The sequence below is a fragment of the Lepisosteus oculatus genome, chromosome 16 (assembly GCF_040954835.1).
Source record: "Lepisosteus oculatus isolate fLepOcu1 chromosome 16, fLepOcu1.hap2, whole genome shotgun sequence".
Taxonomy (NCBI): domain Eukaryota; kingdom Metazoa; phylum Chordata; class Actinopteri; order Semionotiformes; family Lepisosteidae; genus Lepisosteus; species Lepisosteus oculatus.
This window is the reverse complement of record NC_090711.1, coordinates 271,325-340,830: the sequence shown is the minus strand read 5'-3', so window position 1 is coordinate 340,830 and position 69,506 is coordinate 271,325. Positions and strand designations below refer to the sequence as shown.

Below are 69,506 nucleotides of genomic sequence, written 5' to 3'. Positions count from 1 at the left end.
AATAAGTAAGACGCTCTAAATAAGCAGACAAATTGGCTGATTTTCAAACTAATGTCACGAACACGGACTGAAATCCGTGTCAGATCTTGCAGTAGACCGTATGCGATGCGGTAAAAGCTGGAGAAAACAGGAGGCGTGGTAAAAGGGAACACACAGGGGTTTAATAGTGCACGAAATAATAGTGACAGTCCGTGAGACAGTGTACGGGGAAGACAAAACGGCATCCAAATCCAAACGGGTCCAAGGGCAGGTCAAAGCACAGTCCGAGAGTCCATCAACAAGGAATCCATCCTGGGACGCGACACAGTTAAAATCGCCGGGAGGGGGGAGCACACGGACAGACAAAACATGGAGGTCCAAGGGTGACGGGGCGAGGTCCTCCAGACCCCGGGCTCAGGAAGCGGGAGGTGTCGGGGATGAGGCCTATGCCCTCAGGAGACGGCCGTAGGGTTTCCTGGTGCTAAGCGGGCCTCGCGACATCTTACCCTAATGATGAGCCCCGAGGACTGGAGGAGCTGGTCTTTAAATAATAACGCTAAAAGGGTACACCTGGAGAGCTTAATCACAAGGACAATAATGGGAGCAGTGGAGCGCCCTCTAGGGAGGGATGTCAGGCGTGACAGTAAAGTTAAATCTTACAAAATGAAAGATCAGATACCTATTATAGTAAGAATATCAGCAGAACAAGTTCTTTAGAAAACCTTTTTGAAATCTAAAATGTAATTGCTTAGATCAGACTTTTTCATTATATATGTAATAAATATCTTATGAAGGAAGTTTTGTTTTATTTTTGAAAGTGAAAATCAATTGATTATGTTAACGTCGTATTGCTTCTAGTGATCCAGCCAGACTGCACAGGCCCTTGCTGGCTACTGTGTGTTTCCAGGTGTGACTCCTCTCTCCTGGTGCTCTCTCACTGCTGGGACCCTGCATTGACCACAGATGATATACCTGCTCAGGTATCTCCTGAACTTCTCATCTCGCACCCCGTAAATAATGGGGCTCAGGCACCTGGGCAGGATATAGATTATCAAGTAGGTGCTGTAGCGGATTGCTGAGATGTGTCCCGGGACAAACATGAGCAACACAAATTCCACGGAGGGGTTGATGTAGGACAGCAGACACATGAGTAGCTGGACCCCATGCAGCAGGATAGTTTTTCTCGCCCGTTTAGCACCCAGCTTGTCAGCAGAGAGCGCCCTGGCTGCAAACAGCACCCGCAGGTACGTGTACACCAGGGTGAGGAACACAAACAGGAAGTACAGAATGTCAAATGCTTGTCTTTTATAGGTCAGACTTGGGTCTTTGAAAACATTCTGGCGGAGACAGAAGACAGCAGAGTGGAAAAAGCTGTTGGGTTCCGTTGCCAAGGTGACGAAGAGTTCAGTGATGTCCGGAGTGATGCACACCACCCAGATGAGGACAATGAGGACGTAGGTGCGCCGCACAGTGCAGATCTGGGAGTGTCGCAGGGGGTGGCAGACGGCGATGTAGCGCTCGATGGCCATGCCTGCCAGGTTCAGAGGGGTGCTGCTCGTGGTGAAGACAGCAAGGAGCGTAAAAACAGCGCAGAAGGACACATTTATCTTATAGGAGATGTAACTCAGCACGTGTAACATAATGGTGATAGTCAGCTGCACTGCATCGTTGATGACCATGTGAATGAACAGGATATAACGCGGATCCTCGTAAAATGTCTGGTTTCTGAGGAATGTGACTAAAATACACCCACTGATGTAGCTGAAAATGAACCATACCAGCACAGCAATGAAGTTTTTAGTGAAGGCGATGGGCAAAGGGTCTCTAACTGGGGCAGCCGAGTTAATCTTGTACGTCGTGTCAAATGGGTCTGTTGTGGAGTTCATATCTGGGGAAACAATTTTATCATTAGAAATGAAATAAAAATCCCAATATAAGGACATAATAAATCCTCCAAACACAGACAAGCCACTTCTTCCATCTAGTTCTTTGGTAGCTAGTAGCTAACTGATCTGAGGATCCAGATGTTTCTTGAAGGAAGCCAGGTCATCGGCTTCGATAGCATGGCAAATGTATCACCATGACATTATAAAACGGAGCACACAATTAATTTGGTGAAATTAGCAGAGAATGGTCATATGAAAAACAATGCATAACATCTCCTATCTAAACAAAGTATCAGCTTACTGACAAGCTATACAAGAATGGTAACAGTCCCATTGTATATAATCAGACCATGTGAAAAATACTTATAAATTCCCCAAATTGTACTATTACACTACACTAGAAACATGTGTACTTGCTGTTTTCTGTGAGGTATTGTTGCTCATGCATTATAGCTCAGCTCCCTGTCTAAAGCCCATTTTCCAGCCATTGCCAGACTCACACTCACTCCTGGTCCTTACCTCCCGCAGGCTGCTCTGACAGAGGGGCAGGGGAGCCGGATTATATCAAGGGTTTCTCTGCTGTTGCTCCCCTGTGCTGTGATGTCATCTATGACCAGAAGGTCATAGGGGAGCTCTGGGATGAGCAAAAGTTTAATGAGGCCAGAGTGGATCATGAGACAGATAATTGATCAGGCTGGAATGGCAATCTGAGTATTCGACACCCTTAGGACTTTTAAACAAATGTTGGTACCAGTGAATGTGGTTGTTGCTAATAATTAGTTGCACAATCAAATGGGCATACAGAGACCAGGCACTTTGACATTTTCTACACGTCTGTGGAGACAAGCTGGCGCAGTGTAGCCTGTGACAGAGGAAGACAAGAGGTGTTGCTGAGCTCTTCATAAGAGTCAGAGCAGAGATGCACAGAGGAACTGTTATTGACAGTTTTGTGTCTGTGCTACACAGGCTTCTCTGTTTAACCACAAAGAAATGTCTAATGGTTGATTTTCCTTTCATTTATCCTTCAAAAATACTTTTCAGGGCTGGAATCCTGTTCTTCAGATTTCCGAAGCTGCACGTTAGGAGAGTGATGGTACTGTTTGCAGAGAAGAGAGCCGACCTAACAGGAACAGCTGCTCAGGATCATCGCTCCTCTCCACACTACCTGTTACTGAGAAACACAACAACACTGAAATAATGTTAGGTGTAGCTAAGGTTTACTTTTTATTATTTATAAAGTTTTATTTACACACAAGAAAGTCTTCACACACATATTGTATAACTTACTTATAAAACGTATTATACTAATAACTTTATAGTTAACCATTTTTTAAACTATTTACAACATTGAATTTGAGTTTATTTCAATCTTTTCCTTCTTTCTTAAGGGATTATTTATTATTATGTTGTTTTAATTAATGCAAACAGAAGAAAAAATACAAAATACTGGGTGTTTTACGTGTTAAGTATACCAGGGCCCTGGGAGCTCTGAACAAGAAGCAGATTCGGCTGTTGCTGTGTCAGGTTGCTGGTAAGGTTATGGAGGTGTTAAAGCAGTTCTGGCCAAACAGGAAAAAGCAAGAGACGGCTTACACTGCTACTACCCCACAAGGGGAATAGTTAGGGGACATATGGTTCCTGCACAGCAGAGAGTGTGGAGTCCGGACGACTCATCCGGTGACTGAGGCAGGGAAGAAGCACTTCAGTCATAATTCCACTACAAGTGGGAAGCAGCTGTTTGTATCTCGATTCTCCGAGTCCGTGAGTAAAGTGCTACAGTCATGGGCAATGACAAGCCTCTGTGAGTGAGAGGTGGTAAGAGGACACGCCTTACAAATCGGATGCTGGTGAACGCAGCTCTGGCTTCTTAGCTGACAGGTACACACTCAAGCATTCACTAGTCTGATGAAGTTGTAGAGCTACATACTGCAGAACTGTGTGCAGATTTAAAACAGGACAGAAGGCACTTCTTTAAGCAAGGGGTTGTGGGATTGTGGGGTTGTGGAGTTGTAGGTTAAACTGCTTTTAATCAATTGTGATGTCCAAACAGATATGTCATTCCGGATATTAGTGACAAGTCAACCAGACAAAACAAAAGTCCATTTAAAACCTGAGATCCAGGTTATGGCTTGCATGTTGTAACTTCCTCCAACACGATTGGTCTTTACTATCTTGGGAATCCTTAAAATTAACTTCCCACTGACAAAGAAACTGTGCTCCCCTTTCATCTGTTGACTGATGGCCAGTGATGAACTGTCCAGATCCTTCACTGTATCTAATATTTAGTGTTGAACACACAGAAATAATCAGACAGAAACGGGTTTTATTTAATAAATTAGCTCTCCAAAGGCACACAAGACAACAATATTACAATGCTGGCGATTTCCATATGTACAACTACTGGAAATACTTTTTATCTTATTGCAAAGTAATAGAAAAATATATTCAACAGGCTGTTTTAAATATATAATTTATAGCACCTGACAGGAGCTAACCACACTAATTGGTTGATTTTCACAGTATACAATATGGGAGGTCTGGAAACTAAAACAGTAAGTTGTCAGCTGAAAGTGGCAAGGACTTATAAAAGCTTTTGAAACCTAAAATATTATTTCTTAGATTGAACTTTGAAATAGATCTCTAAGAAACATCTTATGAACAGTTTCTGGAAAGTGGAAATCATTCAAATGTGTTAACATCGTGTTGTTTCTACTGATCCAGCCAGACTATACAGGCCCTTGCTGGCTACTGTGTGTTTCCAGGTGTGACTCGTCTCTCCTGGTGCTCTCTCACTGCTGGGACCCTGCATTGACCACTGATGATATACCTGCTCAGGTATCTCCTGAACTTCTCATCTCGCACCCCGTAAATAATGGGGCTCAGGCACCTGGGCAGGATATAGATTATCAAGTAGGTGCTGTAGCGGATTGCTGAGATGTGTCCCGGGACAAACATGAGCAACACAAATTCCACGGAGGGGTTGATGTAGGACAGTAGACACATGAGTAGCTGGACCCCATGCAGCAGGATAGTTTTTCTCGCCCGTTTAGCACCCAGCTTGTCAGCAGAGAGCGCCCTGGCTGCAAACAGCACCCGCAGGTACGTGTACACCAGGGTGAGGAACACAAACAGAAAGAACAGAATGTCAAATGCTTGTCTTTTATAGGTCAGACTTGGGTCTTTGAAAACATTCTGGCGGAGACAGAAGACAGCAGAGTGGAAAAAGCTGTTGGGTTCCATTGCCAAGGTGACGAAGAGGTCTGTGATGTCCGAGGTTATGCCCACCACCCAGATGAGGCCAATGAGGATGTAGGTGCGGCGCACAGTGCAGATCTGGGAGTGGTGCAGGGGGTGGCAGACGGCGATGTAGCGCTCGATGGCCATGCCTGCCAGGTTCAGAGGGGTGCTGCTCGTGGTGAAGACAGCAAGCAGCATGAAAACAGCGCAGAAGGACACATTGATCTTGTAGAAAATGTAACTCAGTAAATTCAACATCATAGTTAGAGTCAGGTGTGCTGCATCATTGATGACCATGTGAATGAACAGGATATAACGTGGATCCTCGTAAAATGTCTGGTTTCTGAGGAACGTGAGTAAAATACACCCACTGATGTAGCTGAAAATGAACCATACCAGCACAGCAATGAAGTTTTTAGTGAAGGCGATGGGCAAAGAGTCTCTGACTGGGGCAGACGAGTTTATCTTGTAGGTCATGTCTAATGGGTCTGCTGTGGAGTTCATTTCTGGGGAAACAATTTTATCATTAAAAGTGAAGTAATAATCCCAGTATAAGAGCCAAATATTTCTCAGAGGAAGCCAGGTTTCTGTCTTTGACAGCCCAGGAAGGTCAGCAGCACCTAAATACCTTATGAAGAGAATGGGTTCAGAGTAGAAATCTGATGCCCAGAACAGCTGTGTCAAAAAAAACATTTACTGCACGGTAATAAAAGCACACACAACACACAATTAATGTGATGCAATTAGCAGGCAGAGTCATTGTATGAATAGAGATATACTCTATAGAGTCTCCTGTCTGAATGAAGTCTTTCGGCATTGTAATTAGACATATTTCTATGATTTTCCATGTACAAGCTATAGAGGACAAGGAGCAGTCCCATTGTATATACTGTAATCAGAACATGTGAGAAATACTTAGAAATTGCACAACTAATGCTATTACAACTACACTAGAAACGTGTACTTGCTGTTTTCTGTGAGGTATTGTTTCTCATGCATTATAGCTCCCTGTCTTAAGCCCATTTTCCAGCCATTGCCAGACTCACACTCACTCTTGGTCCTTACCTCCCGCAGGCTGCTCTGACAGAGGGGCAGGGGAGCCAGATTATATCAAGGGTTTCTCTGCTGCTGCTCCCCTGCGCTGTGATGTCATCTATGACCAGAAGGTCACAAGGGAGCTCTGGGATGAGCAAAAGGTTAATGAGGCCGGAGTGGATCATGAGACAGATAATTGATCAGGCTGGAATGGCAATCTGATTATTCGGCACCCTTAAGACTTTCAAACAGATTTTGGTACCAGTGAATGTGGTTGTTGCTAATAATTAGTTGCACAGTCAGACGGGCACACAGAGACCAGGCACTTTGACATTTTCTACACGTCTGTGGAGACAAGCTGGCGCAGTGCAGCCTGTGACAGAGGAAGACAAGAGGTGTTGCTGAGCTCTTCATAATGAGTCAGAGCAGAGTTGCACAGAGGAACTGTTATTGACAGTTTTTTGTCTGTGCTACACAGGCTTCTCTGTTTATCCATAAAGAAATGTCTGAAGGTCAATTTTTCAGTCCTTGTCTTCAAAAGAACTTTTCTGGATTTTATTTCTGCTCTTCAAATTTCCAGATGAACCATAAAATTAACCATTTTTAATTAATTACAACATAATGATTTGGGTTCATTTTACTTACCTCCTCCTTTTTATTAATGTAAACAGAAGAAGAAACACAGAAAGTTCAATCCTGAGTGACCCTACCCTCAATGTGACTTCAGTGCCATAAACGTCCTCCCTTCTTATGGATTAACAGCCAGAACAGGCAGGTTGCTATGAACACAAGAGGAACAGGAGATGAAAGAAGATACACAGAATGTTAAATAACTGCAAAAAGCACATCTACAGGCTCTGGAAAATCCTAAAGCCCCACACCTCTCTGGAACACAGCTTGCTTCTATTCAATCAGGGATGACCACTGACCACTGACCAGCTCTCTTTCACAGTCTTTTAAAGACATCAAACTTCACAAGCTGATAACTTATAGAATGATTTCACTTCCTGGAGTAAAAAAAATACTTTATTTTGCAAAGTGTGTGGTGACAGGTCAGATTGTGGGCACAGGGTTATGACTGATAATGGCAAGCAAATTGTGTTTCTTAAATAGTTGCAATAATAAAATGTAAGAGTTTTTCTATCTTACTTGATTAATTGAAAACCTTTTTAGAGGAAGTAAGTGAGACAGATTTGCTTCTATTACTTTCTGAGAGCATATGTAAATAATAAAGTAATTCCAAGCCAGGATTCAGCAGCGTGGACTACGTGTGTGAAGGCAACATGTTAGAGACACAATCCGATGACCAGGATGAGAAATGTAAGTCTGTAGCATCTCTGACAGGTGCTTGCCATCACTCAAATCAAAACATGTCCTGCCTTGGAAACATTGTGTTTCTTCTTCGTTTTCCATTTCCTGTGTGGATTTAACCTCTGCTGGTCTCTGTACATTGATTTCCATTCAGTACTGATCAACACAGCTAATAAAACCCCTTCATCATAACCCTTTCACTCCATCATAATCGGGGTGATTGTATAACTTTGTGGACAAAAACACTGCTGAGCAGAAGTATTCCAGCAAACCTTTCCCTCCACAGATACTCTGCGGGGACCTCAGCTGCAGTTTTTATCAAATGGTTTAAAAGCTCAGGAAAAAGTTAATGAGAAAGAAAGGATTTATGATTAAAAAAGAGCAGAATGCAGTTGCATACAGTAAATGGAATATAATGAGCTATAAGCAAAGGCTTAAGACAGAGAGACAGGAAGACAAATTTTGTAATGGAGACTAAAATTAATAAAAAAGTTATTTAATAATTATAACAGTACAAAGTACAGTAAAGAATGAAGCACAATGTGTCCAAGTCAATAATGGGAAACATCTAGAAAACAAAGGGAAAAGGGATTATGTAACAAATGAGCAGTTTACTCATGTGTTATTAAACACTGTAGAAGCAACAGATTAAATTGAAAAAGATTAGGCTTTACATTTTTAGGATTCTGTTACTTTATGGAACCTTTCTGGGATTAATCTACCATAGTCTGGCATAGGGTCCTAACCAGCCACTTCACTGCAACTCCTGACAAACGTCACCCGATGCAGGATCTGTGTTAGTAGTTAGGGATTTAGGGATTTAACAAGCTACAGCTGTGGGCGGCATTACCTATGTGTCTGCCTGCCTCCCTGCAGACAGAAGGTGATGGCAGGCTTTCTCTCATGCAGGAAAGTGAAATAAGGAAGAGCGTTTTCTCCTCAGTAGCAGAGAGGGGTCTCTTTCTGAGGCATGTTGTTATTGTGATCACCTGTCACATGTGTGGCATGGCAGCTGGGCTGGCCGGCCTGGAGCTACAGAAGTTTGGGTGTGTGTGAGAGAAAAAGACTGTGTGCAGCGGTGGTACTTGAGACGCTGATGGTCCGTGAAGAGTGTGTGAGTTAATGGTGTGAATAGTGCAAAACAGCAGACTAAGCAAGCTATGTCTTCCCTGGAAGAGTAACTTAAAAGCCAGAATCCCGGAGAGAATCCAACCATGAGCTGTTGGATTGCAAGGTCTGTCATGTAGCTGTCATGCCTGAGTGAATGAGGTGAGCAAAGACCAGGAGTTGCTGTGTGGCTGATGGGACATTGGCTCTGTACATGCAGAATGTCAGAGAGAATATCTGGCTACTGGCTGTCTGGCAGGAACAGGTGTTGGCAAGAGGGACCTGGCTATGTATATGCAGAGTGGTTAAGGTCTATCTTGCTGCTGAACTGCTGAGGTGATTTTTAAATAGTGCAGTGTTGAACAGGCAGGAGGTAGCGGCTAGTTAATGCAGCCTGGTTGTGCAGTGTTGAGGCACCAGCAGCTGTATGCCAATGGGAAGATGAAGGCAGACTTGTGGAACACAAGGTATTGAACACAACATAATTACACCAAGGACCTGGGAGCTCTGAACAAGTAGCATATTCAGCTGTTGCTGTGTCAGGTTGCTGGTAAGGTTATGGAGGTGATAAAGCAGTTCTGGCCAAACAGGAAAAATCAAGAGACGGCTTACACTGCTACTACCCCACAAGGGGAATAGTTAGAGACATGGTTCCTGCACAGCAGAGAGTGTGGAGACTGGATGACTCATCCGGTGACTGAGGCAGGGAAGAAGCACTTCAGTCATAATTCCACTACAAGTGGGAAGCAGCTGTTTGTATCTCGATTCTCCGAGTCCGTGAGTAAAGTGCTACAGTCATGGGCAATGACAAGCCTCTGTGAGTGAGAGGTGGTAAGAGGACACGCCTTACAACTCGGATGCTGGTGAACGCAGCTCTGGCAGGCAGGTACACACTCAAGCATTCACCTGTCTGATGAAGTCCTAGGACCTAGGGCTGAGGCTGGAAAGGAAGATGACCGGGAGCTATGTGGCGCCGACCCTAGCGATGCACCAGACACCTTGAGTCCTGTGCAGATTTAAAAAAGGACAGATGGCATTTCTTTAAGCAAGGTGTTGTGGAGATCTAGATTAAACTGCTTTTAATCTATTATGATCACCTAAAAGATTCCATTGTACAGAAGTCATTCCAGATTTTAAAGGAAACATGTCAGGTCAGCCAGACAAATAGAAGTCACTGTAGTACTTGAGGTTCAGGTTGTGATTTGCATGTTATAGCATCATGCAACACAATTAATCACTACCATTTGATTAATCATTAAAATGAACTTCTGAAGTTCTCCACTAACCAAGAACTGTTCTCCCTTTTCATCTGTTAACTGCAGCTCAGTGATTAGCTGTCCGGATTTTTTGCAGTTTTTAATATTTAGAAATACTGACAGAGAAATGGCTTTTATTAAGATGTCAGGGACACATAGACAAGACAATAATTACAATGTTGATGATTTCCAAGACCATAAACACAATTTATGGAAATAATTTTATCTTATTGTAAAGTATTAAGAATATATATTAACCTTTTTGTTCTTTATATAAAAACCATACCACTTGGCAGAAGCTTAAAATAAGAAAAAATTAGACAAAATGTTCTTAATCAGACAGGACATATCAACAGATATCAACAGAACAAGTACTTCTAAAAGCTGTTTTGAAATATAAGAATCTAAAACTTTATTACTTAAATCTCACTTTTAATTGTATATCTAATAAATATCTTATGAAGGAAGTTTTGTTGTATTTTTGAAAGTGAAAATCAATTGATTATGTTAACGTCATATTGCTTCTAGTGATCCAGCCAGACTGCACAGACCCTTGCTGGCTACTGTGTGTTTCCAGGTGTGACTCGTCTCTCCTGGTGCTCTTTCACTGCTGGGACCCTGCATTGACCACAGATGATATACCTGCTCAGGTATCTCCTGAACTTCTCATCTCGCACCCCGTAAATAATGGGGCTTAAGAACCTTGGGAGAATGTAGACAATTAAGAAGGTGCTGTAGCGGATTGCTAAAATGTGTCCTGGGAAGATCATAAGCAACACAATCTCTATGGAGGGGTTGATGTAGGACAGCAGACACATGAGCAGCTGGGCCCCGTGCAGCAGGATAGTTTTTCTCGCCCGTTTAGCACCCAGCTTGTCAGCAGAGAGCGCCTTGGCTGCAAACAGCACCCGCAGGTACGTGTACACCAGGGTGAGGAACACAAACAGGAAGTACAGAATGTCAAATGCTTGTCTTTTATAGGTCAGACTTGGGTCTTTGAAAACATTCTGGCGGAGACAGAAGACAGCAGAGTGGAAAAAGCTGTTGGGTTCCGTTGCCAAGGTGACGAAGAGGTCTGTGATGTCCGGGGTGATGCACACCACCCAGATGAGGACAATGAGGACGTAGGTGCGGCGCACAGTGCAGATCTGGGAGTGTCGCAGGGGGTGGCAGACGGCGATGTAACGCTCGATGGCCATGCCTGCCAGGTTCAGAGGGGTGCTTCTCGTAGTGAAGACAGCAAGTAGGATGAAAACGCAGCAAAATGACACATTGATCTTGTAGAAGATGTAACTCAGCACATGTAGCATGATGGTAACAGTCAGCTGCACTGCATCGTTGATGATCATGTGAATGAACAGGATATAACGCGGATCCTCGTAAAACGTCTGGTTTCTGAAGAACGTGACTACAACACACCCACTGATGTAGCTGAGAATGAGCCATACCAGCACAGCAATGAAGTTTTTAGTAAAGGCGATGGGAAAAGAGTCTCTAACTGGGGCAGCCGAGTTTATCTTGTACGTCGTGTCAAATGGGTCTGTTGTGGAGTTCATATCTGGGGAAACAATTTTATCATTAGAAATGAAATAAAAATCCCAATATTAGGACATAATAAAGGCTCAAAACATGGACAAGCCACTTCTTCCATCTAGTTCTTTGGTAGCTAGTAGCTAACTGATCTGAGGATCCGTCTGAGAATCACATGTCTCTACCTCATAAAAGGTGCTCCCCTAACTTTCTTACACAGTAATCACCTCATCATTTATCAGACACTGTTGTGTGTTCAGAAGAATTAACAGCTGTGTCTGCAAGGATCCCTGAGTTGCAAAGGTCTGTGGTAATTAATAGCATGTCTATTTATTCTAGCCTGCTAGTATTTTTTCTATGTGTGTTTGTTCAAGAAAAGAAAGAAGCTGTTTCGTAGAGACACATTTAAATCTGAGATCTTGAACAAATATTAATTTGTATGTTATTTTAACTAAATAAAATTAATCTAAAAGCACCTGAAGGTGAATTGAAGTGGAGTTTTGTTAGTCTACTTCTCTGCTCTTATCCTTCAAAAGAACTGAAATCTGGCTTTCAAGAAGAGTATTAAAAAATTAAGAGATCACTATTGAAAGATTACATACCTCAGTCCATGTGAAATCTGTGTGTGAGACTTAGGGGGTACCAATCTGTTTATAAACATTTTCAACAACTGCTAATTGATTGTGATGTCATCACTGACACCAGAATAATTGGAGTATAATAAGTATCCAGGGAGTGGTATAACTTGGCATTGGAAATCCCAGTAGACCTTATCTGAAATGTCCTCATTAAACCAACTCAGCTTTATTAAATAGGGTGAGAGCAGATGTTTGCTTTGTAGGTCTTGATATTCTGATATCAGTGTGATTACGAATTTCACAGAATCTTTAAGAACATGTAAGATTATTATTATTATTCGATTATTAAGATTATTATTAGATTATTTCAAAGTCACTATTTATATTTGTTTAATTCCTATTCAAGTCATTGAATTAATGCACTTTGTCTGGGCCATTTGTTCATGCCTAACCTCTGTTGTAGATAATGTGAAGCTCTGCTTTGGCCAAGGCCTACAAAGACCACCTTGAACTCTGCATTAATCTTACGTCAGTCTGTAATTTCTATTGAGGTTTTTCAGTTTACCACTGAACATTTATATTATCTTTCTCTGGTTTAAAATACTTTCTTCTGTCATAGTTTTCCATGGGTTGGATAATTCCGTCTCTCCTGTGTCTGTATTATACTGTGCTGTACTACTCTTCTAATAGTATATAGTATAGTATTCCACAACTGGCTTTTGTCAGGGCTTTTTTTTCAGGCACAACCACTGTTTTATTCATTTTTAATGTTTCCTGTTTTGGTGTTTATTTAATAACAAAATACCTCCCTTTAGTACTCGATATATCTTCCATAGATCCCATCCGTTTTCTAACAGCTACTTCCAGTTCAGGGATGCTGGGGAGCCAGAGGTGGTAGACACCCTGGACGGGACACCAGCTCATCGCAGGTGACTCACAGACTCAAACAGACACATCTCACAGACTCAAACCTCCCCGTATGTCTTTGGAAACCAGGAGGAAGCTGCACCTGGAGAAAACCCACACGAACACAGGTAGACCAAACAGGCTGTGTGTAGTCACTAGATACCTGTTAAGCAAAAACATAAACTTTGACCACTTAGTACGGGGTGTTTTCTAGCATTATTAGTCATAATTATTAACATTACTATAACAGTTTTTGAGGAATGAATTACCTTCTCAATCTAAAGTGTTGGTGTCAATTGGTAAAGTGCAGAAGTGAATTATGAATTATACAGACTCTGGGATTAGTGTTCAACACATCCTGATAATTCTGCTTGAGAGACTGGTAACACTAAGACAGCGCCGTGATGTTAAGTAAGAAGCTGCTTGCCTTGTTTTATAATTAGCAGTGTTTTATTGTTTTTAATTTGTAAACAGAACTCCCAAAAGGTAGTAAACTGAACACCGATGGATCATTTCTACAATTACTGCTATTGTTCTTCAGCAACAACATCTTGCACAAATGCAGCATGTTGACTGAAGTTGCTCCAGAATTTGAAAGAGTGCCCACTTGTGGTTTCAATTTTTTAAGACACGTCCCTGTTAAACTAGATCTGTGACATCATCCAACAAGGGTGATGCGACTGGATGGAGTGTTGGGCCCCTCTGCACAGACAGTGCTGTGTAGGTGGACTTTTCAGGTTCAAGGCACGAATGGAAACCCTTACAGATGGCTCTGACTCCAGCTGCCACACAGACCAGACAAATGCCGGCCAGATACAGCAAGCGGGCCATGTGCTTGACACCCCTGGAGTAGAAGAATCTGTCTGATGGTTTTCAGTGATATACCAACAAAACTAAAGTGTACTAAAGTGTGAAATTGCAAAAGGAGCATAGTAAACCTGCAAAAAATACATGGCAAGTTTTCTCTTTTGTAAGGAAAGTTAAGCTCTTCTTGTTGTATTGTCATATTTTATTGTTAATGAAAAGATTTAGTGGAAGGCTACTAATGTCCTCTGATACAAATTAAGGGCAGCACCAAGACTGACACCACTGAACCACTGTTTTACATGTAGTAGGGGAAAAAGCCAGCGAAGCAGTTCACTGCCCTCTTCTGCAAAATCATAGATATTGAACAAAACTGTCTGAACTGACAGAGATTTATTTTGCTCAACATCATTAAAATGATTGTAGTGAATAAATGTAGTATTTTAAAACATTTAACCAGAAGTGTTTTAATATTCCAGAAACAAAGCAATTGGAAAGATTGTAGTCTGATGTGACTGAGTGTATACAGTAGGAATATGTTTTCTGAGTACTGTGTGCTTCCATCAATTTAGCAGTTTTTACAGTCGGAAATACAGAAAGACATTGATCACACATTCGTCTCAATCTTACAAATCCAAAAACAAGAGCACTAAAGCTAATAAACAGCATTACAAGAAACGGTCTCAGATGGAGTAAGAAAGAAAATGGCTCAAGACAGTCGTATGATCTGCTCCATGTGTGCCAGTCTTCGTTCCAGACCCCTCAGCATGATTCAGATCAATGAGGAGAGATGAAAACCCCTAATCAACACATGTTTGAAGGTCAGTGGTGAGTGCAGCCCAACATCTTGATCACTGGGAAAGGGGGGATCAAAGTCAAACACTGTAGAAATGTTACACTTCAGAGATATTCCTTACTTCATTGATATATACAGTATATAGTATGTATAGTGAGAGATTTTACAATGTTTTGAAGAGGTGGACAAATTTAGGAAGAGCTGGATTGTCTAAATTTACATATTTTACACAGACAGAAGTAATTTTGTAGATATTTTTTAAAAGTCTGGTCTCTGATTCCATAGATAATGGGACTCAAGAATCTGGGCAACACTTGAACAAATAGATAAATAGCGAATTGCACTTCTAACTGGTGCTTTGGGAAAATGTAAAAGAGAATGCCCTCCAGCAGGGGTCCTATGTAAGTGAACATGCACATAAAGAGCTGGGCGGCGTGCAGCAGGACGGTGTTGCGAGCCTTTCTAGCGTCTGCTCTGGCAGCCTTGGCTGCGAACAGGATCCTGAAATACGTGTACACGAGGGTGAGCCAGACAAAACACAGGTACACAGCGTGCAAGATGGTCTTCTTTTTCAGTAGGACTGGATGCCGGAAAACCGTGTCCCGCAAACAAAAAACAGTGGAGTGGAAGAAAGCGAAAGGTTCTGTTGCCAGGATCACAAACAGATCTGGCAGAATCTGAATGGCGCCCAGGGTCCAGATGAGGGCAATGAGGAGGTAGGTGCGGCGCACAGTGCAGATCTGGGAGTGGCGCAGGGGGTGGCAGATGGCGATGTAGCGCTCGATGGCCATGCCTGCCAGGTTCAGAGGGGTGTTGATTGTGGTGAAGATGGCAATCAACAACATGACGCAGCAGAAAGAGACGTTAATGGTAAAAAACACATAGCTGAACACATGCAAGAGTACGGCAATGGTCAATTGGATCATGTCATTGAGAACCATGTGGATGAAGAGGATGTAGCGGGAATTTTGGTAGAGGATCTCATTCTTGAAGAACACGTACACCAGAGTCCCGTTAATGAAGTTGATGGAGATGCACAGGAGGACAATGATTGTGTTTTTTGCCACTGCTGTCTCAAGAGTGTCTCTAACCTTGAAGCAGGAGATGTTGCTGCAGGTGGAAGCACCTACAGAGGTGTTCATCACTCTGCACTCTGTCACAGGACTGCATTAAGCACAGAGGAGAAACACAGACATGATTTTTTGAAAGCTTTACCTATTACACTCAGAAAACCAGAGAGGAAACCTGCCCCCCCAAAAAAAGATGACTTAACAAATGAGGTTCAATTCAACACCTTCAGATTTGAGGTCTGTAAAATATTTTATTTAATTTTTAAGTAAATATATATTGTATATTATTTTGCATCTCCCAGAAAATCAAAGGAATTTGGAATTTTCTCCAAATTGTGTTATTTATTAAAAAAAATAGATTTTTCAGAACAGGGATATAAATATACCATACATACTGTAGAAATATTATTGTTACAACTTTAAAACAAATGTCTAATACAACCTGAAAATATTACAGATTGGTTATGAGAAACCATGGGTTTGATTATTTGATTACCCCCTCAGTAAATACTTACCAGTAAAAACTTTGTATCATTAACTTTCATATTGCAGCATATTATAAACAGTGACCCCAAGTTCAACATACTGGGGGCTTCATGGTGCATTTTGAAATAATAAAAAATGGAGGTAAAGAAATAAAAAATAAATTAGATAAGTACACTCACCGCCCTGCTTACAGATTAAAGAAGATGAGAAAACATCTTCTGTGACCACTGGCATGTATGTTTATATAGACCATAAAGTACCTTGAGATTAATCTGATATAGAACAGGAAATCTCTTGAGGCACCATAGAACTTTACATGACTGATTGGGAAAGAGCAAACCCAGCTTTTAGCAATCATAAGTACTTCTGTCTTAGAAAAGCCGGTCGGCAGATTCAGTTTTTATTCTACACCTTCTTGCAATTTACATTTATGTTTTATTCATTCATTTGTTTTCTGGATCAAGACAGGTAAAAAAACTGAAATCATTAGAAAGGAAAGTTAATGAAGAGAGACCATTTTCCATCTCTTCACAGTGCATTAATGTTTTTAAGTTGAAAAGATATATATATATAAAATGTATATAAATGTGGGTGATCAGGTGACAGTCCAACACAAAAGAGCCTCAGTCTTGCCACTCAGCTTACAGAGGGTTGGGCCATTGTTCTGGGGAGGGGGGCTAATTAGAGAACAGCAACAGCTCAGGTGATAAAGGTCAGTCTGCAAGTGAATCACTGCCCTGCTGATTATACACCTGCTCAAGTGCATACTCTGTGACAAATGTCTGTTTTCAGTCCTTCAGCTCGGCCTGAAGGAGAACCACACATCCAGGAGGGTTTAAAGGAGGGACATCCTGGGAAATTATGCTTTAGGTTAAAGGTTTTTAATCCACTAGTTAGTGTCATGCCCCACACTCTCCCTCATAAACACCATTACATTCCCAAACCACTGTCTCACGATCTCATTCCTAATTGAACCCATCACATTCTCACATGCCCCAGATTCCACAAATTCTCACTACCGGACCAATTATCCAACACATCCCTTTCCCTTCAGTATTTAAAGTTCCCTCAGGCACCAACCCATGCTTGCTATTGACAAGCTTCCTGTAGTATTTCCTTGTGTGTTTCAACCTTTTTGACTGATCTCTTGGCCCCTAATCCTGGCTACAACCTTTTTTGGGCACCTCTTTGGATTTCATTTTTCAGAGTCTTCCTTAGGTTTCCCTGGTTACTGGTCTCATTGCTTCTCCAATTGACCAAGCCCCTGGATTATGTGTTTGGGATATTGTCCCTGTGCTTCTCTACACTCTGCAGGATTCATGGCTATGCATAAGGATCCTCCCATTCCCTGGCAGTTAGACCTTATTGAGAATTGTGTGTTCAGTCTGGAGATTGGTGCAAGTCTGCAGTGGCATTGTCTCTCACCACTGGGGCCCTGGGTTCAGTTGCTGGACCTGAGTGGAGTTTCTATGTTTTCCCTGTATTCACATGGGTTTTTTCTGGGTACCCCATTTTTGCTTGTACAGTCCAAAGACATATTGGTAGATAAATTGGCATCCGGGAAAACTGGCCCTGGTGTGAGTATGTCTGTGTGTCCTGGATAGATGGCTGTCCTGTTGAGGGTGTACCCCACCTTGCATCCATTGCTTGCTGGGATAGAGTCCATCTCTACTGCTATCCTGACTTGGAAGAAGTGGTTAGGAAACTCATGGATGGATGTTCAGTCTTGGTTGCTGTATTACAGAAATCAGAAAGAATTCATACACAGATATATTACTGCTGCTAACTCTCTTCAGTATTCAACAAAGCGGATTGAGAGGAGATCGGATCCAAGTATCTAAAATTCCAGGAGAGATAGGTACAATCAATCCAGGGCATTATTCCACAAACTGGGGAAAAACTACATGGGGTCAAAAACTGTTCCTTATTCCATTTAGGATGGAGAATATGGAATTATTCTTTACAAAAAGAGCTGTGGCTCTCTGGAATAACCGTCCCAGTCAGGTTGTTGAAGCTCAGACTGGGAGCCTTCAAGAAACAGCAAATTTTAGATTTGCTTAGCCACTGAACTATAAAACCAGCAAGATGTGTCAAATAGCCTAGTCTAGTTTGCAACTTTATTTAAAAAAGATAAACTAGATATGAAAACAAAAAGCCCTGTAAAGTAACCCCTTCTCAAACCTAACCATTTGCTTCTGACAGACAGTGATTTAGCACCAGATAAGCTTACATTTGTTTAGGTTTGCTTCTCTTAAATACTACTGAACTTCATTGTACCTGTATATTGAGTCATATCCGTGTATGAGATAAGTTCATGTTAATTTTACATTGCAAATTAGAAAAAAGAACAAGTTCATAAAGGTTGTTACCTTTACATCACCTATATTTATAAAAGCATCAGCCATTCAATCTTTGTTGATAGTTTATTTTATTCTGTATCTGTCAAGTCTTTCTTCTCTATATATTCCATTATTTCATATAACTGTTTATTTCTATAAAACTATAACAAAAACAACTTATCCTGTTAAAATATTTATTTTTATTTTTTGTGAATAAAGCCTACAGAATATTGAAAGAGGAGTTCTCAAAATTTCTATTGAGAACACTTTCATAAATTTTTACATCTCAGGTTTGTTTTTACACAGGGAGGTTCTGGTCTCTGTTTTGCTGCAGTTGTATTAGTGTAATGTGAGGCTAATTACCGTCTCACTGACAAGGCTTGGGGGATTCTATGACATTTCAGCCTCTCTGTAGAATCCTGTCAGGAAGGCACCAAAGACATCATTAATGGAAACCGGCTCCTCGTCCCCATCAGTCCTCATTAGCCACAACTGACAAAGGTCAGGAGTGACATGGCACTTGTTTTTAAGGGAACAATTGGCATTCAAGGGACTTATTAAGCATGCTAATGGGAAGAGAATGGGGCTCACCTGAGAAAAGCACAACTCTGTGCAAGAACAATTAGCAATCTTTCTGACAGGCCTCTTCGCCAGCTCTGCACAGCCTGGGCTGCACTGTTGACCTCTGACTGGTAGTTAAAGAGCTGTGTCTCCTGCTTAGGTTGTATCTCAGAAAACTCCCTTTGCATGAACAAGTTTGCATAAACATGCATAAAAAGCATCAGTTTGCAATTGCGATGATTAAATTCAATATTGATATTTTATTTTGGAAACCAAAAAGTAAAATTATTTATTACTGTCTGCAATAATACGGATTTATTTTTTTAATTATTTTATTACAAAAATGATTGTTAGGAAATATACAGATAAAAACAGTATATAGAGTTACATATTAAATAATATGGTAGTCTGAGTTCACAAATTTTCACAAATATCTGCAGAAACATCTGCAGAAAAGTAGAATTTTCTTTATTTAAAATACAACACAGGAGCAAAGAAATATTAGTACAGAAATCCAGCAAGAGCAGAATTTTAATGGAGCTTTTATATTTCCCTCTTTTATATGGAAATATAAAAATCTGGTTTATAGAGGATGACTCTTCTAATATTGAACATAAGATTGAACATCTGGCCTATAATCTCATTCACAGGATTAATTCAGTTTGTGGCCTTCCTATCACCTCACAGTAACACCAGACAAAAGCAGTGAATGCAGGATAACAGCAGGACATTCCTTTCTTAATCAGCAAGATTGTCGTTGTGATGTTCTGGAACAGATCGTATGTAAAAATATATTTTAAAAAACAATTGAATTTAAATTTTGAATGCATCCTTGGTCTATGTTGGGATATGTGCAACAATTAACATAGAAAGCTTTCTGTCATGCGGAAACATCGAGAAGAGAAGGGATGATACTACAGTATGATATGAGCTACAGTGTTTTTTTGTTGTATTTTTGAAACATATGATGACATTCTTCCACACTGGCTATTAAAAAAACCCCAGGGTTTCACTTTGGAATGATCATTATTTCTAAAGCTGGAGATGTTGAAAGTAATGTGAAAGCTACCCAAGCTAAACCATCTCTCCTAGATTGCAATGTATGAATGACACTTTCAAAGAAACAGCTTTGTGTCTTCTATACTTTTTGACATTGATTAACATTATATAAGGTAAGCACACTACATGAGCATTTCTCTTACATAAGTCTTTAGCTGAATTACCCTGTATGATTACAAAAATGTGCTTATCGTTTCTGCCCATCATCACCGAGAACTCAGCAGTTCTCACTGGAGTGGCTGAGCGCAGACCCTGCGCATTCTGTGGTGAGCAGGGAAGACTCTGTTCTTCAGAGTGCTGTGGCTACATAGCTTTCCACACCCAGCAAGAGAGGTGTTCACGTGGAAAGGAATGTACACTGGCGGCGTAATAGACTGTTACAGTCCAGTCTTTACCTGTGAGACTTCCTCTCTTCACAGCACTGCAAATACTGGGTTGACTACTACCACCTGAATTAACAAAATGGATAATTCATTAACTATTCAATTCCTTTGAGATAAAGATACTGTAAAGCCTTCTGGTATCCTACCAGATAAGATGGTGTTTGAAGAATTCATATCCTTGGAGTATTGTCACCTGAAATCAGGGATATGACCCCAGACTGGCTTTACAGACAGGGAAACCCATTCCATTTGCAGTGCATGTTCGGGATGTGCTGTGTGTTGTCTCTACTTATCCCTCCTTCAGTTTTCATTACAGAAAAAAATATTTACAGTTGTTATTTAAAACAGACTCAATATTGCATTTACCTTTTGTTATTCAATAAATATTTTTTCTTTTATATAAACAACTGTGTCAGCAAAGTTTAAATGACAGTATGAAATACTTGTATTAACTGATTAACTGAGTTATTTTGTAAATATATTTAATATATCATTTAGAAACATAGATACCAGTTTCCTTTTTTAATAATTATATCAAGAAGCAAATATAACTTCTTTTACATTAAAAGACATAAAATAAAAACCCATGATGATAAGATTTTGGCTCTGCTGCCCACTAAGAGATATTAGAGCTGATATACAGTAGTGCCTGTTTCTTGCTCTTTTACTGTAAAAAAGAAAGATAAAGGGTTATTTTTTCAATGTAGTGAGGGGGGTAAGGTTTTATGAAAAAAACTAGAGAGAGAGAAATTGTATTCAGCAGGATGATCAACAATTAAAGCAACAGATGAATCTTGAGCGGCCTGATTGTGGGATTTATCAGCATTTACAATGGAAACCCAAGCCTGGCTCATCACCTTCATAGTCTGGACAGTGTGTGAGGTGAAGATCCTACTGTGAGCCAGGTCCCAGTGTGTTCTGAATGATGTTAGTGTTTCTGTTATACAAGCAGGTTGTGGTCACAGAGAACCCTTAATACAGAGAGTACAGAGTCGAGTGACAGGAGCCCCCTTCAACAGAAGATCTGCACCTCACTTCCTGGACAGCAGCTGGTTCTCCAGATCTTCCAGCCGGGCCGTCATCCCTGCCAGTGCCAGCTGTTAAGGAACTTGCAGAGAAAGCCCGTGTTGTGCTATCGTCATATTGAGCTCTTACGTAGTCTTCAGTGAGCTGTTACTGAGCGTTAGGTTCAGAGAGCACAGTGTTTAGAGAGCGGACTCAGAGGAGAGAGCACTATGCTGCTGTGTGCAGTTCTGATCTCAGCCACACAGCCTTTCAGTTCATGTCTATATTATAGCTCCACAGTGCTTAATAAGCAGTAACTGGATAATTGATTGCTTATATGAAACACAGTAAACACTCATTCCAGGTTTTTCAGCTGTTGATGATTTAAAGAGGCCTCTAGCCCCTCCTTTTCTGCAGAACACACTTCTCTCACATATACACTTTTAAACACAGAAACTCACTGGCCTGGCACTGCTTTCATTTCTTTTTAAAGACTATAAACAATCTTGGGCATATCAAACTAGCACTGCGCTGTTAGTGTACCTGTCATGAGAAAGTGCGCCTTGGTATATTGACATTGCAGCATGTGGAATCTGGCAGACCACAGCTGGTGGATCTGAATTTTATAACTCCTGCTTAAGGCTGCAGCCATAAAACTCTCATTGTTCACCAACCTCCATCACGTGTTCGTGATCATTTAAAAGACAAATAATAAATCAGTGAAAAGAAACCACTTTTGGCAGCTCTCCTGTAAAGGAACCTTCTGCGGGCACATTAGCTTCCGAATGAGTGAAATTCACAAGGATCTCTTTCCAGCCAGATCGACACTTGGGGCAGAGGTCAAGCATGCAGAGAACATCCTCACAAAGAGTCATTGAAGCCCTCTTACTCATCACACAGCAGTGTCTGAGTGGGGCAGTGTACACACTTTGTCTGCTCTTTCAGGCAGTGCTCTGTCTCGCTCCTATGGAATATCAAGGTGCAGTCAACAAGGGACAAAACAGTACAAAGAGATGGAGGTCCCAGAGGCATAGGCCACTGTGCAAGATGTTCCATTTGTGTCAGCTCCATGTCCCACCCCTGCACTGTGTGTTGGACCTAGTGTCTGCGATATGGCTGTCGCTCTCAGTAAGATGGGCCAGACCAGAGCTGGCCATGGGTCTGTGGGTCTAGCTTAGCCTTAGAAAGGATATGTTTCTGTGTCAGCTGCTCCAGGGTGCTCAAGGTGCTTTGCTGGAACTCCACCAAGCTCTCGCAGGCACATGGGTCCTTCACCTCAATCTCGCCCTGGCTCTCCTCTGAGACAGGAGACAGACAGGAGACAGACAGGAGACAGACAGTGAGCTGGTGCACACCCCATGGAAGCACCTCACTTCTCCTCATTCTCTCCAGGGCACATATGAAACATGTTTTCTGGGATCCTTCAAATAAAAGCTGGCGGAGATCCTGGAATCAATTAGCAAGCAGCAAGGGCAATGGCAAGGCGGTTTGGAGAGAGGAGAGAGGACTGACAGACTCCTGTGCCCATCATCCCATTAATCCTTCTCATTTCCAATGTACCAAACTCCATGGGAAATTGTTAAAATGTTTACTTTAAGGAAAGAAGAAATAATCAGATGTACCTATTTGGTTAAATAATTTGCATTTGTATAGTGCTTTCCATCACAAACGATCCCAGAGAGACATACATATTGGAGAGGGCCCATGTCACTCTCCCAGAGTGAGATGCAACCTGGACACTGGAGTTATTACTCCTACTCTCGCCATCAGTTACCGGGGATCTGTGAAATTCAAGTGGCTGGGAGACTTTTGTTTAATGACTTGTTTAAAGGACAGCAACTCCTATAGCACAGTTTCTGAATGTTACCACACTGTGGAACTGGACTGGAAACTCACCAACTGGTCAACACCTTTGACAGACAGCGACATGGCGTTCCTTAGAGGTCTCGCAACCCAGCACTGTCCAGGCCCAGCCTTGATTACCACAGCTGTCACATTTCATACAATCACATTGTATTGAAAGACAGGAGGACAAACGACGTCTGGAGGTCTGGAGTGTTCTCTGTGTAAACTGTACCTGCGCAGATGTTGAGTTTGAGGTTCTCCGCGATCTGGTTGATGGCAGTGAAGTCAGTGGTGTAGAAGAAGTGCTTGTCCACCGGCTCGGAGGCAATTTCCCTCAGCTCCTCCTCCAATGCTTTGCCCACCCCCACCGCGTACATGGTGATGCCTGGGAGAGATGGGAGAAGGGGCAGACCCGAGGTCAGGAGGACAAGGAGAGAGAGCAGGGCCAGGATCATCCAGGAGGAGTCAGAGAGAGGGGGTGGAAAGGCAACACAGGGAGAAGGCGTCTAGCTAAAGAAGATGGAGGAATATTGTCAAGAAAGTCTAAACAGTATCTTCAGCAGAAATCCTTCCTAATGTCCATTTAGTGCACAAAACACTTAAGACAGTTTTTAAAAGAGAGTGGCTGAAATGCACATTCTCCATTGCACTGCAGACTATATCTTTACTGGGACCTTAGTTCCCCATGTCTACCTTCAGTAAAATGTAATTTACTTCAATACTGCAGGAAACACAAAGCTAAAGAAAAGAAGTGTTTCAGGTAGATAACAAACAGCTAAATAGGTGACAAAGTGTGTTTGATGTTCTTAGGTGATAAAGGATCCTGGTCCTCACCAGCATCCTTGGCCTTCTTAGCCCACTCAGTGATGTCATCCTGGGATCGCCCATCGGTGAACACCAGGCCGACTCTGGGGATGCCCTTGCTGGGTGGACGAGCACCCTCGGCTTCAGAGAAGCTGTTCTCCACCAGGTGTTTGAGCGCCAGCCCGGTCATAGTGCCCTTCTCCATGTACTCTACCTTCAGCACGGCATTCTTGATGTCCTCAGCACTCTTGTACTGGCTGAGTGGAAACTCGGTACGCACTCGGCTTGAGTACTGGACCAGCCCCACCCGTGTGCCGTGGGCCGAGACGTCCAGAGAATCCACAACCTGGTTCACAAACTGCTTCACCAGCTCGAAGTTCTGTGGGCGCACGCTCTTCGAGCCATCGATGACCATCACCAGGTCGATATTGGCGCTCCTGCAGGCTGAAGGGGAAGGCACAACAGATACAACTGACAGTTTGACTTTAGTGTTTTCCAGAGACCCTCCATCCTAACACTCAGACAGTGTTTTGTGAACATGTGAGAGTTTTTATTACTTTGTGTGTGTGTTTAGACACCTGTAAGCTTTTGCTTGATGGTAATCATTCCAGGCTGTCAAAGATCAGAAATCTGGCATATGTAACCTGTGACTTTGAATGATAGAAAGATATCAGACTCTGTGCCACTCGGCCCTTTGAAGCCCAGTATTCTGCCTGCACTGTCAGCAGTGGGAGGTCACATAGAGCTCTGTGTGTGGGAATGGTATTATTGTGCACAAAGGTGTGTTTCAAACCTGCAGGAGTGAGAGAAGCTGCAGAGATGGAGAGAGGCTGTTCGCCCTGAGTGATTCTGATACGTACTGCTGCAGCTTTTCCCATCCTCCTGCAGCAGCTGGCCCTCAGGGCAGACACAGTGGTAGGAGCCGGGGGCGCTGACGCAGCGGTGCTCACAGCCGTGCTCCACGGTGTTACACAGGTCCTCCACTGTGGGAAGAGACAGGTGTGAGTCCAAGGGCAGACAAAGGCACTGCAGGAGCATCAGAGCTGAGGGTTTGGGGCTCAGGGCTGAGGGTTTGGGGATCAGAGCTGTGGGTTTAGGGCTTAGGGCTGAGAGTTTGGGGCTCAGGGCCGGGGGTTTGGGGATCAGAGCTGGGGGATCATGGATGGGCTTTTGGGGTTCAGGGCTGGGGGTATGATCTGTCAATCACACTTAGGAGCTGATCCCAAAATAATCTGTAATCTGGGGAAGGAGGAGGAATTGATTGAATGATCATGGAAACTAAAGCCTAGGATTGAACCTAATCTCTGATCTGCTCCAACAATTCACAATTAAAAAAAAACAATTTTTATTTATGAATGGAAGAGGTTATAAGATGAAATAAGCTGCCTTAAAATACTGGGACTGTATTTCCCATTGTTGGTTTGGCCAAAGTTTTTATTTAACCATGACCTGTTTTTTTCATTTATGAAAAATTTGGAAATTAAATTCCAATGCCTTAGTTTGGAGGGAAAATATTTACTTATAATATGCTAATCTAGGACAATAATGACACTCAAGGGTCTTGAGCACAAAACCACAAACCCTGTTAATCACACTGAGCAAAGCACAGGTCAGCATGACGACCAGACTCTTTAAGGCAAGTGAACTGTATTTCCGTATTAATTTGTGACTGTGGGCTCTGCAGTGAGGGTTTCCAGTGATTTTGTAGCCGCTGATCTCAACTTACACTGGCAGGTCTTCCCATCATCCAGGAGTGTGTATCCTTCATTACAGCGACAAAAGTAGCCGTTCAGGACACTGACACACTCATGCTGACAGCTGTGATTTCCAAACGAACAGTAGTCGATCACTGAAGGGAGAGAGAATGTGATGTTCACAAAACATCCCATAGCTTCTATTGAAGTGATGCACCTTTACCTCTTGCAGAGAAGTTACATCAGTGCTCTCCTCAGTAACACTTTAGGTTAGGTTTCCATGGTCAGTGGTTATAAATAACCTATTAACGGTTTATTAGTTATGGTATCAACAGTAACAGAATATTGGAAATTGTATGAGTATTACAGTTAGCATCTCCTTTTTTCTTATAATATTATTCTTATATATGTATGTACTATAATACTCTTACTTTTCTAAATATTCCACTGTTAACATCATAATAATACTGTTATAAGATTGTTTATAATCACTTACTTGCAGATGATCTGCAAACTAAAGTGTTACCATTTTCTATGCCGGACATTTCCAAGTAAATTGTTTTTTTTATTTTGCTGAAGTTCAGATTTTTCAAGTCTCTTGATGGCATACAGGTCTCACTCACCTCTTCATTCCATGTACAAATTTGGGGGGGTTCAGAAGGGTTATGGGGTAAAACTTGACTACACGCGATTTTGGGTTTACTCACTACTCAAAATCCCTAACCTCTGCGTCAGTTTCAAGTTACATCAAACTGTAATATTAAAAGTGAAGGAGAGTAAATCCAGACTCCGCAGTTCCGTGTCAGAGGCAGTACGTGTACAGCCAGTGCTTTCAGAAGTGCAGAGTGTAGAGAGGTCATTAGATCTCCGGCCTCCCAGCTCCAGGAAAGGTCTAATGAAATCCCTCAAAAACAGAGCTTGTTTTGTATTACAGCACGGTTTTCTGATGTAAGAAGATAGATGGCTTTTATTATTTTGGAAAGATGAAAGTACCCATCATAATGGTAATGGTAAAGTCCTTCCTTTGCCCACTTGTGTTAAATAAAAAAAAAATAGGAAAAGCCAGCCATTTAATTTAATATCAAAACAAGCATCTAACCAACTGGATAGCACCCTAAATTTTTCATTTTGTTTTTCTTCCTTTCAGTAGAAAACAAAGTTTTGTGTTGCCAGAGGGGCAGCACGGAGAGCTCTCAGTGCAGGAGGGCCCCCTCATCTCTCCTACAGGGAGGATGGTTTTACAAATGTGCTGTATGAAAGATTATTTTAAACAAAGTTCTTCCATTCAGAGAAGTGCAGAGCGTCTGCAGGTAATTGTCTTATTTTCGTGAACAGCACAACAGCCCCTCTTGGGGGAGTCCTGGCAGCATGGGGCTGTGTGCCAGCACTTGCAGAGCGTGATCGGCTGTCTGCAGCATGCATTGCATCACGCCCAGGCGCAGGACAGGGAGGGATGATGAAAGGCAGCTGCAGACGGCCCTGGGGAACAGCCGCGCCGCTCACTAACTTGTGCACGTCATCTTGTCCTGGTTCAGGTAGAAGCCAGCCCGGCAGCGGCAGGTGTAGGACCCTGGAGAGCTGACGCAGATCTGCTCACAGTTGTGCTTGCCCCCTGCACACAGGTCGATGGCTGGAAAGGAGAGACACGACACAAAGGACACCTCATTGTCAGCAGGGGAGATATGCATGGAAAACTAGGCACAACAGGCCATTATTTAGTATGTAATTTGGGGCTACTGGTTTAATTCAAGCCTGGCTGACAGAACAGTGTGTCCTGCCTTGTGTCCTGTGACGGACTGGTGTCCTGTCCAGGCTGTGATCCAGTTTTGTGTCCTGTGACGGACTGGTGTCCTGTCCTGTCTTGTGTCCTGTGATGGACTGGAGTCCTGTCCAAGGTGTGTCCTGCCTTGTACCCTCTTAAGGACTGGTGTCCTGTCCAGGGTGTGCTTCTTTCTTATGCCATGGCTTCTGGAAATACCTCTGGCTTGTAACAAGGAATATATGACTTTCTGGTGTGTGAATAATTTTCCCTTTTTTAAGAAATATCACAATTTTACTTTATCCTGGAATGCAGATTCACCAAAAAAAAAACTTCACAGAGATACAACAGATAATTTATCTTTTTCTGTTGGCCTTTTCTGAACATGTGGTTCAGTAATGGACTTGTGTCTCACATTAGGTCCCAAAGTTATTAGCCTAATTTAAGTTACATAACATTTTATTGAATACTTGGTAAATAGATAAATATAAAGCATACGGAGAAAGAATAATTTTTCAGAATGTGTCAGAATGATGGACTGTTTTTAATACTGCTGGACAAAAATGCAAATTCTATTTTGATCTTTTTTAACTGTTTGCAGTTCATTTCTTATTTAATCTTCTTTGCACATTCATGCACATTTATTTAGATAATAAATTAAACAAGTTTGGAATGAAACCAAAGCCACTTTATTTTCAAACCATATTTCAGAGTAAACAAAAACAAAACTAAGGCATAAGTTAGATCAAATCACGTGTCAGCTTAAAGGTACTGCAAAAAGCACACTGCACTGGCTGGTCTACAATGGGTAGAAAGAAGAAGTCTGCTATCAGAGTCTTGTAACGCTCGCCTGGCAGAGAGGTGTCCTGATGTAATCCTGTCTTTATTGCTGGCCAGTGAGAGTCCAAAGCCTACATGCTACCCACCTGAGCAGGTCTTGCTGTCAGTATTCAGGGTATACCCTGCACGGCATTCACAGTGGTACGACCCAGGAGAGCTCACACAGATGTGCTGACAGCCGTGGTCCATCTCGGTGCACAAATCCACACCTGCAGATAGAAACAGCTCGTTTTGTAGTTTTATGTTTAAAACCTTTTCTTTTTCTTTAGTTAGGGAAATGTTTTAAAACAAAGAAAAGTAAAAATGAATTTCATAATATCAAATCAAAAGGTCTACAAAAGACAAATTTACATTTGAATTTCAATATTTCAAATGCCAGATGAGACATATTGAGATCATTTGTTTTCTTGTAGCAATATCCAGAGCCTGACTGATGTAGGAGGATGATGTCCAAGTATGGGTGAAGGGAGGGCATTGCAGTGTAGCGGGATGCGATCGAAGTGTGGCAGAGTGAGGAGAGAGAGGTGGAGAAGAGGAGGAGTGTGGAGGGAGTGGAGAACAGGAGTGTGGCAGAGTGAGATGAGAGATGTCTTACCGCAGAGCTTGTCCTGGAACTGCAGGCCAAACTGGTGGATGAGGTCGAAGGACTCCACCAGGAAGACATGGTCCTTCAGAGGCGGGGAGGCCATGGCGCGCAGAGACATCATGTCAGCTCTGGCCACTCCCACAGCATAGATCTCGATCTTTCGGTCTCGCGCCTGGGCGGCCACTTCTGCCACCCGGTCCTGTGGTCGCCCGTCCGTCACGATCACCGCCACGCTGGGGACGCCGCGCCGTGCCCCCTCCTCAGGCGAGAACGCGACGCTCATGGCATACTGGATGGCCAGCCCCGTCATGGTGCCCTGCGCCAGTGGGATGATCTCGTTGATGGCCTTCACCATGTCGGCCTTGCGCGTGAAGCTCTTGAGCGAGAAGACGTTCTGCACCTGGCTGGAGTACTGCACCACGCCCACTCTGGTGGCATTGGCGCCCACCTCCAGCGTGTGGATGATGTCAATCATGAATTTGCGCATGGTCTCGAATTCAAAGGGCCGCACGCTGCGCGAGCTGTCGATGATGAACACCAAGTCGATAGGCCCCGTCTTGCATTTGCTGTCTGCTGCTTATGCAATAAATAAATGAGAAAAAAGTCACGCTTTGCAGAGAACTGACTGTTATCAATAACAACAAAATCAAGACAGTGTTTGTCTTTTTTTTTACAATAACTGAGAAGATAGATTGAGATGGTGCAGCTTCATGATATAGACAACAGTTACAAGAAATAATCTTGACCTTTCATTTAAGAAAAGAACTTCCAAGCTGCAGCTCCTGCTATTCGAGAGGTAATGCTTTGTCTCACCTGGTCGCTGTGGCCTGGCCTCCAGGAATGCAACCAGGGCGAGGAGGAGAAGCAGCTTCATTCTGAGAGCGGTGTCTGGACTGAGGGCTGTGTGGACTGAACTTCACTGGGAGAGAAATGAACACAAAGTCAGAGTATATTTCTGGCTACAGCAAATTCTTCTCTGTCTTTCTCTGGATCCCACGCCTAACAGAAACCTGGAAAGATTAGAAATCACAGGGTTGTGTAGAGTGAAATGCCTTAGAGGAGATAAGATGAGCCTCACCAAAAAAAAACTGTTTCTGTTTTCCATCTTCTTTTTTTTAACCAGCAAAACTAATCTGTTACATGAATTGGGTGTTATCCAGAACTATTCCTTTTGTTCTCAATACAGAGTTCAGTAAGAGTTTATCAATACAGAAGTGTTGTGTCCAGATTGGCTTTGTCTCATTTAATTCCAATAGATCACAGTAATTTATTTTGGAGGGAATTTATAGGACCACCAACACTTTAATGCTACAGCAGTTCCATCTGTTTAAAATCTCACTGTCAGGAGTACATGTGAGAAAGAGCAGCTTTAGCAAAAGCTACAGGCCTCTAAAAGAGATACTGATTCTTACAGAAATATTACAGAACAGTACACACTTGTTCAATATATTCAAATTGTAATTAAGTTATTCTTGCATTTATTCCTTGAAATAGAAAAAATGACTGTCATCCTGTTTGAACATCAAGGTGCTGTGTTGCCTCTATCCTAGAATCTTACTCCATCTAGTGGAACTGTTAGGAACTGCAGGATGTGGGACTGAAGAGAGTGGTTAATTCTCATGACAGTTATTCTACAGTGGTCTGTTAACCTTGATACGCAAGAAAACACAAGTGCAGCTGAAATGCTAGACTGGTTTTAAGTATATAAAATGTTCAGCCAATACATACTCTATACATGCAAATATAAAACCCAGCAGCCATATCACCCTGCAACTCATAGCCAGCAACCCCACTGAAGTTCAGCAGGTGTGAGCCTGGTCAGTACCTTAATAGGAGACCTCCTGGGAAAGCTAAGGTTACTGTTGGAAGTGGTGTTAGTGGGGCCAGCAGGGGGCGCTCAGCTCAGTCTGTGTGGGTCCTAATGCCCCAGTATAATGATGGAGACACTACACTGTAAAAAGGCACCATCCTTTGGATGAAATGTAAAACTGAGGTTTCTGTGGTTATTAAAAATCCCATGGCGCTTCTCGTAAAAAGTAAAGGTGTTACACTGGCATTCTGGCCAAATTTCTTATTGGCCCTTAACAATCATGGCCTCCTAATAATGCCCATCTACGAATTGGCTTCATTACTCTGCTCTTTTCCCCACTGATAGCTGATGTGTGGTGAGCATTCTGGCGCACTATGGCTGCCATCGCATCATCCAGGTGGGGCTGCACATTGGTGGTGGTGGAGGGGATCCCCATTACCTGTAAAGCGCTTTGAGTGGAGCATCCAGAAAAGTGCTATGTAAATGGAAGGAACTATTATTATTATTATTATTATTATTATTATTATATAAAAGTAACCTCTAAACTACAGGTAGCAGTTAAAGTACTTTGCAGCTCTCTTATATATAATTCCCAGAAACATGTCAAAGTGGTACAGGACCTTCATCTCCCCCATTACCTTGGCCACACTAACTCCACGAGTTCCGGGCAGCGGATAATTTCAATGATTTCATGGTCATCTTCAGCTTAGATGATACAGCATGCTGGAGGTAGCTTGGGCCACTGATCACAGGGCAGGCCTGTGGAGTGCAGGAAAGAGCTCTTTCCTTGGGTCTCTGTAGAGACTAGTGTAGTTTACTTAGAAACGGCGGTGGTCACACCCACACACTGGACTGGATAATGGCTCCACTCAGCTTTCGTGGAAACCCGTTTTAGGATTTTCACACTGAAACTAAAAACTAACCCTGACCGGGCTTCACAAAGAGCTCCAGTGTGCTTGTGCTCCTCACACGCTGACTGCACTGAGTTCTGCAAAGCCCTAGGGAAAACCATGAAGCAATTCCTTCACAAGCATCAGCCTCCTGGCCATGCAACGCTGTTCGAAATTCCTAGGTTTTACAAAATGTGCACTTCAAAAAATAACACAATTATTCCAATTTGATGCCCTGACATTCGATCAAAGTTGTTGCACTGCAATCTAAAACAACGCATAGATGACATAATGCCATACATCCAGACAACAGTTTATCTTTCATCTGGGAATGAGATTAAGTTAAACAGCTTATTGTAAAATCCCACACTGTGCAAATTTGCTTTGTCACTGTTTCAACTGTCAGAGTTTGTCTATGGTAGCATGTTTTATAAATACACTGAATTTAAAGACACCTGACATTAAAGTTATTCATTATGAGCACCATACGTGACCTCCGAAAGCATTTTTTAACAGAAAATAGGGAAATGAGAATGAACATATGAAGTATTTGGATTCGAGGTATTTTAGTAGATGATGCACAGTTCACACTGCACATAAGGGCTGGATATCAGGACAACCTTCTGGTTTCTCATAGACCACTGCAATGATTATTGTTGATTTTTTATAAACCACTGTTTTTGGTTGTTCCAATATCAGGATGTGGGCTTGATGGGTTCTGTGTGTCGAGGATGGATCTGTGTCCATTTATGCTGGTCGATTGCTGTGAAGCAGGAAGGCACTGGCCAATCCCAGAGGAGCTCTTGTCTCTCTGGGTGGACCTTGCTCTCTCCATTCTCCCCTCTATCTCCCGCGATGTTTGCACAAGCACTGCAGCCGTGAGAACCCCTCACCTGGCTGGCAGGTGGCAAACGCAAAAGAAAACCAAGCGGTCAGTTGTAGCCTGACAGCACCTCTGGCAGGACTCACAAGGATCAGAGGAAGATTACCAGCCCCTGTTCTAACACACACAGACTGAGGGAGAGGCACTTCGAGAGGATCCGTCTTGGGTGAAACAAAATAAGATAAAACCAGAAGGAGCCACCCGAACAGGAGGCCAGTTCTGCAGGTGTGAGGGACCTGTAAGAGAAATCTGCTTCTCTGCCCTCATGGAGGACAGAACCTCAGGCCTGAGACACCTGGGCACCCAGCACCCAACTGAAGAGCCAGCTGGGAAGAGCAGGGATGGTGAGTGAAAGCCCAACTTGGCACATGAGCGGTTGGCTGGAAGGGATATTGCTTTATTTATTTTAAAATTAAAGGGGAATTTTACAGGAATATTACAACATTTTGGGTGGCATAGTAGTGTAGCATTTAACACACCTGCCTCACGTTTCTTAGTTTCTTGTGTCCTGTGATCAGTTCCCAACTGGGGCCCTTGTATGGTTTCCCCAGGCTTGTGTGCTGCTTGTCTGGCTTCTCCTGGTTCCTCCAACCTTCCTTAGATCTGCCAGCTACTGTAGGAAAACTGGCTTGTGTCTATCAACTGTGAGCCCTGTGACTGGCATCCTGTCCAAGCTGTAGCCCCTCTCATGCCCTGTGCTTCCAGACAGGGGTGCCTCTGTAGGAACAGGAGGCTTTCTGATGATTCAAGGATAAACAGATCACTGCATTTCTGTGGCTAAACCACAGCAGAACCTCTAGAGCCACTGTGCAGAAGCTGGGATTGAGTAACTGAAATTTAAAATATCAATTTCAGATCACAACAACAAGCCTAGAATCTAAAAATCTGCAATTACTCTGAAAAAAGAAAGAAAACTACAAATTGGCAACACAGTTAAATTTTCCATAAGTGCTTATTCTATTTAACCGTAACCTGGGTAATTCTGTTATACTGTACACTAGACTGCACACAGATATGCTGAATTGAATTGTATTGTCCATGAAGAAGAGCTGCACAAGAAGATGAAGGGGGACATTGTACCACTAGGTAGGGTGTCATTCAAGACTGAAGTCCTGTCATCTTAAGAAGTGTAGTATGTAATTGATATTTCTTCAGACAACAAAAGGCTACTGTAACCAAGACCAAACGTTATAGTGTTTGGCTTGAATTATTTCCATCTTAAAATATAACTGAAAAATACTCCCTAAAATAAAATCCATTAGAGGCTGAAACTCTGCCTCCCCTCTCGGTTGCCTTCCCGAGCAGGGCTGACTCAGCACTAAGGAAGCTCACAGACTGCACAGATGATCCCACTCCACAGCACCACAAGGGGCACTGACAATAGACACCTCCTGATACAGAGGGGTATCAGACGTTCTGGGGCAGTCTTTGATGTTTTATTAATGCCTTATAATAAAGGCTTGCTTGAACAAACAGATAATCCTTCAGGATCGGGAGGAGGAACCGAGGGCAGTCTGGATAACAGCGAATAAACCATCTTGGCATGTTAATGAAGAACAGGGATTAGACAGACTTATTAAGAAAGTGAATCCACTCTTATTCTCACATACTTTTGTGTTGACTTCCAGCAAACTGAATAGATAAAGAGTTTAGAAAGAAACGAACAGTCTCACTCTCAAAAGATACGTTGGCTCTGGCCAAGGTGTGTGTTCTCTTCTAGCAAAGGGGCACCAACACGAGGAGAAAGGGCAGCATGTGTTTCACTGTTAGTAATACACCAGACCCCCAGGGAAAATCAGTTTAAATGTTAATGTGTAGGCTGGGCCTCTGGGGTCTCCACTGAATAAGGGCTCACTGTTAAAAGCAGCTAATTTTTCAGTTCTTCAGCTCAGCGGAGTGCAGAGCAGCAAGGGCCTAAAGGAGACCCCGATTAAGTTCTCTAGCAGCACCGTGTCACTGATGGAATTTATAAAGCTGATGTCCGACCTGCTGCTGTTGGGAGTCATGAAAGTCGGCTGGCAAGAGAATGTACCCTCTCCTATGTACAGTTCAGTCTGTGCACATATCACTGCACACATTTCGTGTACACAGATAAGAAAAGGACTCGTTGTCTGTTTTATTACTTTAAAAGGTTCTAGAATTCACGAGTCACGGCCGGACGGAAGGCTTAATTCAAAAGTAATGGAAGGAAAATAAAAGACAGCTTGTAAACACATGTATTGTGCAATATAATTCACAAACAAAAACGTTACAATATGTGATTTTTAAAATGATTTTCAACCAAAACAGACTTACGGTTTTATTAATATCTGCTACATACCTTTGTTCTGGCCAAGATGTTCAACTCGTAATCAGTTCCTTTTTTGAATTGCAGCAGTTAAGAGCTACTCCGTTTTCAAAAACTTCATGCAGTGCTGTCGCAAATAACCACCCGCCGGCGGTATTCCGACTATTTCCCACAATAAAACACACGAATAGCGTGCACTCGCTCGGAGACACCACGACTTACAAAGAAACAAAGAATACAAGCTAAGGCTAAAACTGAAACAAGCTCAGTACTAAAAAATTGCACGGTCTTTCCAGACGATCCTACAAGAGAATTCTGTAAATAAGTTGGTATAATAATAATACCAAGTTGTAATGCGAATATCACAGTGACTTATTTATTTAGTGAAATATTGATACTCTGTCTAGAGCGACGTGTACTGTGCGTAAACAGAGAATCCGAGTTAACCATCACATCCCTCCAATACAATTCCTCGTTTGAAAGTCTGATTGTTTGTCGCGTGGGAAGGAGGCTGTTTTCCACACAATTATCAGCTTTAACGCAGAATTGCGAAGTAAATGATTGCTGTGAACCCCTCACCCCTGCCAGGCGCGCTGCACAATAACCCTTCTGTCTCGAAGTGATTGTGAAGCGGCTCCTGTCGGGGCGCCGATGGTGTGAAACTGCGGCTAACAGCGTGGCGCAAGTGTTAAGTTTCCTGCTGTCGAAGCGTTTTCATTAACTGCAACAGCCTCTCCATCCCTGGAGAAACTTTTAACTGTTCTCTTCACCTCCTCCTGCGCGCATGCGGCTAATTAGTGGTAGATAACAAGCAGAATTAACTGCGTTCAGATTTTAAACTTTTAACAAAACGTCACTTCTCCATATTTAAAGTTTGCCACAGCAAAAAGCTGCATAAGTGAAGCACGGAGTAGTTAGGGTGTGCTAAAGCAAGGAGACCCGTGCCAGAGCTCTGAAAAACGTGGTGAACTGCGATAAAGATTCTGCCAGTGTTCCCCGCATGCCCCCAGGTAAAAGAGGCTGGAGTGACAGTGCGGTGTCTCACTCTCTCCCTGTCCCCGTGTCCCGCAGAGCCGCTCCACACCACTGACCTGCACGCGCCTGCGCTGCTGCCGCCCGGCTGGGACAGGTAACCGCGCGCCGGCCCCGCTCCGCGTGAGCCCCGTGTCCCGGGACAATCCTGGGATAATCCTGCTCTCCAGCAGGCGAGTCGCGCACTTCGGGCGGTAGGGCACAACGTTTCTGAAGGTCAGACGAAGAAACGAAAACAAAAGTGTTCTGTTGCAGTGAAGGTTCGGATGCTCTTGCGTGCTGGCAGCGGCGGAGTGGACTGAGAGTCTGTAGCGCAGGTATTTAATTCAGAGAAACAGGGTTAAACTCTCAGACCCCTCCCCCCGTGAAATAAGAGCAGAAGCAGCCGGTTTGAACGGTATGGTCTGACCTCAAACACAGGCAAGAGTTCTTGCCCTGCTGGAGCTCCTGCTGCTGGTCCGGGGGCACGTGACTCACGCGAAGGGGTCCCGGGAATCCCGAGTCTTCCCGAGTTTCTGGGGGAACGGTGCCCGGTGGTCAATGTTGGCTTTTGTTTTCATTAATAAATGCGAAATAGAATAACCATTAACAATTTAATTTAGGAGGAGAGAAGGGTGCTTGAGATGATCTGCAGATGTACTCCTCGGACCCGCCTGCCCTCGCTGGTGTGAAAGGCCAGGAGGCATCACCACGCGTGACCCTGACGCGGCGGTGCTGGGGCCACGCGGCTAGCAGGCCACACCAGCAGCAAGGAGCTGAGCCCCTAGAGTAGAGCAGTCTCATTCTTATCGTCTGATCTAGCCTGCTGAAGGACTTATTTACTGATGCAAATTACTTAACATTACAAAGTAACTCAGTATGAAACAATTTACTTTGTACTGATTTTGTCTCTTGAAGATATTGTGCTTCTATGACATATGACTATTGCATACTTAGGGCAACATTTCCTGAACATTAGCAGTGGCATGTGCTCATGCAAAGACATCATGGCTCCTATAAATGTAACATTCCTTAACAAAAAGACAAGATCTTCATATTAAATCGAAATGTTTTATTCTTTGCCTGCGTATTTCAGTTACTAGGAGTTGTATCAATATTATTTGTTCTTTGATTTAAATTCACCCTTCCATTTGCCAACTGCTTTATCCAATTCAGTGTATCAGGGGAGCCGGAGTCTATCCCAGCAAGCAACAGGTGCAAGGCAGCGTACAGCCTGGAGGGGCGCCAGTCCATCACAGGACAGACCGACATAAACGCACTTGCACCAGGGCCAATTTCCCAAAAGCTGATTAATCTACCAGTATGTTTTCGGACTAGTAGGAAACCAGAGCACCCAGAGGAAACCCATGCAAACATGGGGAGACCATACAAACTCCACACAGACACCACCCCAGGATTTGAATTCGGGGCACCAGCAATAAGGCTGCAATGCTAAAATTGTGCCACTGTGTTGTTCACTGATCCATTGAAATCCATTGAAAGAAAACACAAGCTCCTAATCAATGTCTAATCCTACATCACCAATAGTTTTTTATCATTTTAGTTGGCTGAATTCACTTGTGTAATACATTTGCTGAGGGGGCAAAGTCAACTTAATTCATAATATGAAAGCAAACTATATCCATGCTTCTGCTAATCATAATAATGAGCCATTTTAAAGATCTTCTTACTGCTTTTCTGCAAGAGACAGTGCTTCTGTGTGTCTGCCCGGTGCTGAGACAGGCTGAGTATGATAATGATCTGAGTGCATTATACTTCCTTGGGCTAAAAGCTTCCACAATGCCAGTGGTGGCCACTGCACAGGAGTTTCTCAGGGTCTCAGGACAATTGCTATTCAAGTTCCCTCCCGGCACAGTAATGTGCTGAAAAGAGATTGATTTAAAAGGACAATAGCGGTTAGTGACCTGGCTGGAATTGCCCTTTAATGTTTAAAATTGGACCCTGCTGACTCCTTTCAGTACTTTTTCAGGACAGCTGGACTATTGTTATTGCTGGGCATTTTTAACATTCTATGAATTATGAGCTGCATTCCATGGCAGGTGTCTGGGACTTAATATAGAGAATATCTTTCTTTTGTCTAAAGATCTATTTCAGCTTGAAGTTCTCACCCAGAGCATCAAGACATTACTCAGAAAAAAACATCAATAACAGTTACAGACACTTTTGTGCAAGAGTGTGGCAGATCTGGTTAGTTAATTTGTGTATTAAAGCATGCATGCAGTAAATTAGCAAAGACATACAAAAAGACTTTAACCCTTAAAGCTCACGTCGCAGAAGATGGTACAGTCGTATGCTTTTCTTATCTGAAGATTGTTTACTCTTGTGCCGCATATGCAGAGCATCAATCGTCTAATTGAGCTTCCCAGCCACTGTGTCAATCTTGTCAATTGGAAACAGATGAAGAGCTTTTGATCTGCCATCCCTGTAGCAGTTCTGCTTCGGTTTCTCTCTGTCCTATATTTGTTTATCGGGAAAGTTGATATCTGGCACAGCTTATGTACACATGCATCAAGGCTGGTTTTGTTTCAGAAAGGAACATTTGAACACTACAGCAGAAAGATTATTCAAGGATTATTTTTATTTAAAAAATGTAAATGAACTTGATTTACTATGTAGCAACACACAAAATGAAAACCGGTGAACTAAGGGAGTAGTTTAGCTGCAGTATAGTGGAAAAATGGGACGGAGACTTTTTGGTTACATTGTGGCACATCGCTCTGTGGAATCTGTTTCTCCCAAGGAATGTAATAATGACTGCTGAGACAGAATAAATCTGAAACAGCTGAATGTACTTTTATGAAATGTATGAAAATGAACAGTATTTAATTCCCAAGATTAATTCAGGGTGTTCTGTTCCTTTACATTGCAGTCTGGCGGTCAGGGCTGGAATTTTAGCCACAAATGTGGCCCCTTGACTTGACTGTCTGAGAAAGTTCTGAAAGAGGACAATTAATCATATTCTGTTGTTTATATTTCATGTGATAGACATGACAATTAAAGATGCAAATTCCATGTTATGAATGTTCTTAATCTAATAATACACACATTCAGTTCTCTCTTTTCTATTTTCAACAGGGCTATTAATTTAAAAGATTAACTAATATTACAATTGCTAAAGAATCTGTGATGAATGCTGTATAATATCTTGTACGTCACTTGCAAATAATTGACCGTATTTTTTTTAGTCTTGTTATTCTAGTCTCTAGTATTCCTTACAGCAGTCACACCAATGCTTTGACATTCCTTGAGCTGCTTTCTTGACATAATGAAAATGTCTAAAAGCTCTCACATACTACTGTGCTGGAGTCAGCCAGTGAGTAACAAGCTCTCTGTGGCTGGGCCACATTCGCTGTGCAGGACAGACCCGGAGCGACCCGGAATCACACGCAGTTCAGTCCGGCAGTACCTGCAGTTCCTCCCAGACCAGTCTGTGCTCATCCTGCATGCCAAGGTGGCGCAGAAGTCCTACGGTAACGAGAAACGGTGAGGCACAAGAATCCCAATCCAGGCCCCTAGAAACACTTGAGTAGCATCTGTAAGACATCGTCAGGCATCAGCACTCAGCCTGAAGCCTGGCCAGGACCCTAAACACGGAGAGCTCCAGCTGGACTGAGCCGGCTGGGGGACTTGCACTCGCAGTCCTCCTGTGACACTGAGAGGGGATGAGCTGGCCAGCGGCTTTGGAAACATACACAATTTCTACATTTTCAGAAAACAGACTTCATAGATTGTACCACTGTTATGTTTCAGTGCAATAGATTTCTGTTTGTCGTGTCATAATAGTCTCTCGATATTTAGCGTTGATCTTATTCCACAGGGTTGTGAAATTACTTGGATGCTTTTAGATCAGATTTTTGTGATGCACAGTTAATCAAAACTTTAGTCAACTGCTCTACACCACCCTTTAAATGTTCCTTTTTCCCTGAATTAAATTACCTGAATTCCATTTAGTTTAATGTGCTTTTTATATGAGACCAATGTTTACTGTCTGCGTCATGGTTGTAAATTAACATTTGTGGGAGATGGAGGCTCGCCTTGTTTTTCCTCAGATTCTTCTGCCCTCCTCCATGTGTCTACCTCACTGGGCCAGGCTGGAAACTCAAACAGGAACTGCTGAAAGGTACAGGCGCTCATAACATGGTAACCAATCTGCTGGCCCTGGATCAGAGTGGGTTTTAAACATGGACCCAATAGAGACCCACTCTTCTTCTCTGAGGCTGATGCAATTTCAGTCTGTTCTGCTTTACTGAGTCAGTGTACTGAGCTGGAGATGGTTGGGATGCAGGACAGAGCTCTAGTTCCTCTAGTATTGCAACTGGGTCAAACATCTCTGTCTTTCCCTGCCCATCAGCCAGCGGTCTGGGAGACTCCAGCTGCAGGGTGCGGGGCTACATGGGGCTGGACAGCGCTGGCGTCACCCAGAGCAACACCCTGAAACTCAATTTTGAGGAACAGCTGGACTCAAAGGTACAGCAAGAAGCCACAGCTGGAGACAGATTCATCCAAAGCCATTGAGTGATTGTACTCCCAGCTCTGCAGTTTAGATAGAGCTGAAATTAAAAACCATAATTTTACACACATGAAACAGCATCACAAAGTTGACATGACAAGGCTACAGGACCTGAAATGGTTACAAGAGGATGGTGGATTAAAATCTCTATGTAGACACTGGTATATACTCTCCAGCAAGATGCTGGATGCCCACCTGTGTAAATTCTAGAAGAGTCCTGTGCTCTCTACAGCTGCACACTACAGAAATAAGGTCCAGGCCCATCCATTATCCTCTTAGGTCTTTATCTTTTAAAGAGCTGGAAATGAACATGAAGGTCCGAACTAAAACAATTCTGACCGTTTCTTTTCAGATGTTTGGCTGTGCAAAGGCTCTGTACATCTCTGATGCTGACAAAAGGAAACACTTCAGGCTGGTTTTGAAGCTGTTCTTCAGCAATGGGCAGGAGATAGGCTCCTTTTACAGTAGGCAGATCAAGGTGATCTCTAAGCCATCCCAGAAAAAGCAGTCCATGAAGAATGCAGACTGTAAGTGCACGCTGGCGTTGAGAGACCATGTGTCTTACCAAACTACTTCCATAAGTTTCTGTTCTGCTTTCCCTTTGTGCTGGAACATGCTTTTACTGTGTCACTGTGTTCATTGTATTTTTCTCTTATATAACTGGACCTCAGGAAATCTCTGGTTAATTGCTATAGCCAGTACAATCTTGGGAGGGGAAAGAGTGGCAGTCAGTGCTGCCAGTAACACTGCCTGAGATTGCACTACCTGTTACCAGAAAGGAAAGGATATGACAAATGCAGGCAAGCTGAGATCACAGCTACTGTAAATATTTTGGTGACAGAGCATTTCTTTCATTACTGTGGCAAAGGTCAAAGAAAATGTGTGGGTGTACTGATTTTAAAAAGCTATACATACTGCAAGCTGTAAACAGTATATTATTCAAAACACAAAGATAGTTTAGCAAAGGCAACAGTCTGACTGGTGGTATTACATTCCTTAATTTATGTGTAGGAGGAAAAATACATGTCTCTATAAAAAGAAAAAATGGAACATAGCAATGTGATCTGGAAGAAGCTTAGTTTATGATTTATGGAACCACGTGGTTAACTGTGTGGAAAGATCCCTTCTCATGTAATTATTATTAAAACCGCAGCAGTAGGTACTCTGTAGCTACAGTATAGGCATTTTTTTACAATATACAGTGTTTTACATGATTGCTTTGTTTTCACTGTTGGAGATTATTGTGAACTGCACCACAACATTTCCACAACTGAGGAAATAATATATTTCCTTACATAAAAGCGTAATAAATGAATATAGTCTTTAAGAAACCACTCTGCTTTTTAAAAAAGCACCTTTTCACAGTCACACCCCTTCACAGTGCTTTGCACAGTCAGGCCAGTGCAGGGCTGGGGCATAGTCATGGCGCAGAAAGTGGCAGAAACATTCCCTGCACGACAAGTTATGTGTAAAAGACAGGAGCGGTTCTGTTTGTAAAGTCGGCTGTAATAAAGACCTTATTTTTCTCTGTGAATGACTAGGAAGCTGCGTGCATTGTAAATAAATTGAAAGGGGAGCTCCAGCAAAGAAGACTGGCCTTGGGTGTAATAAAGTTTCCTTTGTCAAACACTTCTTGCCAACACTGTGCAGCCCTGCTGGTCTGCAGAGTGGAAATATCACACAGAGGCCCGGCCCCTGATGGGGGATCTTCACCGCCTGCGTGTCGTTGCAGTGTGCATTTCCTCGGGCTCCAGGGTGTCCCTGTTCAACCGGCTGCGCTCCCAGACCGTCAGCACGCGGTACCTCTCCGTGGAGGGAGGGGCTTTCGTGGCCAGTGCCAGGCAGTGGGCAGCCTTCACCATTACCCTGGGTATGACCTGCCCCCACCCACACACACATGCACATGCATGCATTCACATACACACACACATACACACATTTGACACATACACATACACATGCACACAGCACATACACACACATACACATGCATGCACACCTACAGTATATGCACAGGCACATACTCATGTACACATGCATGTATGCACACACATGCATGCATACACACATACATTCACAACACACATGAACACACACAAATACAGATGTACACACATGCACACACACACATCTGAGGCCTCGCTCACTCCTGCTCCCTCACCTCTGACACTGGTCACTGGTGACCTGTCACACACCACTAGTTCTTGTTTGGTTGGTCCTGTTAGTTCCTTTCTTTTGTTTCCTCCTTCAGTCTGTACCTGCCTTGCAGATAACTCATGTCATTGTGATTTGTAGTTTGTGTGCTCACCAGAGCTTTGCGACGTGTGCAGTGAGTGGTGCTCACCCAGGTGCCCAGGTGGCCTGATATCTGTGCCCTGTCTCTGTGTTCAGGGGGCGAGCAGCAGGCTGAGCAGGGGCAGTACCCGCCGCGTGAGGGCTACATCTGCTACGGCTGCAGTGTGCGGCTGGTGTGCACCGGCACTGGGGTGGCCCTGCCCCCCATGGTAAATACCTGACCCCCCCTTTTCCCATAGTGACCCTCGGCTGGTTAGTCCTGCAAGGAGGTCTGGTGGATCAGCCCTGAGCTGTACGTGTGAGTCAGCTTAGGAAAATGTCAGTAGCTCTATATGCAGTAGATGCCTTTTGCTGACTTGTGTTTTTGTTTTGTGGCTTGTTTTTATGCAGACTTGGTTTTAAAACACATGGTCATACTATACACGGTTTGAGAAAGGCTCTACTTGTGTACACAAGCCTCAAGTCCTGTGACTGTGCAGGGGCTGCTGCTGGCATGCTCCTCACTGTTGGGCTTGACTCTTTCTGTGCCCACTCCTGCTGGGGCACAGTGTGGTGGTGAGGCAAAGATGAGGCTGAGCCAGAATGAATAAGAAAATGTGTCAGAATTGAGTGACTAGAGCAGCACACTGTGCACCACAGACAAATGCCAGATCTACACTGAGCCTCCCTACAAACCATGTTCTCAGGAGGAGGAGCACAGCCTGTTTTACTTCATGGAAAAGACACTGTATTAGATGATTCTGGGAGGAAAGTGAACTATTATTCATACTGAATGTTTGAGCATTACTATCCTTAAAGCACTAGTTTGCTTTCTCTCTGGAACAGATGTCGGATGTTTGAAATAGTGGGCTGTGTGGTGATGTTATTGTAACAAACGTGAGAATTGGTGTGTTCTGCTGTTAACCTTGTCAGTCATGTGAGACCCTGTAGTTTGCTCTGAGCACCAGTGCAATAACCTACATCTGGGACTCAGGGCTCAGTGATAGATTCCACATTTGCCCTCTTCTGCTCTCAGACCTCAGATCTGTGATGTGTCAGCAGCTCCTTGAACTCTGTCCACTCTCAGTGCTCAGTCTCTGCTAGGGGTGTATTTTCAGTCTCGCAATGCTGAGGATTTTAAACAGTTAGTCAAGAATTCTTTCTTAATTCTAGTCTGCAGTGTCATATTCACCACAGGGTAATTCTTCCAAGCAGATTCTTGGCATAAAGGCTTTGCATAATTTATTTTATTTTAAAATGGAACATGCCAATAAATCTTTGAAGTATAATCAGTGTTCACCACTTCCTTTGTCAGACAATGTAAGCAAAAAGTAGCTAAAGTAGCTATTTATCTGTAGCTGTGAAGTGAATGCAGTGACATCATTATTATGCCTTAATGTACCTTTGCAGGTAATCAGGAAGGTAAACAAGCAGCATGCCATGCTGGATGTGAATGAACCGGTCTCCCAGCTGCACAAGTGTGCTTTCCAGTTCAAAGACAGCAGCAGGATGTACTTATGTCTCTCCAATGAAAAAATCATACAGTTTCAGGTATTCTCCACGCATGCTTTGTTACCCTCTGCAAGCAAATCTGGATTTCTACCTCAGGATTCATTGTGTTGCAGTAGCACCTTGGTACTGATATTAAATTGATTTATCCCTGAGTTTTTAATTTCCAAGGACTGTTACTCAATATTGCCAAATGATTGGAAATGCTTCTCAAGAGATGCAGTCCTCACCCCCTCTGGAGAGGGTCATTCAAATGAGAACAAGAGCCGCTGTGCTTCATTGCTGCTAGAACTGCAGCCTGTAGTGTGTCAGAACAGCGAGTTCCCAGCTGCTCTTCTGTTTGTGTTAGTCATCCTTTAGAAAGGGAAATGACAAGTTTAAGGCTTTTTTTGTTTTACGAGATTATGACATTGATGGAATGTAAAGGGAGACTCTGAGAACTGTGCTCTCCACTGGGCAGTGGTTAAGTGGAAGGATCAGCCAGCAGCTTGTAAAGACAGTGTTGCTGCCTGCAGGCCTCTCCCTGCTCCAAGGATCCCAGTAAAGAGCTGCTGAATGACGGCTCATGCTGGACCATCATTGGCACAGAGATGGTGGAATACACATTCAGTGAGAGCCTGGCCTGCCTGCAGGGCCCTGTCACTCCCATCCCACTCATCAGCACTCTGGAGGTGAGGGAGAGACACACTGCATACAGCCTTAATTCCACTGTATCACCTGAAATATCTGTCCACATTAGCACCTTTCCATGTCCTAATACTGGGTCAAGTATTTAAAATTTAATCTCTATAAGAATCTGTCTGCAAATATTATAGCATGGTTTTCAGAAAACTGCGTATTATTGATTGTTGACAGTGATTGTGAGTAAAAGGCCACTTCCTAGCCATCACTGTGGAATGGTACCCAGTTTTGAATTTATAGAGCACTTTGCACCATGCAGTTGCTTTGTCACTCAGTCTGACTCCGTGATCTCTGCTCCTGAAAGCTGAATGGTGGTGGAGATGTGGCCATGCTGGAGATCCAAGGAGAGAACTTCAGCCCCAGCCTGAAGGTCTGGTTTGGAGATGTAGAAGCAGAGACCATGTACAGGTGAGAGACTGTCCTGCTTCCTGAGATGATGGGAGAGAAGGGCAGGGGCCACATTCACAGTCTTACATTATAAGGTTCAGTTCAGGCTTACCACTGGATGTTTTCCTGCTTTCTTTACTGTTTTTGTGGCAGTTGCATCCAGTAAGAATTTTCTGTTTTAAAATCAATTCTAAATTAATTCTGATGTCTTATTTTTGGAGGTTGCATTAAAGCGCTGTATAAAATTGAACAACAGATTTCTAAGTAATTAGGAAATGAAGACAGGGAATAATGACTTAAATGATAATTCACAGTTATTTGCAAAGCAGGTAGTGGAGAATATTAGCAGAATACCTGAAAGTTTTCTGCTGGTTAATCAGTGAAGTGATGACAATGTAACCGTGTGTGATTTGGCTAGTTTTCCACAGCAGGCTTGCATGTCTGTCTCATTGCTGTACACCTGCAGGAGCCCCAAGTCCATGTTGTGTGTGGTGCCTGACGTGTCTGTGTTCAGCGGAGAGTGGCGATGGCAGAGACACCCCATCACGGTGCCCCTGTCCCTGATCCGCACTGATGGGCTGATCTACCGCAGCTCCTTCTCCTTCACCTTCACGCCCGAATTGAGCCCCCTGATCAGGTCCAGAGCCCCACCAGAGTGTCCCCCTGACTCCGACTCGCTGATCAACACCATCCATCAGGAGTTCACTCGCACCAACTTCCACCTCTTCATGCAGAGCTAATCCTGGACCATCGATCAAGACACATTCCACCCCATAAAGACAGGGGACACACAAAACAATTCTGAACAAGCGAAAAAATAATTAAGCCTCCAGTTATTCAGTGCTGCTCAGGAACCAGCAGAGCCATGCCTCGGCCTGAGGTGGGCATCCTGGATGTGCTAGAGGAGACCTGTGTGAACTGGAGGTGTCACCCACAGGCTGTAATTAGAGCTGCAGGATCTCACATCTCAGAGCTCTTTGAACTGGAGGAGATGGAGCGGCTCAGAATCCTCGGGGCCACGATGCATGTGATCCAGGCTCCCCTCCTCTTCTCTGTAAGTGTGATGGCTGTGAAAGTGGGACTATGTCTGCTTCCGTCTGTCAGCCATGGCTAAGAACAGTGACACTGGCTCTCTCCCTCAGCTCCACGTTTCTCTTTTGCCATCTTTGTACTGCACAATGGACAGCATGAAAACAGAGAGAGACAGAATTAGCAAAGTCTCATTGAGAAACTGGTAATGCAAAGGTGATGTTTCATAACTTTAATATATGCAGGAAGTTTAATTGGTATTTGTATTTGCAGGAAGGCTAGATATTGCTTGGACTACTCCTTGTTTCATAGGATTACATACATTTGCATGACTCACCTTAAATTGCCCTCCTGGGATGAGTAAAGTATTTTGAATTGAATTGAATTAAACACTGGAAAGGCTTTTCCAATCAGAAAGTCTAAAAAGCACTGCAGAGAAGAGCAGAATACATGAGAATCTTGTTTTTTTAATCTCTACACAATTCTGGGAGTGTGATAGTGAGATGAGTCATTTCATTCTGCAGGGGCTCAGGAAATGTCAAAAGCTACAACGAATTATACAGTATGTCATCCAGTTCGTTGAGCTGGATGAGAAGAGAAACAGTTTTTAAAAAGTTCAGTGAATTGGGCAGGAAACAGAAAGCTCAGCTGACATAGAAAAATACTCAACAACACAAATTAGACTGCCTTGCATTATTCTGAGCAAGTGTAGGCAGACTCCTCTGTCCCAGCCATCTTTAAGTCAGCACTGATGGGTGGAAAGGTGCGCCCCTCGTCGAGAGACGGAGGGGTCACTGTGTCGCCGGGTCCTCCCGCCCTCTCCCTGCCCTCTGGCTGGGGAATTGGGAGGTGTAATTGGAAGAATTCTGCACAATGGTACAGCAATTGAAAAGCAAGTAACAATGAGGAAAGTGAGAGAATTCATGCGTGTGGAGGTTCGGCAGTGGGTCTGCATGTCTTCCTGCGTGTCATCATGCTATCTGACTGATATTTAAGCGTCTAAATTACACACATTGAGATATAATTCTACTCAGGAACATGGGAAGAGAACAATGAGTTTCCAACACCTCTCACCTGACAGCTTATTAAAAGTTGATCCAGCCTGTGAGCCCTGAGCCCACAGTCCGCTCTCTCACACAACCACAGCAAGGGGTCCAGAACTTCAGCCAAGACTCCTTTGATTCCCCCAAGAGCTTAATGAGTTGACAAATTGTAATTTTACAGCTGGAGACTGGCAATGCACTATATTTTACAACAAATATTTGAACAGCTTATGATTTATATCTGCAAGGCCAATACTTTAATAATTGCAGCAGAGCTAGTGGTCATGGAAAATTAGTTTTGGGAAAGTTAAAAAAATTTCATGGAACAGACCAATAATATTCCTTGTAATATGTGATGGGTTTATTATTCCCAGTCACGCAGAACACTTCCTAATATTAAAGAAGTTTATGGGATTTTGAGAAAATGTAAGGTAAAGGTAAACAGTGGATGATTATTTCACTTTGTTTTTCACTTTGTGCTTCTCAACTTCCATCAGGTTCTACAAACACATCAAAATAGCATTAAACTGCATATATCAGCAAAGAAAACCTTTTTACTTTAGAACAGAATTAATCATTTTAAAAGATCTATCAGTGAAATTATTTACACCCTAAAAACAATACAAGAATGTTTTAATAAAAACAGTGGGTATTTTAAAAAATTGAGAATTTGCTTTGTTTTTTTTCTTCTGCAGTGTTTACACAAATCAACTCATACAGCTGTATTTATCTGAGCATTTTCTATCCCTCCTCTTCTGTAGGTGTGCTGAGTGCTTGGCATCAGCCAGGAACACCTGGCAGTACTGTACAGCCTCCCACCGATACAGGGAGGCATTTTGCTTTGAAAGAAGCTGCTGTTTCTCAAACTGAAGGTGTCACGCTTATTTACACAAAGGGCTGTAGGAGGCTGGAGTATTACCCTTGCTCTGGTTTTGATGACAGCTCCTCACATTGCAGCAGAAGGTACAAATTAGAAAAGCCATTCCAGCCTAGTCTGCATGGTCTGGGAGGAATTCTGGTGAAAAGCAGAAGTTTTCCATCTTTAATAGTCTTCCAAGATTTGATTTCTGACACTTGCAGTATTTGATTTCTGACACTTGCAGTATTTCTGACACTTGCAGTACCAATTAGTTTGCTGAGGTATGTATATGTATCAGGCTGTCCAGAATTTAAACTGCATGAATCAGTTTAGGAACGTCAGGTTTATAAGCCAATGAAACAGAACACGTGTTCTTTTCTCTCATTCAGGATTACTGAAAGATAAATCCCCTCTTTTGTGCAGGAAAGGCTGCACTTTGGAGAATTAATGAGGCACGTCATTGTGAGGGATCTGTGTGTCATGTATCTTACATCGTTCAAAGGATTAAAATGTTTGGGATTCTTTGCATTACAATATTATCTCTCCAATTATCCCACAGAGAGATGAGGGGCATTAACAAGATGCTTTCAGCTGGTCATAAGCCTCTGAAAGAGTCACTGATCTTGAGCCAGTGTGGAGGGAATGACATGGCTGTTTTAAGAGGAATATCAGCCTTAGAAGAAGGATGGATATTCATCACTCTGCTGCTGCACATCCCTAAGACACAAGACAGCACAGAGCATGCTTCCAGAATTATTTATATTCCCAGCACTGGTGTCATGCAGCGTGTATAAAAGTTGGATAACCTGAAAATGCGTAGTTTATAAAATTGTGGACTTAAGAAAAGTTGAAAAGCCGGTTGTACTTGTCATTTTCCAATGCATTATCTGGTTGTACCATTTCAAACACAGGTTTGAAAGTGCCCACATCTCTGCTCTGCAGCACATCTCTTGTGTGTGTTCCATCCCCCACATTGATAACTCTGTGTTTTCTAGTACTGGTGCAAACCTGGCTTACAAAAAAAAATAAATAAATCATTCCTTGAAGAGATCCTTTCAATACAAGCTTTACATTTGCACAAAGTCTAGAAGGTCAGCACCTTCTAGGCCTGTTTCTGTGCTGGGAAGACCCTCAGGCATTCTTTGCCATTCCCATCAAACACAACGCTGCTGGAAAATGCATTTTAGAACATCAATGCTAAAGAGAAGGGGCCTCACAGAGGCAGCAGTATCACTTGCTACTTCCCATGTCGTCTCCAACAGGAACATAACAGTGCTGTCAGAGGAGCATTGCCAGCCTGGGCAGCTGGGCAGTGGGGATGAGGAGGGTGGTATGGACTGCTGCTGATGGGCAGAGCTTGCTGGTAGGAGCAGAGTCACAGATGAGCTGCACTGCTGCTTGATTGGCTTGATTGAGTGTCACAAACTGTGCTTGTGTGTGGAAGGGTGGTATTTTCTTTTAAAAAAAACAACACATCTTACTGAACCTTTGATTCTACAGAAGCATACTATAGAACTTACACAAATAATCATTGCCTGTCAGCAAGTGACCTGTATATTTTGCTGGTTATGAAGACTGAAGTTCTGCACTACATCTGCCAGCACAGAGCTCCAGGTAGTTAGAAAAACAGGCAGTAGGCCAAGGCTGCTGCTATGGCAGACTTTGCCAGTGGCAAAGGTGGTCTGTGATAACTGGTGAAGCACCACTGACAAAGTAAAAATGAATACAATTAAAGAAGGGGGCTAAAGTTGAACCTTTGTGGATTAACTTTCTCGATAAATAAGAGGCATTCTCTCTTTCAGAGCTGGTCCAACACAGAACAGCCTGTGCCTCCAGGTCTCTCTCGCTGTGTCAGCAGCTCAGCGCTGAGCTCTGTGCTGAGGCCCCATGTCTGAGGCGCAGCCTCAGGATAAAGGCTCCTCTGTCCACACGGGCTTGTCTATCAGCTGCGCTTTGTTCTGACATTTCATCGCCCCCGTATCAAACCAAAGCAAAACCAAAAGTTTTTTTGATTGTATATCGCAGAGTGAGCCCTTGGTGCTGAGTTTTATTTATTGAAGAATCTGCTTGAACGGACTTGACTGAAATCATTTGAAGGGGGGGGGGGGGGGTCTAAAAAACACTGAAATATGAAAACTATTACTCCAGCAAATGCAGTGAAAATCATCTTTTTAAAACCACAGAGATATGAAATGTGATTCACTGTTGTCTTTCAAAAATAAAAGGATTAGAGATTGGGAAAAATGAGATACTACAATTGTAATAGAAAGATAATTTAATCTCCTTTGTTGCAACTTTCTTATTGTTTTCATATAAATTGCATGGTTGGGCTATTCAGTAGGAGGATGCATTGAAGCTCTGTACCCCACAAATATAATTGATATTTATTGGCTCAACAATCAGACTGCAGCTATACAGGATGCTCCTTCACCCCTCTTTCTAGGTTTTTCAGAAAATTGAGAGATGTCATAACAGAGTTGTGTGCTATTATGGTTTACATTTTAATCCCTTGTGACATAAGTAAACACTACAGCCCTTTTAGATCTTTCATTTGTACATGAAGAATTTTGAAAAAATGTACCAAGGAAACTGAATGTAAGTATAAAATTCGTGGTTTGCATGAAGAATGCAACTGTATTATTTGTAGATACTAACAACATGGAGTATCTACAAGAGGAAATTAAGAGGAGAGAGCCTTAGGCATCTCAATATCTTCATTGTATGATTTGGTTTGGAGATTTAGTGTTATTATTATGGTCAACGCAGGCAGGAGCCTTTGCACAAGGTCACAGGAGGCTGTGTGAGAAATTGTATTCTGAACCTGGAAGATCCTGCGGTGGCTCAGCAGAACAGAACTGGGTTCTGAAAGCGTTTGTGCAAAACAAATGTAACATGTAATGATGGAGATTTGTTTTTTGCCCTAGGCAGATAAACTGCATTTTGAAAGTTTGTACCCATCATGTTTTTATTAAATTTTTGGATAAAAGGAGGTTTTAAACACCACTCCTTTATTAATTTTAGAAAATTATTAAAATTAATTAAAGAAAACTCATCTGAATTGCGACTGGTGCATTTAGAAATAAAAGGCAGTGACTCATAATAAATTGAAGGGAGAGAGACCTGAGGCTGCCCACAGTTCTGTGGTCCCTGGAAAGGACAGTTTCAGCTCGAGACTGAACCGCAGAAGATTCATTTTTTCTCTTATGTGATGAATGTATTATTGTTGGAGAAGAGAGTAGGCAAATGTCTCTTATAAAAAGAAAATGAACAATTTTCCATCCATCTATCATCAGGAAGACACTAGCCCGGATGAGAGTCGTAGAACAGCCAGGACCCAGTCCTGAAGCACGAAGCAAGACTGAGAGCATGTGACTGCTTTCAAGTTCCATAACTGATATTTGAAACAGATCTCATATTGTTAAACAATTAAGGTGCAGTTTCTCTTCGTAAAATGGCTAGATGTGATCCAACAATCTACTAGAATCCAAACAGTCATATGGAAACTAAAATGAAACCTCAGTCATGTTCTAACAAAAGAACATCCAGGACTGTACCTGAAGAGGTGTCCCAGTCTGTGGTCTATGCTGGGATGGAGCAAAGGAAATGACCTTCACATCCTCCTGCTGCGCTACGGAGAACTCACACCCCTCCCCCGTCCCTGTCAGATCAGAGAGAGATCTGCACAAACACAGGGAAGCCTCTGGAGCTCCCTCACTCCTCCCCTCTCTACATTCAGGAGAGGCTCACCCACAGCAGGGTGAGAAGGGGGCTGCACCCCACACCCCTGTTAGATCACTGGTGACACAATTATGAAATGTCACAAACATGAGTCATACCAGGAAATCTCTGCTTTCCACCAGTGCTGTGTAGAACAGAGTGTGTGCATTATTATTTTATTTTATTTTATTTCACATTTTGTGGCTCGTGGATAACAAAACACAGTCAATTTGTAAAGTAAGCATGATATATCCTGCCAGAGGAAAAAACATAATGTTTCATTGCTCCCGAAACAGCAGACATAAAAATTGCTGATATGTTACAGAAGATGAAATGTAATGATCAGCAGTAGCAGCACACTGGAGTAGCAGCAGCACAGTGCACAGTGTCAGGTTGTGCTTCATAGCTCAGTCATGTACAGTGCAGCTCATGTGTTCCTATGCTTGGAAAAATCTCCTTGCACAGCCGTTCTGCTCCAATCCTGGTGAGCTCTGCACCATGTGAGCTGAAGAGAACTCTTTCCTTACAGTTAAACCCCTCTCAGTTTCAACACAGAGCATCAGCTCCCACCCCTCCGCTCTCTCACATTGCCCAGACCACCAGCTCTGAGTGGAGGGCCTACAGGGAGGCTCCTGTATGAAGGGTAGAGAAACAAGTACTTGTCTGTGAATACAAGCTCAAGCTCAGCCTTGCTGTTCTCTGAGCACTCTGGGGCTTTGTCTGTGTGACATTTTTAAATTTACATCATTGCATTGCATTTATAATTTTAAACATACTGTATGTGATGTTCACATGTACTTGTAATTAATGTCTTCCACTTTTCATGACAAAACAGAGTGAAATATTACAGGATGCACACTACCATTAGTGCATGCACGCACATTATCAGGGATTTGTCTGTTAAAATACAAATAGATTTGTATTTGCCAAGGGCATAATGTCATATATTACAAAGCAGCTTTTATGCACCCTACTGAATTGCAACATAAACACTTAATTTTTTGCCATTGTTGTAGCAGGTGACTGGTTGTACTGAATCAAAGGGATGTTTTCCCTTCTAAATCAACAAACTCATATTGTCAAAAAAACGAGGGCCAGTGTATTGCAAATAAATGAAATTACTTAAGTAAAATTTGAATGAGAAATCATGTCACCAGTTTGTCAAAAAAGCAAAAGTTTATCAAACTTAAATAAAAAACAGCTAAATAGTCAGGGAATGGAATGTTGACATGATGACTTTCCTTCTTCGAGGATACACGCATCTATTTATTTACAAAAACTAAAAAAATACTTATAACTCACAGTTTGTCTATTTACAAATATTTATGGCAAGTGTGGAGTCTTTCGGTTACGAACAGGTCCCAATAGTCCCAATATTACAAACAGGTCCCAATAGTGTCTGAATGACATACACATGACATACACGGAGACATGGTAAAGACATTCTTAAACAAAACAGACACATGGTAAAACTGCCTTCTAAAATGATGTGAAAGAGAATGAAACCTACTACCCCGAACCAGATACATCCATGAAAATACAACAGAGTTGATCCTGCTTGGTGGACACCACAAGAAGGAAATAGATATTTACACAAATATAAGAACACGGCGACCTTTTCAAAATTTAAATTCATTCTCTTTAGCTCTCAGTTTCCTGGCAGGTGTTTGTCTTTCAAAAAACGTCCCAGACAATTGAAATTCTGGCTTAAAAAGGATGATGATTTTGGTACTGTTTTGTTAGTCAAAAACAAAAATGGATTGCATGGCATAAAACAGTTATTTTCATGTTTTCTCTCTTGTTTTAAATCAATTTTTCAACAACTTTGGATGAAGAAGCTGTACCACGGCCTGCGTCAGCTTATGGAGTGGCCATTGAACCCAGCAGTGTGAAGCACAGCCATGACTGAAAGACAGCTGAAGTGGCTCAGAAAGTGGGACAGGCTGAAGAAATGTGTTTTCATCAGGGAAGAAGCGTCAATAAGCCAACAATGCATTCAGTGTAGTGAGGAAGAGTGAAGGCTTGTCTCCTATGTGGTGCAGAATCAGAGCAGGCAGATTGGGAGGCCACTGGCTGCCTTGTGCTCACAGACAATGGTAAAGATCAGTGTTTCAGTTTCACATGGACATTCTTCTTACACAGTGGGAGTGTGCAGTCAGTTAGGAGAACAACACCAATCTCCATTCGCAAAGAGTCAGGGACCCCTTTCAGTAGAAGCTAATCTAATGGAACAAGGCCCCAACAGACACAGCCTAGTAAGGGAAATGCACAAGGTACCTACAGTTCTACAGCCTTGGAGTTATGTCTACATTCATGCCCCTTGACCAGAAGTTCCAAATACAAAACAGTGTGTGCACATATTTTTTAAAAAAAACCTTGGAAACTAAGTGTTGGGGTCAGGCTTCTCAGTCTGTTTTCTTACCACATTGAAGTACTAAGGAGCCAGGTTGTGGTTTTCTTCAGTTATCCTCAAACATCCTAATATTTTACTGATTCTTTCAATTTTGCCCTCCTCCTTGTTCGTGAAGGGCTGAAGTGTCCTATTCATCGCGGGGCTGTGGTGGGTGGGCTGAGACTGCTGAGAAGCCCACAGGCCTGCGCCCCTCACACTGCCTGACTGTGCTCCTCCCGGCCGCACAGGCTCTGTCCACCACTCTGGGCCCACGCCTCAGCGCAAGAGCAGGGTGGAAGGAGAATCTGGCTTTTGCCTTTTCAATTTGTTTTTCTGGCCTATTTCTAAATATGTTTTATTGCCCGTTTCTCAGAATACTTAACCTCAAGGAATCCTGCCCAGTCATTCTGAGTAGCAGCTGATACATTGGTTTGTAGTATTTTAATAGTCTTTCAGACTGAATGATATGAAGTGTTTGAAGGATAATCAAGGATCATCATTATTCATCAGTGGGAATCATGTAAACCACAATGTGACTTTTGTGGCTGTAATGGATATAAGCTTGTAATTTGGTAGCTAAATGCATTATTTAGATATTACTGATCCTTATCTATGTAAAATATTCTCAATCACACCGAGGCAGTTTCTATATATTTGATGATGTGCACTTATATGAGAACTACAATGCAATACTCATGTACAGTAGAATTATTTAAAACAATGGGGTACATATTTATATTTGTATGTGTTAATGCAATGAGTATATTACTGAACTCAGATTGAAACTTTGTGATAAATTCTCTGTACTCTGTCGCCTGGCCTTGGAAGCTCTTGTATTGGAGTGAATAGATAAATGCATTTTATAGGCTCAAAACATTTAAAAACGTGATATTACATTACAATTAAATTGTGTTTTGTGCTGACTCTCAGGTTTTGTAAGTAAATTCTTCATGTTGCCCCCAGCAGAGAAAACCAATTTTAAAAACGCTTGCATCCAAATTTGTATCAGAACTGCATTAGTCCTTTAAAGCCAAGATGCTGGCAGTAAATAAAATAGAAAAAAAGTATTTTTTAGAACGAACATCAAAAACCCCTCTCTCAATGAACGAGGCATACTCGTGCACCTCATACCTCAATGCTCAGATATTTATTTGTTTAAAAAAAGTACATCTCGGCCCTAAAGCCTCAGGAAAGACAAACATTCCTTTTCCAAACAAAGGAAAACCACCGAGGTGGGGACGCGCGGCCCATCGTTGCTTCTGGCTCGGATGCCAGATGCGGAGACGGCGGCTCTGCTCGCCTGTTGGTGGGGCGGGCGCACGCTCCCCGCTGGGTCGCAGCTGAGGGAAGGCTCGCTTTCGCTGACTGATCGGGATTCAGCCGTGCAGCGATAAAAGGAAGTTTTATGCTAGGGAAACTTCGGTGAAAATGAATCTGCACCCGGGGTTTTGACAGGCAGCCAAGATCAGCAGAGCGCCCCCCCTCTCACCGTGCAGCAGAGAGGGATCCCCGCGCCCCCTCGTGTCCGGGGGGCCAGGAGTCCTTTCCGCTCTGGAGCAGAGCACGGCTCTCCACGGCTGCACCTTCCACAGTCCAGTTCAGGTATTTTAAGAGTTGTTATCTGATGGAGAATTTGTTCGTCTGTATCACACTGAAGTATTTCCCCCGCTGGCTGCAGATAAGCTATAACTTTACATTATTTTAATGATTTTAATATATACAAAGCAATTACAGAATGGAGTGGACATACTAACAGCCATTGAGAGGGCAGTTTCAGCATGTTTATTCAGTAAACTGTGTTTTTAAATGGTTTCAAATCTGATGTCTATCCTTTGTTTACTGTGATATTATTATTTTTTTAATTCTTGATACCTTGATATCTTGTGTTCTAATCAAGATACAGTATCTCCTGATTTAAATGGTCAAAATGTTAACTGTAAATTTCAAGTTTGATCATTCTTTTGAACAGTGTCTTTGCATACCACAAGCAAGACATCAGTATTGCTACAATTCTCAGCCATACTGGTCCAATAACGTTTGTGAAGTTATTTCCAAAACACAGCACACTGCCTGCTATTTCACTTCTCGATCCCCACACATCATCACTCCACTGATAAGTTGTGCTACACTGATTCCATGAAACACACACAGTATATTAGAATTTGTCATAATGGTGTTATCCAGACCCTCAGTCACAGACTGCTTCTGAGAAAAAAAATTATTGCAGAAAAATGTTTTTAAAATTGAAAAATTGGCTGGACATGTTAGAAAAATTTTCCCACATTGTTAAAGGTGCTTAAACCATTATATACAGTATATACATGTTTGTAAGGAAGACTGAAATATGAGCTACAATGGGACAAAAGTTTAGTGTCATATTAGCAAAACTAATTTCCCGAAACTTGTATATTATCCTCTCACATCTTACTGTCTACTAAGCCTGTTTATTGCAGAAATATACAGTATACATTCAACATATTTACCCATTCATTAAATATGATTGTAGATACATATACTACACTCTTACTTCATTAACTAAAATAAGTTCCATGTTGAAACTTATAAGTTCCAAAATGTTGTACTGACATTTGTGATGTGCGTTTTACAGAAGGAAAATTTTCCAGATCTTCTTTCAAATCTAATTGGGAATGAAGAGGAAACGTTTTCACTGAACGCTTGAACAAAGCCCATCAGGAAAGAGTGGAATGGAACAGCCTATTACAGCCAGAATACTGTTTTATAACCCTCAAGCCAAGGTTTAACAATGAACGGGATGTATCTACCCCCTAAATTAAACGCCCAATTGCCTCTTCCATGATAAGGTCTGTTTTTTGCCAGACTTCTCAACCGAAACTTAATTTGATCCACCGATGGCTTTGATGCTGCCTCATCTGTTTAAGAAAGGGGAAACAAAAGAATCCTATCCTGGAACATCCAGACCAACAGGACACATTCCCTACATAATTAATTATATACTGATGCTCCACAAGTACACTGCTGCAAAATAAAAGCAAGATTGATTGCATCTCCAGGAATGCAGGTTGTATTCTTAAGAAAGCTACATTCCCTGCGGAATTTAAAAGGATACAAATGAGTCTCCAGACCTCTGGGCTACTGTAGAATGGGAATCTCTTACACTTCATGCTTTCAGCCTCAATCACATCATTACGCTGTGAGGTACACTGTACCTCCAGTGGGAAAGGACACTGATAATTGAAAGCCTCAGCTGACTGTCTCGGGAATCCCTCCAGAATCACTGAATCACATGATTTTGACTGATGGTGGTCGGTTACACAATTTCCGCCATGCAGCAGGGGATGGTCTTGCTTCTGAAAAATTCACTGTGGTACAGTATTTATGTGTAAATAATTGTCATGTTTTGTATGGCAAATACGTAAATAAGCAGAAATCGTGCTTCACATTTACTTGTGGTAATGAATACATTTTTTAATTTTGCATGTGCTGTATTACAGATATCTTAAACACTGCGGCAGGCTGGTGTAAAATGTAGTTCAGGTGGGTAGCTGCGTCAGCATACATAGGCTGCAAAGGAACAAGTAATAGGTTTATTCCATGCTGAAAAAAGAAGAAAGAAAACACAACGTTTTGGCTGTGGAGCCTTCTTCAGGTGTAAAATGTAGGCACATTTTTCTTTGTTACTGGCTGAGCAGTCAGTCATATAACAGCTCTGGTGGCAGTATCCAGTCATTAAGAAAGACATTCGCTGTAACCTTAGTTAGCTGAATTACAGAACAACGAAAAGAGAGTTGTGTCGTGGGAAGTCATTGAGTTCTGAAGCTTCCCTTGTGTTTATCTGCATCTGCACTGGTGTTAATTAAAACCACCCCAATAGGGAACAAACCCTCCAGCCCTTCACTAAAGCCCATGTTCTGTCACAGGCACTGCTGAGTGGCTAATACATTCTAATAAGGTTCATGTGAACTTTGGAAGTGCTGACAGGTCTCTTCCCTTTGTGTGTACTCGTTTGCCAGCTGAGGTTGTCTGATGGTCTGAGCTCCGCGCCCAGAGCTGAAATGAAGCAGCTGTGTGTTTCTCTGCTTCTCTCTCTCTGCCACCCACAGATGTAGCCAGGAGGTACAGGGTGAGAAATATCCCTGGTATGTTCCTGGAGAAAAGATGGATAAGAAGGAGCAGCTAATGAGAGCTTTCCCAAAGCCACAGGGTTGTAAAGAAGAAAGAGTAAAAGGGCATTTTCTGGTATGTTGACCCCTGAAGTATGCATACTGTGATCCTACAGTCAGAAAACACCACATTACATAGTTATTCCATTATGAATTATATACAGGATGTTTTCACTGCTTGAAAATGGCCCATTGGCTGTAGGATTAGTGCATGTGCACCTAATGTTGTCTGTTCTCATCAGCAAAGTTTTTGGAAAATACAACAGACAAGACAGCTTTTTAGGATTGATGACATCATACACATTGAGTTAATGACTAATAAAGATCTTTTACTCCTGCCTTTGAAAGCAGATTTCCAATGATATTATTTTTACTCAGAATGAAAGAGGCTCTTGACTTCCTCCTCCATTGCAGTTCCAAGCTGTGACCTGCTCTTTCTCTTTCATTTGGGTTCAGAAACAGATCCAGTAGTGATGGTCCTGACCCTCGGCCGCTGACCGCTTTCCCTGTGGCTCCTGTGTCTTCCTCTGATTGGCTGCTGTGTGTCAGAGCCAGTTTGCTCTTTAATTGTGCGTTTGACATCTTCTCCAGCAGTTCCTGAAAGGGAAAAGGGTTATAAAATCGCACTGAAGGTGTTTCAGAAACAGTGCAGATACTGATTTTTTGCATCCTTGTTTTTAATGCTACCAAATATTAAGAAATAGTTCAAATGTCCCCTCCCTACTCTGATGTTTATATGTGAGAGAACTCAATTGCACATTGTGTTGAGAAACCTATCATTAAAAGACTATAAAAATACAAAGAATTTCTCTAAACAATCTTAATTTGCTCTTCTGTGCTGACTGCAGCACTGGTTTGACATGAACCTTGTCCGTGCATGCTGTGAGGCTTTTACTTTATGAAAATGGAGCAGTGAGAAGAGTAAAGGATGAATGAGGCCGTGGGGAGGAGACGAGAGAGATCTCTGTCCTTCAGGGGAACAGTGAGTAGCTCATTGATAGCTCGCGGTTCTGCTTTCACGGGTGTGTCTGGGCACTGTGCTCTGCCCGTTTCAGAGGAGGGCGAGGGGGCATGTCGGCCAGGGTCTCGAGACCTGGCATGTCAGCGCTGCACAGCACTGCCCCCGAGCCCGAGATGAGGCTGAGGGGAGGAGCTGGTGCTGTGATTCATTCCATAGACATGTGCTTTTCAGAGGCTACAAGGAAAATACACATCCCACTGAAGCAAGCACACTGCCGCACTGTCTCCTATCAGTGCAGCATGCCGAACAAAATCCATGGTGTTCACAGACGTGTAACAGTACTCCTTCCCCTCAGTGTTTTTTTTCTTAAATATATAAATGTTTCAAATAAACCTCTGCCATGAGCAAAATGCTCTTATTGTCCAATGAATGTGAGCAGTACAGAAAACCCAGTGGGGTTTATTTTTACACAGACTTCCACGTCTCGGCCTTGCAGCTCTGCCTCCTCCTGAGCCCGAAGATTGCTCGAGCTTCCCACATTCCCTGCTTTGGCAACAGCTCCAGTGCCTCATCCACCCGAAAGCTTTTCCCATCATCCCACAACACACAGCATTGCTGAACCAGAGCCCCTGCCAACAGCTGGGCAACACAAACACAGCCAGTGGCTGCAGGGTCCACAGAGCAGAGCAGGTAGAGAGAGGCAGTTCCTGCTGTCATCATTCCTGAGCGACTGGGCAGCACCTGTGTTTTAGTTCTGACAAGGGCTGTGCAAAGCCTCTGTTATGTACAAGTAAGTCACATTTTTCCAGATCTACAGTGATGCAAATCGAAGGAGAGCTGGGGATACTTACAGAGTGAGGATTTAATCTCATGCACCTACAGTGAGTAACTCTCACACCTTCTGTCATGTTTCAGGATAAAATTGCGCCTCTACGATTATGTTTCCGTCTTAGCAAAACCCAGGAACTGACAGTGCTGAAAATTCGAAAATGCCTAATGTTAATGATTCTAGTGTTTCTAAAATTTTAAATTATTAAAAAATTAGAAACAGAGAGAGAGAGAAAAAATGTTACCTGAGCAGTCAATCACTGAGTTGTGTGGTGGATCCTGAGCCTGGAGAGCCGTGATGGAAAACCGCCCACACAGTTCCCCCTAGTGCCATGATTGCATCATTACAGCTGTCAGACGATTTTAGAGCAAATGGGTTACTTTAATGACATGCATTTACTGATTCTGTAGTGTAATGTAATATAAGTGTACACACTTGTTATTTAGTATTCCTGTATTCTTCTATCCTCAACGTCTCCAGCAGATTCCACTGTCCAAAGAGAAGCACTGCGGCATTCTCAGGGTATCGGCAGTGCTGATCCATGGTAAGTCCTGCCGAACCCCTCAGCGACAGCATGAGCGACACAGAGCGGCTGTGACCACCTGCGGGCGCTCAGCCTGATGGGAGATCACACTCTATATCGAAATCTGGTCTGGACAAGGGCTTCTGCAAACCAATGAATTATTATGATACCGTTCCAGACCCCTCCTTTTGAGGTGTCAACGTTTCAGTCTAATCTTCCAGAAAACAGAGCCTTTGTTTTCTACAGAGGTAGCACTAATAATCAAGGGGTCATTGTTATAATTATGCATTGTGACCGGAGCAGACAAGTGGATCCGTTCTGGAGCTTTCAAGCGTCTCCAAGGTGCAGTGCCACACCCTTCCAGCAGAGGTCACTCTAACCCCTGCTGAAACGGCAAATTTGTTTCTCTTCACCTCTGTAATGCTTATTTATAATTATCAGCAAGTGGTTTAACTCATGCAATGTAAGCATATCTGCATCTTTTACCATCGTTCAAATATTCCCTTTTGTGATCAGAATGAAGAGGCCTGGGCAGGAGGCTTGCCACTCTCTGAAATCTCAGTGCTGTGTGAAGTTTGTGATCACTGGTGTGTGAAGAGGAGTGAAAAGGGGAGCTGGCTTCCACCTCATTCCCACCTGCTGGGCAGCTCTGTTACAGCCTTGTCACATGTTCCTGACAAGGAGAGAGTATTATACTGCTACTACTACTACTAACACTTTTATTTATTAAGAGCCTTTCTAAGCCCAAGGGCACTGTACATAGTCATAAAAAAAGAGAAAAAAATACAAGGTAAAATAAACAAAATTTAAACAAAAACATAGAGGATACAGTGTAGAGCAATCAGACAGAGGCCAGAGTAAAAAGGTGAGCTTTGAGACAATGTAAAGTGTCTTGGATTTAGACAGAAAAATACTGTACCTCTACTCTAAAGCAGCAGAGAGCTCCCACTGTGTACTGATTCTGCTCTTGCCCAACACAAACTAGGATACAATCCCTTACTCAGCAAAGCTAAAAGGAATCAGCAGTCTGGCCAGGAGCTCTGCTGAGTATCACTTCAGGGCTGATGTCTGTTGGACCAGCTCCTTTATCAACATCCAGGTAAGTGGGGCCTTTCCAACAGATCCCAGGTCAGGCTCTACATAGAATATTTCTGCTACTTTTTAAGCGGGAGATTATGCTGTAGCGTTTTTTGCCATAACTGTCCTTCATTAGAAAGGAATAGTTCAGAATTTGGCAGCTGTTAGTGATCTGATAAGAAGATCCTTCAGTTCTCTAATTTTTTATTGTACTCTAAATCCCCCTGTTTTTTTCTAGCTATCTAGTTTTTACTAGTTAAATGATAGAAAGTCATTACAATGAAGATGTTATTGAATCATTGTCTTCTGATTTAAACCAACAGTTGTTTTATTTGTATTGGGTGTGAGAGATGGAAGAATGTTTCACTCACTGTGCATCAGGCTCTGTATTCTGACCTCCCAGACTCTCTCTGAAAACTAACAATATGGTTTTAAATCCTGCAGAACCTCAGGTAATTTTCAATTGGACAAAGACACCCTGTGTGGAGAGCAGCGTGCTGCTCTGAGCTAGAATATCTAATGGAATGGGGAGGAGACCCTGATTAAAGAGGCCTTTCTCTGCTTTTCCCCTTGGCACAGAGGATGGGGCCATCTAGTACAATGCAAGGCCTGTCTTACACAGTAAGACTCAGCTGTTCAGGTGGGGTGGCTGAGCGACTGACACCGCAGCTCAGCTAAATGAGGTTTTAAACCTTAAATACCTGGAGAAACAAGATCTGAGCAGATTTGCACACAGGGACATAGCAGTGGCTCCCAACCATGAAACACGTGCAAACCAAAAAACTGTAGAAGAAAGTATGTGAAGCCAAGTAAGTACTGAGAGAGCCCTCAGGTCACAGCTCATGGAGAAGCATGTGCTGCTGTTGGCTTCAACACTACTTGTGTCTTGTCTGACATGAGCAGCTGTGACCCAGAGAGAGATGGACAGTTAATATTCTACCTGGCCAGTGTTTCCGGATCAGCAGGGGGCGCTCTTACTTCTGGACCAGAGTTTGCAGTCTAATGTCACCGTACAGTCAATGGAGTCGTGTTAAACTGAAGCTTCATCAATTACTTCATCAATGTAGATCTCATGGCAGTTTTCTTTAGAGTGTAGGAGTGCTAACTTCAGTGTCCTGACTAAATCCCGTGCCGGGATTGTACAGTCGGTACAATCTTCTACTTCATTCGAAATCCTTGTTTTTAATTGTGCTAATTCTGTTATCTCCTCACCTAGTTTTCTAACTGTAAATCACTTTGAGACTCTACTCTTTAAGGCACCTTATTAAAATAAAGTTGACTATTCTATCAGTGGTTTTGATTATGACTTCTCATTATTTTTCAATGTCAGGTGGAGGAGGGAGGGATTTCGTGTTTCTGAAACTTCATGATCAACGTGTGACTTTCACGGTGAAGGAATGATTGTGGCGCCATCTGGTGGAAAAGGAGAGAAATTTACCGGGTGCTAAAAGTCTCTTGTTCTGTCCAGTAAAATCAATAGCACCGTTCTGTGTCGCCACTGCTAAATCTACACCATTAGGTGAACTTATAATGTCACTGACTGAGAAAAAAACAACAAACTAGCACAACAAACTGTGGTTAGAAAGCAGTACAGAACAAGACATAAACGATTTTTTTATATAAGAATATAACAGTCATAAAGCAAATGCAAGCATGTCTCGTATCTCAGTACAAATGGTCAGTTTAAAATTTCGAGGTTTTCCAGAATAGCTGTCTGATATTTCCAGCCCTCTGTTTTAAGAGTAGCTATACTTAGCCTGCACACGCAGTCGCACCTCGATCACATGACCGGGGCTAGAACATTCTATGACGTCAGTGTGCGGTCGACGTCAGAGGAGTGTGTGCTGTTGCACAGTCACTGCGAAGGATCTGAGTGTAAACAAGACGCGCTCGGCGGAGGAGAGCTCACAAAGCCGCTCTGTTGTTCTTATCGCGAGTGTAAAGACTCTCAGGACGCTTGTCCCCAGCATGGTGTGAGACTCTTGCGCCCCGGTGCTGCGGGAAGTGGTGTTCGGGACGCTCTGTCGGGAGAGGCGGCGGCGGACTCCGCGGTGCAGTGGGCCTGGCTGCTGCAGCGAGCGCCTGGAAAGTCCCTGGATGTGCAGGCCCAGCTCGGGCAGAGCGGCGGGCCGGAGCCTGTGAGTTCACCGTCTTCCTGCTGTTTAAAACGCGCCTGAACCCGCTTACAGCGCTCTCATGTGGTGCATCTCCAAATAAAGCCTATAACTTCAGCGGGTGAGCTGAGCCGATGATAAAAGCGAAACATATATAGGGTGATGCGTTTCTATCTCCACTGAGCACACCTAGGACTGCTGGAGGACCCCGTGTGCACAGTGGGCCCAGTGGTGTGAAATCGCTCAGACAACCGGCGAGTATAGCCCGGGAGCGCTGCTCTGTACGTGTACAGTGCATGAGCGCTTAATGCCCACGAAGAGTCTCCCCCTCCTTCAAGGAGTGGAAATTATCATTTTAAAGAATAGTAAAACAAGGTAGCCATGTCCCAGCAAGCTAAAGCAGACCTTTCCGTGTCTTATCGTGTTACTTGGTGTGTTTCGTTGGCGCTTCATGTCCGAAATGGGTGTGGCTGTTTTTGATCGAGGCAAGAGTTGTTTCTTGTGACTCCTGGTCAGTATTTAAAGTGAGGTTTCCTTACTGTGGAAAACCTGAAAAGCCCGTGATGTGGAGTGGGTATTGGGTGCTTTGTTGCTGGTGAGCAGTTGAGAATTTACTGTGGGTCTGTTGTTGCAGGTTGTGGACTTGACTTCTCCTCTGCGTTGTAGCAGTGTGGTCTTTTCCACTATGGAGCCTGGAGCAAAAGACCCAGAAGAGGAGACCCTTCAGACAGCCTTCAAGAAGCTGAGAGTAGATGCAGAAGGGTGGGTGTTCTGCACTAAATGCATACTTGTTCCAAGTGGTTTCTCTTACCTAAACAGAATTTAGTGGCTCACAGTATTGTCTGTATGGAAGTGAATTTTGACAGTTTCAGGTAGTTGAAATTGTCTGACTGGTTCCAATGGAGTTTTCACTGTGTTAATGATGGCATTCGAGTGGGAGTGTCTGGTCAGTCGGCCTTGCCTGTCTCTGCTGGCCAGCTGCTCTGATGGGCAACGAAGCTGTCGTACTGTTTTACTGGAATATGTAATTGCAGAATACATCTAGGAAAAGACTGTTCTTCTGGTAAATGCCTGAAATATATATCTCGGCACAGAGTCCATACTTAGTTCTCTAGAACATTTCTTATTCTAGAACCATATTAAATAATTAGGACCTTCCAATACTGTCATCTCTCTGTGGAACCCAACACTTTGTTGCTTGGCAACCCAAATTACTGCAGTTCCAGCTGCAGTGTGTGACATTTCTCGGCTTGTCTGTGTAAAAGAAAGCTGCCTGCACTTCATGAAACTGCTGATTCAAAACTTGGCACATTAATGTAATATATATGGAGTTTGCCTTATGTTGGTGCAGCTTAACCTAACCTTTTTGGTCAGTTTGCTGTTTTTGTTTTCTTGGAGTGTTGGATGAAAGTTTAAAGGTACCATATTTAAAGCAAGAATAAAATCATTGCCCCCACCTTTATCTGAAAGCTGCTTATTCCTAATGGAAGGGTTGCAGCAACTCGGAATCCATCCCAAAAGATATGGAGCAAGGGGGGGTACAGCCTGGCCACCAGTCTATCACGGGGCTAAAATTCATTTTCGGGATTTCCAGTCTTGACACATCATGCATTGCTGAATCTGTCCCTTACTATAGTTCAGCTGTTTGTAGGTTTCCCATCTAGGTGAAGTGGTGCGTCGTGTGTTTCAGCTCCACGGCAGCAGTGCGGGTGTGTGACTCCACGGCTCAAAGGATGGCAGCCCGAGGGAACCCAGACGGAGCCAAACCAAAGACTGCATGTCCCAAGGAGAACTGGCATGGGTGAGGACTGCAGCAAGCTCGCTCGGCTGCTCAGCCCTGTGTAGCGAACTCAGCAGATTTCAGCAGGGTGGTAGCAGGAATAGATGTTTTTAAAATGACTGGCCCTGATCTGGTTAAGATTTTGGAGGCTGCTAAATAAAAATACTGGAGCCAGTTTTATTGTACGAGTCAGTTGATTTTATCCGAGAAATAAAAAAAGGTTTGTTCCTCTTTCGGTTTTTCTCCTTACAGCTGTGTTGACTTTGGACTTCAGCACTGTTGTATAAGTGGGTGCTGAGCCCTGCCCTGCCTTTCCTCAGAATACAGCAAAATCGGTTGTAAACTCCTGTGATCTGTAGGCTGTCTCCCTGGATTGGGTTTAGGTTTACAGTCAGCTGTTTAAAGTAGCTGGATATTAAGGTTTATATACTGGAAGTGCAGCCACATGATAGGCAACTACTGTATACCATTTAACAAAATGTTTTAAGTGTTTTGTTTCAGAAATGTAATGTTTCTGTTGACACAATTGCACTAATAGCTTAATTCTGAAAGTTGTTTGGTGGCCGTGGGTGCTGTGTAGTGCCTTAGAAAGTGTTTGGCTCTGTGACGCTCGTGATACTGTGGTGAAAACTGCAGCTGAGCTGGTGTTCAAGCTGCGTTGTTCAGTGACACCCATTTCTTCGATGATAGATGTATGCGGAAGACATCTCGAGGTGCCGCGAGGAGCCAGCGACGGAGGAGGTCGAAGTCCCCTATCCTCCATCCTCCTAAGTTCACCTACTGTAGCTCAAAGATGTCGCCACCACCTGGGCACCTCAAGCACAAGAGCCAGCCTGAGCCTGACGGCGACAGTACTTCCTTGGGCATCCCTGCTAAGAAGGAGCTGCTGTCCCCGGGACGCTGCTCCCCAGTGTTTGGTGCCACCACTTACGAACCCTACGGTCACGAGTCTTCAGCAGGTGCCGCGGCCCTTGAGATAAACCCTAAACCCGTGGCTGATGACGAGGCCCCCTCTGTATCGAAGAGCCCAGGCTGTGCTCTCTGCCCAGAGCGTACATCAAGCGGCAGCGGCCCCCCCTCTGACTTCCAGTCCCTGTCGAAGCTGCATGAGGCGGGGGGCTGCCCGTGCTTGGAGAGGCAGTGCCAGTGTCACAGCTGGCAGGGCGTGGAGGTGTACTCTTTCACGGGCCTGCGGGACGTCATTTCGGAGTGCGAGAGGAACATGGCGGGCACCGAGGACACATCTCGGGTTTCGCCGCGCCACCGAACTCAGGGTGGCGCTGCAGCTTCGGGGTCTCCGCGCTCCTGCTCTGAGCAGGCCCGGGCCTACGTGGATGACATCACGATCGAGGATCTCTCAGGCTACATGGAGTACTATCTGTATTTTCCCAAGAAGATGTCACACATGGCTGAAATGATGTACACTTAAATTTTGGGTGGTGTTAGGGTTCCTCACAAATGGTTAGGCATGATGTAAAAACCAACATCCTTATTAGAGTTAACCGTTTTTAAGTTTTCATCAGTCATTTTTCCCTCTGCTCAGTCGCCTTTATCATTTTCCTTTCTGGAATACCTGTAGTCTCAAGATTTATATTTTTATTTTAAATTGGGCTGATTCATTTTATTGCTGGTTTACATAAGTTGCCAAAGCTCTTTTGCAAACATTACAGTTTGATATACTGTCTGCAAACCTGATCTGCCAAGAAATCATTTTCCAATGCCAAGGATGTCAAGTGTCTTCAGAATTTGCATTTCTGTTGTGATAATAAAATTTGTTAAAAGTTATTTTTGCATTGAGGTAGAACTCTTCTTTTGTTTTAAAAGTTGCTGCTGGTTACTTTCTGGTGTTTGTAAAAGGTGCAGCCTCTTTTAAAATCTGCACCTAGAAATTAAGGGTTTTCTTAATAATTAGTTGTGCTGTGCCAGGGGCTGTTATATATGATTTGCAGCCTTATCTGACGGGTTCCCTGAATGTCTGGTAACTGAGTGGGAGTCTCAGTCTCTTGTCTGTCAGGAGATCCAAGTTCTCTGATGCTTCTCATCAGAATGCAAGGAGGAGGAAACTCTTTGGTCTGTGTGTTCAGTTAGCACCCCAGGATGAATAGATGACAATTTGATTTACAAAGCATTCTGCTGTTTCACATCTTCTGGGTTCATTTCTTGACTGGCGTACCCTTTGTGTGGAGTTTGTGTGTTCTCTGCCCACGTGGATATTCTTTGGGTACCCTGGTTTCCTTCCGTCTTCCAAGGAAATATAGTCTCATTTAATTGGGGTCTCTTAATTGTAGGTCATTCCATATGAAATTAATCACCTTTCGTCCACATCCCTTTTGATTTTAATTAAAATTTTGGTATTTGTTTGCCACATATGTGTAGAAAGTAGACTGTTCTGACTTTTGATGTTATCTCAAAACACCTAAATGCTGCTGTTTATGTAATTTTTTATTAAAATCAAAAGGGGTAAAGTTGGAACGGGCCATGTTTTGATGGATTTAATGGGTAAATGACCCTTGTCACTGTGTCCTTCTGTGTGTGTGCCCTGCGATGGACTGGCATGGCGCCTGGGAAGCAGTCCTACCTTGTGCCTCGAGGGTTGTGGCAGCCCACGCCATGAGTAAGCATTTTTATTCTGGTAGTAACAAGTCCTTTAAACGTAAGTGAAGAAATTTCCTCACGTTCCTCATCGATCAGCGAGAGATGGAGGGGAGTTGATACGCAGGCTGGACTGGTGGGTTGGAGCCTGAAAGCTGCTACGTGTCAGGAAGGAAAGGTCAGTGAAGTAGAGATAGTGGGGAATTCCACTGTGGGCTCATGGAAAAGCCCTGACTGAAGCCTGAGTCACTCCCGAGCACAAGAAAGATAAGAGAAATGGGCTTTCCAGACTGACAGATTGCCTGAAGAGCTAGAATTAAAGAATTAGCTTTGGTGTCTAAAATATTTTTTTATTTGTACCAGCTTGCTTTTTCTTTTATGTGTCTTTATTGCCTGCCGTGTTAATTATTTACCCTACGATATTGCCTTTGCTTTCGGACCTGTTTGTATTTCAGGTCAGGTGCCACAAGGGGGTGCAGCAGCCTTTTTTGTGATTTCCATTGCAACGCTGGGTTCGTCGGGGGCTTGCTTTTAGATACCATAATGAACTTTGTGCTTTCCATTCCTTTGAAAAACATGACCTAGAATAACTGGAAAGTGGGAGTGCCCCATTTATAAGGAAAAAAGGGTGTATACAGTTGTTTTAGAAAGGAGATCTAGGCGGTGATCTGATGTGTTACAGTAAAGTCTTAAGGTTTTAGTTAAGTTTTGAGTCTCCTGAAAATTTAGCCTTTCCCTTTTCATTGTACTATTTCTAATCTTAATTTTTGTTTCATGTTTTATTTTTATGTAGTAAGTTTTGTAGCCCATACATTTTGAATTACCAGTATTCTTGTTAAGACCTGTTTCAGGTCTTTGCATGTTGCTCTTACCTGCGAAGACTATACAGGATTTATTTATGAGTCTTGTAATATTAGTCACAAAATCTAGCAAAGATCTTCTTACTGCCCAGTTAAGTCCTGCAGGTTTTCTGAACAGTGGGCAATGGATTAAATATCCCAACAGTCCACTGGGATCCACCTGTGTGCTATTAATGTCAAACCTCAGTTATGTATTGGGCACATTTATTTCACTCTCTTTATTCTTTGTGAGTACACTTTTTATCTGTGGGATGGTTTGTTAAAGCTTTCAAAGAAAGTCTTATCTAATTGTCTTCAGCTTAATTCTTTATTCAGGGGAGAGAAGAGACACACAACGCACAATGGAACTGAGAGCACAAGATTCAAGTTTCTACATGTTACCACAGCCTACCTTCTCTTTACTTGAAATGACATACTCATTTCTTATAAAGGATGTGTACTTAACTTCATATTTGGCTTTTTCGAGAAA

General features: G+C 43.0%; 7 protein-coding genes across 9 annotated transcripts; 2 read left to right on the top strand and 5 right to left on the bottom strand.

Annotated features, from left to right (window-relative positions):
- Nucleotides 1-832: 832 nt before the first annotated feature.
- LOC102698165 (odorant receptor 131-2-like) lies at nucleotides 833-1,863 on the bottom strand. The gene has a single exon (XM_069179495.1). The coding sequence runs from the start codon at nucleotides 1,656-1,658 to the stop codon at nucleotides 870-872; it is 789 nt and encodes a 262-aa protein (XP_069035596.1). The 5' UTR covers nucleotides 1,659-1,863; the 3' UTR covers nucleotides 833-869.
- Nucleotides 1,864-4,322: 2,459 nt separating this feature from the next.
- On the bottom strand, nucleotides 4,323-5,900 carry LOC102698370 (odorant receptor 131-2-like). Its single transcript, XM_006639758.3, has one exon. The coding sequence runs from the start codon at nucleotides 5,793-5,795 to the stop codon at nucleotides 4,611-4,613; it is 1,185 nt and encodes a 394-aa protein (XP_006639821.3). The 5' UTR covers nucleotides 5,796-5,900; the 3' UTR covers nucleotides 4,323-4,610.
- A 4,358-nt stretch (nucleotides 5,901-10,258) lies between these two features.
- LOC102698574 (odorant receptor 131-2-like) lies at nucleotides 10,259-11,969 on the bottom strand. Its single transcript, XM_006639759.3, has 2 exons — nucleotides 11,944-11,969; nucleotides 10,259-11,369 (listed from the first exon to the last, which is right to left on the bottom strand). Exon 2 carries the CDS (start codon nucleotides 11,365-11,367, stop codon nucleotides 10,372-10,374), a length of 996 nt encoding a protein of 331 aa, XP_006639822.2. The 5' UTR covers nucleotides 11,368-11,369; nucleotides 11,944-11,969; the 3' UTR covers nucleotides 10,259-10,371.
- A 2,647-nt stretch (nucleotides 11,970-14,616) lies between these two features.
- On the bottom strand, nucleotides 14,617-21,186 carry LOC102698779 (odorant receptor 131-2-like). The gene is made up of 2 exons (XM_006639760.2): nucleotides 21,097-21,186; nucleotides 14,617-15,516 (listed from the first exon to the last, which is right to left on the bottom strand). Exons 1-2 carry the CDS (start codon nucleotides 21,184-21,186, stop codon nucleotides 14,617-14,619), a joined length of 990 nt encoding a protein of 329 aa, XP_006639823.2.
- matn4 (matrilin 4) lies at nucleotides 20,831-36,159 on the bottom strand. Of its 3 annotated transcripts, none has more exons than XM_069179502.1 (11): nucleotides 35,818-36,157; nucleotides 29,670-29,775; nucleotides 28,866-29,429; nucleotides 28,357-28,479; nucleotides 27,179-27,301; nucleotides 25,704-25,826; nucleotides 24,838-24,960; nucleotides 24,008-24,421; nucleotides 23,406-23,558; nucleotides 22,524-22,626; nucleotides 20,831-21,415 (listed from the first exon to the last, which is right to left on the bottom strand). In XM_069179502.1, the coding sequence occupies exons 2-11, from the start codon at nucleotides 29,728-29,730 to the stop codon at nucleotides 21,355-21,357; spliced, it is 1,848 nt and encodes a 615-aa protein (XP_069035603.1). In that variant the 5' UTR covers nucleotides 29,731-29,775; nucleotides 35,818-36,157; the 3' UTR covers nucleotides 20,831-21,354. The 3 variants fall into 3 exon arrangements, with proteins under 3 accessions (XP_069035603.1, XP_069035604.1, XP_069035605.1); XM_069179503.1 differs by lacking the exon at nucleotides 35,818-36,157 and adding an exon at nucleotides 34,760-35,445; XM_069179504.1 differs by lacking the exon at nucleotides 25,704-25,826 and having other exon boundaries at nucleotides 35,818-36,159.
- On the top strand, nucleotides 32,705-47,830 carry rbpjl (recombination signal binding protein for immunoglobulin kappa J region-like). The gene is made up of 13 exons (XM_006639762.3): nucleotides 32,705-32,783; nucleotides 34,319-34,467; nucleotides 35,798-35,952; nucleotides 39,116-39,241; nucleotides 39,808-39,878; nucleotides 40,110-40,225; nucleotides 40,621-40,795; nucleotides 42,001-42,138; nucleotides 42,660-42,772; nucleotides 43,953-44,093; nucleotides 44,567-44,722; nucleotides 45,037-45,140; nucleotides 45,586-47,830. The coding sequence occupies exons 1-13, from the start codon at nucleotides 32,705-32,707 to the stop codon at nucleotides 45,857-45,859; spliced, it is 1,797 nt and encodes a 598-aa protein (XP_006639825.1). The 3' UTR covers nucleotides 45,860-47,830.
- A 15,630-nt stretch (nucleotides 47,831-63,460) lies between these two features.
- oser1 (oxidative stress responsive serine-rich 1) lies at nucleotides 63,461-67,370 on the top strand. Its single transcript, XM_006639763.3, has 4 exons — nucleotides 63,461-63,829; nucleotides 64,440-64,567; nucleotides 65,496-65,606; nucleotides 66,276-67,370. The coding sequence occupies exons 1-4, from the start codon at nucleotides 63,476-63,478 to the stop codon at nucleotides 67,012-67,014; spliced, it is 1,332 nt and encodes a 443-aa protein (XP_006639826.2). The 5' UTR covers nucleotides 63,461-63,475; the 3' UTR covers nucleotides 67,015-67,370.
- Nucleotides 67,371-69,506: the final 2,136 nt, after the last annotated feature.

What these genes read in the sequence shown, in the direction of transcription:
- LOC102698165 (XM_069179495.1), bottom strand. Translation starts at nt 1,658, where the DNA reads ATGGTCATCAACGATGCAGTGCAGCTGACTATCACCATTATGTTACAC.
- LOC102698370 (XM_006639758.3), bottom strand. Translation starts at nt 5,795, where the DNA reads ATGTTTTTTTTGACACAGCTGTTCTGGGCATCAGATTTCTACTCTGAA.
- LOC102698574 (XM_006639759.3), bottom strand. Translation starts at nt 11,367, where the DNA reads ATGAACTCCACAACAGACCCATTTGACACGACGTACAAGATAAACTCG.
- LOC102698779 (XM_006639760.2), bottom strand. Translation starts at nt 21,186, where the DNA reads ATGAAGGTGATGAGCCAGGCTTGGGTTTCCATTGTAAATGCTGATAAA. An exon ending in ATTCATCTGTTGCTTTAATT is followed by an intron (nt 15,517 to 21,096) that starts GTTGATCATCCT and finishes TCCTGCTTCAAG; the next exon opens with GTTAGAGACACTCTTGAGAC.
- matn4 (XM_069179502.1), bottom strand. Translation starts at nt 29,730, where the DNA reads ATGAAGCTGCTTCTCCTCCTCGCCCTGGTTGCATTCCTGGAGGCCAGG. An exon ending in TGACAGCAAGACCTGCTCAG is followed by an intron (nt 27,302 to 28,356) that starts GTGGGTAGCATG and finishes TCTCCTTTCCAG; the next exon opens with CCATCGACCTGTGTGCAGGG. An exon ending in GGACAAGATGACGTGCACAA is followed by an intron (nt 25,827 to 27,178) that starts GTTAGTGAGCGG and finishes CTCTCCCTTCAG; the next exon opens with TGATCGACTACTGTTCGTTT.
- rbpjl (XM_006639762.3), top strand. Translation starts at nt 32,705, where the DNA reads ATGGAGGACAGAACCTCAGGCCTGAGACACCTGGGCACCCAGCACCCA. An exon ending in AAGTCGGCTGGCAAGAGAAT is followed by an intron (nt 34,468 to 35,797) that starts GTACCCTCTCCT and finishes CGTGTCCCGCAG; the next exon opens with AGCCGCTCCACACCACTGAC. An exon ending in AGGAACAGCTGGACTCAAAG is followed by an intron (nt 40,226 to 40,620) that starts GTACAGCAAGAA and finishes GTTTCTTTTCAG; the next exon opens with ATGTTTGGCTGTGCAAAGGC.
- oser1 (XM_006639763.3), top strand. Translation starts at nt 63,476, where the DNA reads ATGACCGGGGCTAGAACATTCTATGACGTCAGTGTGCGGTCGACGTCA. An exon ending in AGAGCGGCGGGCCGGAGCCT is followed by an intron (nt 63,830 to 64,439) that starts GTGAGTTCACCG and finishes CTGTTGTTGCAG; the next exon opens with GTTGTGGACTTGACTTCTCC. An exon ending in CCCAAGGAGAACTGGCATGG is followed by an intron (nt 65,607 to 66,275) that starts GTGAGGACTGCA and finishes CTTCGATGATAG; the next exon opens with ATGTATGCGGAAGACATCTC.